The sequence below is a fragment of the Amphiprion ocellaris genome, chromosome 15, assembly GCF_022539595.1.
Source record: "Amphiprion ocellaris isolate individual 3 ecotype Okinawa chromosome 15, ASM2253959v1, whole genome shotgun sequence".
Classification (NCBI taxonomy): domain Eukaryota; kingdom Metazoa; phylum Chordata; class Actinopteri; family Pomacentridae; genus Amphiprion; species Amphiprion ocellaris.
In genome coordinates this window covers 3,058,718-3,129,495 of record NC_072780.1, presented here as the reverse complement: position 1 = coordinate 3,129,495, position 70,778 = coordinate 3,058,718, and the positions used below count along the sequence as shown (strand labels likewise).

The 70,778-nt window shown below is 38.5% G+C and overlaps 5 protein-coding genes and 1 long non-coding RNA gene across 6 annotated transcripts in view; 3 read left to right on the top strand and 3 right to left on the bottom strand.

The window, feature by feature from the left end:
* Positions 1 to 14,653, top strand: part of cdcp1b (CUB domain containing protein 1b) — an 18,796-nt gene extending 4,143 nt beyond the window's left edge. The window contains exons 2-13 of the mRNA XM_023295877.3: positions 239 to 457; positions 2,144 to 2,479; positions 2,863 to 3,075; positions 3,686 to 4,036; positions 5,160 to 5,375; positions 6,097 to 6,453; positions 6,830 to 7,189; positions 8,796 to 8,993; positions 9,122 to 9,475; positions 11,201 to 11,557; positions 11,637 to 11,718; positions 13,254 to 14,653. Coding sequence (XP_023151645.1) covers positions 239 to 457; positions 2,144 to 2,479; positions 2,863 to 3,075; positions 3,686 to 4,036; positions 5,160 to 5,375; positions 6,097 to 6,453; positions 6,830 to 7,189; positions 8,796 to 8,993; positions 9,122 to 9,475; positions 11,201 to 11,557; positions 11,637 to 11,718; positions 13,254 to 13,707 — 3,497 coding nt within the window. The 3' untranslated portion in view covers positions 13,708 to 14,653. The remainder of the gene's footprint in view (positions 1 to 238; positions 458 to 2,143; positions 2,480 to 2,862; positions 3,076 to 3,685; positions 4,037 to 5,159; positions 5,376 to 6,096; positions 6,454 to 6,829; positions 7,190 to 8,795; positions 8,994 to 9,121; positions 9,476 to 11,200; positions 11,558 to 11,636; positions 11,719 to 13,253) is intronic.
* Positions 14,654 to 17,108: 2,455 nt separating this feature from the next.
* Positions 17,109 to 20,476, bottom strand: LOC111586180 (tetranectin-like). Its single transcript, XM_023295874.3, has 3 exons — positions 20,234 to 20,476; positions 19,970 to 20,068; positions 17,109 to 18,202 (listed from the first exon to the last, which is right to left on the bottom strand). The coding sequence occupies exons 1-3, from the start codon at positions 20,328 to 20,330 to the stop codon at positions 17,796 to 17,798; spliced, it is 603 nt and encodes a 200-aa protein (XP_023151642.1). The 5' UTR covers positions 20,331 to 20,476; the 3' UTR covers positions 17,109 to 17,795.
* A 1,483-nt stretch (positions 20,477 to 21,959) lies between these two features.
* exosc7 (exosome component 7) lies at positions 21,960 to 31,172 on the bottom strand. Its single transcript, XM_055017760.1, has 8 exons — positions 31,054 to 31,172; positions 30,792 to 30,893; positions 28,704 to 28,798; positions 26,539 to 26,704; positions 25,552 to 25,622; positions 25,318 to 25,441; positions 23,775 to 23,930; positions 21,960 to 22,124 (listed from the first exon to the last, which is right to left on the bottom strand). Exons 1-8 carry the CDS (start codon positions 31,108 to 31,110, stop codon positions 22,020 to 22,022), a joined length of 876 nt encoding a protein of 291 aa, XP_054873735.1. The 5' UTR covers positions 31,111 to 31,172; the 3' UTR covers positions 21,960 to 22,019.
* A 751-nt stretch (positions 31,173 to 31,923) lies between these two features.
* zdhhc3b (zinc finger DHHC-type palmitoyltransferase 3b) lies at positions 31,924 to 49,501 on the top strand. The gene is made up of 7 exons (XM_023295822.3): positions 31,924 to 32,868; positions 38,677 to 39,008; positions 39,983 to 40,107; positions 41,455 to 41,551; positions 42,383 to 42,464; positions 44,522 to 44,652; positions 45,828 to 49,501. The coding sequence occupies exons 2-7, from the start codon at positions 38,706 to 38,708 to the stop codon at positions 45,984 to 45,986; spliced, it is 897 nt and encodes a 298-aa protein (XP_023151590.1). The 5' UTR covers positions 31,924 to 32,868; positions 38,677 to 38,705; the 3' UTR covers positions 45,987 to 49,501.
* A 763-nt stretch (positions 49,502 to 50,264) lies between these two features.
* LOC111586143 (transmembrane protein 42) lies at positions 50,265 to 58,570 on the bottom strand. Its single transcript, XM_023295821.3, has 3 exons — positions 58,278 to 58,570; positions 54,729 to 54,875; positions 50,265 to 54,514 (listed from the first exon to the last, which is right to left on the bottom strand). The coding sequence occupies exons 1-3, from the start codon at positions 58,452 to 58,454 to the stop codon at positions 54,368 to 54,370; spliced, it is 471 nt and encodes a 156-aa protein (XP_023151589.1). The 5' UTR covers positions 58,455 to 58,570; the 3' UTR covers positions 50,265 to 54,367.
* A 1,574-nt stretch (positions 58,571 to 60,144) lies between these two features.
* Positions 60,145 to 68,222, top strand: LOC111586140 (uncharacterized). Its single transcript, XR_004846153.2, has 3 exons — positions 60,145 to 60,259; positions 61,286 to 61,407; positions 67,954 to 68,222. It is a non-coding gene; the product is annotated as an uncharacterized LOC111586140 (long non-coding RNA).
* The last annotated feature ends 2,556 nt before the right edge of the window (positions 68,223 to 70,778 follow it).

Below are 70,778 nucleotides of genomic sequence, written 5' to 3'. Positions count from 1 at the left end.
TTCATGATAATTGTATTAAATGGACAAATTTTGATCTGATGGTGGTACTTGAGGAAAAGATGCCAGATGGTTTAGGTCAGTTGTGGCCATGAGTTTGTGTGTTAGATTTTATGTTAATCCATCCAGTAGTTGTTGAGATATTTCAGTGTGGACCACAGTGTTGGAGCAACAGACTGACACAACTAGAGACATGTATTTGCTTATTTACTTAGCAACCGTATTTGCTCTGTTTCCTCAGAAATCCTGCAGACGACAGTGCAACCAGATAAAGGCTGGACTGTGATGCTTTCCACTAAGCTGGATCAGTGTCCGGTTTGTACAGTCAGCGGGGTGAACGACACCCAGACAACCTGCAAGGCTTCTCTCTCTCTGGTACCTGAAGAGGAAGTCAAACTGTTGTTTAACTGCTCCCAGCCTATTGGTCAGTCCTACACCGTGACGATCAACAGCTCCATTGGTGAGTATAGGGTTAGTAAATACAGGTCTGATCATTTGTGTGCTTGAGACTTTCATTAAGATGCTTCACAGTGTTCTGTCTGGTTTAAATGCAGAAAACTGGCCTCATCTGAAGTTTTTCAAGAACTAGATTCTTATTGAATGCCAGTGTCTGTATAGATTCGTAATCATCCAGGTCTTGATAACCCTAAGAGCTTCAGTGAAAGGTTAGATTTTGGTTCTTGAAGATGTTTCACCTTCATCCAAGAGGCTTCTTCAGCTCTGACTGACTGTTGTGGAGTCACTGAAATGTGTTGCCATCAAATCACTTGGCTAATAGTCCAACCCGCTTCAAGGTGTGAGTGGTTGTGAAACTGCAGAGATGACTCAGGAGGACAGCAGCTCTTCAGGACGAGACTCAGCATCCACCTACATCTGAAGGACAGTCTTTTGAGGGTAGAAATGTTCACATTCTGGACGGAGAAGACAGATGGCTTGAGAGTGAATTAAATGAAGCCATCCACGTTAAACTGGAACAGCCATCTCTAAACAGACCACTTATCAAGTTCTGATGATGCAGTGTTGAGATCTCACCAAAGAATATTTCACTATTAACACCTTGAGTCATCTCCAAGGAAGTTTCACAACCGTTCGACCCTCCTAGGTATGCAAGTTGTTGATGATCCATAGATCATATGATTTTAGGGGTGACAGTAGATGTTTGTGACCCCACACCAGTCAGTCTGAACTGAAGGAGCCCCTTAAATGAAAGATAAAATGTCTTCAAGAACCAAAAAGAGAAGTCCAGTTGCCCTCTCCTAGAGCTTTAAGGATCAGCCACCAAAAATTGCAATGTAGCAACACTATAGTTTGAGGTTAGCTAAAGCTGTTTTACTCAGTGTTGTGGAAAAAAACTGGAAAAACTGTAGAAGAAATAACAAAACCTGTGGATCAGCAGAGAATTTTTATTCGAATATGCAGCTCCTCTCGTCTTTACACAGCGCTGCAGTGAGTTTCAGCTCATCGATTAGTTGTCCAGCTTTACTGATGTTGTTTTTTTTCTGCAGCAGGGAGCTGTTTTCAGCAAAAAAGCTCTTAAATCCCACTTTACCTTCTCTGCAGATTGACACAGAAACTAGTTAGTGAAAATAGTGGAGCATTTATGAGATAAAGAACCAGATATTTCCGTCTGTAGTTGGTACGGACTAAAACCAGAACTAAAAGACAGTGAATGTTGGACTTATACTGTGCAGAAACACAACACAATTATATATTTTTTATTGCTTACTTCCACATTTAAAATGACACAAAAGATTTTCTCCTTCCTATTTATTTTTACAGTCAATATGCTAAGCTTCTGTTTTGTAGGAATTCCTATTACAAAATTATGCAACTCTTACCAAAGGGGAATGGAGTCTTTAAAAATGATTTACAAAAAATTCTGAGACTTGTGTGTCCTCTAAGGAAAAGGTTCCTCGGGGTGAATTAATTTAACTGTGTTCCACCCCAAATAAGGTAATGAACCCCTGTTGTTTTTGTTAGCTTGTTCCTGTAACCAAATTACTCTTTTTCTTTCCATCTGTGTCCAAAGTTGGTTCCTCATACCTAGTCAGTTATATCACATTACGGCATAATTAATAGCTGAGCGCCAATGTTTAACATTTTCAACCAATCTATGAATCTCCTTTTGCCTTTGATTTTATTTCAGAATGCACCAACGATTCCTGCAACCCATCAAGAGTAGCTCTACCATCCATCCTGACGGAGCTCAGCAGGACCTTCACTGTAGAGGTGAAGGCGTCTGAGAAGACGGTTGTGAGTCTGGACGTCCTCGGGGAGGGACTGATGGAGTCGTCACAACCGTGCACTGATGGAATTCAGTATTCTGTGGTCACATCTAAGACTGACAGCAAAAGCCAGACTCAGTATTGTGGAGGTGGTTCTGTAACTCGGTTAGATCTGTTTAATGAAGCTGCCGTGTCTCTGCCAGTTCTACCAAATGTTCAGGTGACGACGTTGTTTCAAGCCTCCGCTGCACCACTGAGTAAGAACAATGCCCTGAATATACACTCTTCTTTTCTAGCGAAGTAAAAATATTGATCTTAGCTGAAGCTGCACCAACTGTCCTTAAGTTCAAACTTAGTTGAGTTATAAAGTATTTACTGAGTGAATATTTTTCACCAAATTCAAAGAGGTTGCACTGCATAAGCTTGGTCTTAAACACAAATTAGTCAATAAAGACAACCAGGAAATATGTAACAAAAATTACAGTTGACTCAACCAATAATGAATAAATACATTTTAATGGTGCAGTCTTGTAACTACAACCTTTTTAGAGACTCTGCACACAAACCTAGTGTTAGATTTACTACCAGCTGGTGAATTCCAACCCTGCTTCAGTCTCACACTGCGTTTTATCCTCTTTAGAGGGCCGAACGATGGTCGTAACGGTTGATCCCAGCACGACGGTGGTCCTCAGCCGAGACGTGGAGGAACCAGAGTGTGAAGTTTGCACCGTTGAAGGCTCCACTCCCTCCTGCAGCGCCAAAGAAAAGCAGCTGACCAATGCTGAAAATTCACTGGAGTTCAGCTGCCTGAAACCTGAGGATGTGTTCAGTGTGAAGATGAAGAAGAAAATAGGTGAGAGGCTGCAGAGGCCACAAGACGAAAATAAACTCAGTGATTGGTCATTTTAGATGAACTGTATGTTTACTGATTACGTGTATTCATCAGTACATAAATTAATAATTACTTGTATGTATATTTATGTATTTGCAGATCGATATACACATACATAAATGAGCACATGCATTTTTCAGTAACTATAATATTTTTTTAATGTAAGCTATAACTTATAATTGTCATATTTAAATAGACACTTGAATGTATAATGGAATGAATCCAGGAATAAAACAATTATTTATTCATGCATTTCTATTATTTATGCTTATTTATTTCTAAATGTCTGCTTAGGAAATACAGATTGAAATGTAGTAATTCACAGTCTATTTCTTTGGGTTCTATAATACATTTTTTGTGTAGTTCTAAAATTGCTTATTTTTATGTATCTGTTTTTTTATTGAATAGCATCTGTTAATTAGAGTTAGTTATTTTCACATTTATTTCAGCTTTTACTTTTTAAAATCTCCTTTAAATAAGTAACTAGTTTTTCCTCTTCCACAGCCCTGATGCTGGAAGTCACATCTCTTTCTCTTTGCACGTCTAAGTGTTTATTCCTTTCTTTCCTCAGTGTGCACTGAGAGCTCCTGCTCTCCTGCTGCAGCAGAAGTTGATCCTGAGCTATTGAAAGACTTCAAAAGATCTCTAACGTGGGACATTCGTGTCCCAGAGAAGACTGTGTTAATGTTGGACTTTCCTGCTGGTGGACTGAAGCATACTTCTGCAGCAGAGAACTGCCAGGACGGCTATCGGTACTCTGTGAGTACAACTAAAAATGATGGAAAAATCAAAGCTAACAGCTACTGCAGAGGCGGCGCCGTGTCTCATCTGGATCTGCTCGGAACGACGACGGTGACTGCTGAGGTACCCAAAGGAGGAGAGCTGAACCGAACTGTATTAAATGTCAAAGCAGCACCAAGAGGTGAGCTTCTGTTAACGCACAGTCCATAGAACCATAGATATTTATCTAACAAGGACTTTTTCAACAGTATGCTAAAAACATAGCCCTAAAAATGATTGGTGCCTCTTTTACAAAGATTCCTCAATGTTAATGTTACCAACCTGCCTGTCCTGTCTTTTTGTTCTACCTACCTGCCTACCTACCTACCTACCTACCTACCTACCTACTGAGCTACTTACCTACCTACCGAACTGCTTACCTACCTACCTACTTACTGAACTACTTACCTACTTACTGAACTACCTATCTACCTACCTACCTACCTACCTACCTACCTACCTACCTACCTACCTACCTACCGAACTACCCACCTACCTACCTACCTACCTACCTACCTACTGAGCTACTTACCTACCTACCGAACTGCTTACCTACCTACCTACTTACTGAACTACCTACCTACTTACTGAACTACCTACCTACTTACTGAACTACCTACCTACTTACTGAACTACCTATCTACCTACCTACCTACCTACGTACCTACCTAATGAACTACCTACCGAACTATCTACCTATCGAACTACCTACCTACCTACTGAACTACCTACCGAACTACCTACCTATCGAACTACCTACCTACCTACCTACTGAACTACCTACCGAGCTACCTACCTATCGAACTACCTACCTACCTACCTACTGAACTACCTACCGAGCTACCTACCTATCGAACTACCTACCTACCTACCTACCGAACTACCTACCTATCGAACTACCTACCTACCTACCTACTGAACTACCTACCTACTGAACTACCTACCGAACTATCGAACTACCTACCTACCAAACTATCTACCAAACTACCAACTACCGATTGTATAACGTGTTAGCATACTAATATTGTGTAAAGCACTGCTGGTGGTGGCAGAAATGTCTTTAGTGTTACCGATATATTTGATCATAAACAACATTTTTTAGCAAGTGTGCAACAGATTTGGCACTCATGTATGTTTTATATTGTTGTACTGTATAGTATTTTTAAAAATCCATAATGTTTTGACTTATTTTTAACATAAACATATGTTGTCTCAGCTCATTGGCTGCATCAGTGTCTCACTATCTTACACATCTTCCTGTTCAGGTGCCAGAATGATGTCGGTGACCCCTGACCCCGACACCATCATCATCATCCGCAGGGTCGGGGAGGATCCGGACTGCAGCGTTTGTGTGGACGACCCGCCGAACCAGAAATGTAACCCGCGGTATCTAGGACTCACTGATCCTCGCAACACCTCGGTGGAGTTCACCTGCCCTCAACCTCAGGACGTCTTCAATGTGGAGATCAACAGAGAAATCGGTATGAAGACATGAACTATTGCTCCTCAACACCGTGTGCTGGCTGTAAAAATGTTCTCCTAAAGAGCTCCTAAGCCCCATTGAATGACCTGTCTATGTTTCAGTGCAATTCTGAGGACTTTGATGCATTTGATGTATACAACACAAATGCCAACGATAGTTAAAGGTTTAATTCAGATTTTTAATGCAAAAATAACTTATTTTTAAGTCTGTAATGAATTGTTTTAAATGTAGTTCATCTGAGAATGACTGTACAGTGGAATGAATCAAAGCTAGAAAGATTTAACTGAACAACATTTACTCAAAAAGTAAACCAACAAGTAATACAAGGAGGAATCGGATAAAAACCAACAAGGCAAGTCAAAACCAAACTATACCAAAGTACTATATGAAGGAACCATCTTGGTATCAAGTTCATTGTATGTTTTAGTCAAAAATCTGTCATATCTGCAGGTTAAATAGATTTTTTACCAGTCCTAATCCCTGTTACAACAAAAAGAAACATATCATGTGCTTGACTATTTAATCATTTTCATTTTAATCAAATAACATAAAATTTGAGACACATTTGTTCCTATTTCACTGATATAATACTGATACCCAGACAGACTGACTAGATAACTACTTACAACTACTTATTTCCTGATAACAGCCTGCTGATAAATTCCTATTTGAGTTGTGAAAACTCAGTCACCTTCTCTTTTATGTTCTTTTGTCTCCAGACTGCACAGAGACCTCCTGTTCTGGAAACATTGTCCAGCCGGAGTCCTCGCTGTTCCCGGACTTTAACCGGACCTTCACCTGGGACCTGAAAGTCGTCTCCACTCGGGCTTTCCAGCTGGACTTCCCAGAACCGGGAATGCGACAGATTCCCAACGAGGAGACCTGTCTGGATGCACACACCTACTCTCTTGTTATTTACCTGCGCACCGGACCGGCGGAGATCGGTACCTTTTGCAAAGGAGGAACAGTGACAACCATCATGGCTCGCTACAAGGGAAGAGTGTTGCTGCAGGTCCCTGGAGAAGCAAAGCTGGATCCTGTAGACTTCAAACTCCATGTTGGACCTGAGACGAACAGTAAGTCAGTCAGTTTTTTAGAATATCTTCCAGTGAAACGGCAATATATCAGACGTCACTTTGGAGCAAGACATCTGGTAGGACACAAATCAAAAGAGAAACATGAGTAAGAGCATTAAACTGTCATGGAAAAAACATTAGACCACCCTTGTTTTCTTCAATTTCTTGTCCATTTTAATGCCTGGTACAACTAAAGGTACATTAGCGCTTTCTGTCCAGGGTGAGTAGTCGATACTCATCATGATGTGGCTTCCATAATAAGAACATCACTATGGACATGTTAGTGAAATTTGATTTTCACCACAGGGCTCTTTGTAGAGATGTAGATGACTCTATTTGTTTTTAACCACAGTGTTCTCTTCCTGTTTTTCCTCAGAGTTGGCCATAGTGAAAGTCAACTTACCACGAGGCGTTTCGGACACAGACTTCATCACAGCCAACTACCCCGGAGATTTCCCCGATACGCAGCAGATGCAGTGGGACTTCACGGTGCCTGGCATGCACAACTACTCCGTGAACTTCCTCAACCACGCCGCCCCTGAATGCCTCAACGGTGAAGTGGTGGTGGAGTACCAGAAAAAGGACAAGAAGGCGACCAAGGCAACTCTGACGGATCCTCAGCCGAAGCACCAACAGGGAAACTTCAACATGGTCCTAAAGAACTGCGAAACCAATCGGACGCTGGAAGGACTCAACCTGAAATACAGAGTGTCTGTGATGAGGAGCGGACATCCAGGTACAGCATGAAGACATGATAATTTCAATTGGTAATCTTATTTAAAGTGACAGTGCAACAGATTAGCAGACAGACGGTCGGGTTTAAGAAATATCCAGACGTGAAAATGAGATGCAAAACGTCAAAAAAAATGAGACAAACGACACAAAATAAAATGAGACAAAAATTAGACAAACAATGCAACAAAAAAATTGATAAATGACAAAAACGAGACAAAAAAAACCCCACAATCGGCACGCAAAACGAATAAAGCAGAACACAAAAGGGCAAAAATAAGACAAAAAACACAAGTGAGACAAAAAGGAAACACAAAATGACAAAAACATGAGACGAACGATGAAAGTCAGACAAAAAACAACAAAAACAAGCAAAATATTACAAAAATGAGACACAAAACGACAAAAGAACAATGAACAATCTAGTATTTTACTTTATGATCAAAACAACTTGTCATGGTCTAGAAATTATTTTAAATTCATAGTTTTACTAATTTATAATCTGCAGTTAATGTCTTCTCTGGAATTTTTACACTTTACAAAGTCGTCCCACTGACAGAATACTTCAGTTTTAATCAGAGTAGGTGAAATTATTTTAATTACAAGCATATATTACTCTGGTCTGCTGTTATTTTTCCATCTGACAGTCTTTTATCATACACATGTATTTGTAAAAACAGTCTGCTTCATGTGTATTTGATAAATCATTGTTCTCCAGAATAAATCTACAGCAGAAAATCTGGCTTCTATAATCCCAAACTACAGGTTTTGCTGTTAAAATGACAATTCAGAAATCCCTGATGGTCAATTTTCCATGAAAACATACCCTTGTTTTCCTGATTAAATTCAAACAGGCTAATTTGGGTTTTTATTGATGCATATAACTAAAAATTAGATAGATTTTGTGAGTATCTCAGCCACAGTTTCTGCCTCTCATGTCTCACTTCGATTTTCTGAACAATAAATGATTTTTTTTAAACACCCAGAAAACTTACAGCTGTTTTGATGTCCCAGAATCCAGTTGGAGAAAAACATATTCTCTGTCTTGATATTTTGAGCCCATTTCCCAACTTTAGCCACAGTATCCAAATGCAAACCAAGACTGAATTAGGAAGAAATAAAATATATTCTGGCTCCAGTTATACAGTGTGAAGCACAACACAAACAATTTTAGTTTTATTAGTGCTTATTAATGTCACTTTTTTATATTTAATGTGTTTTTTGTTTTTTTTTTTTTACAAAAAGAACACAACTGTTGTCATTTTCTGGTCACAGTTTGAGAAAAGAGTTAAATATCTCTACTTTTAATGTATTTTTCCATATAAAGCGATAAGAAAAGTCTGAGGAGTCTAAACTCACCTTGTAAAAAGTTTAAATTTTGATCTTTTAGATAAAATTTGACACAGACCAGAGTTTTTTTTCAGCACTTGATATCTGTTTGCAAACTACACTTACATGATACTGTTGGTATCACATGTAGAAATTAAACAAAAGGGAATTTTGCAGTTTTAATTCACAATATGTATGATATAACACCATCACAGTTAATTCTGAGATCAAAATTTCCTCCTGATCACTGAAATATTTTGTCTGTCGTGTTTCCTGGTTAGTTCTGTGTACGGTGGATCTCACCAAACACAGAGGAGTTTCCGTGCAGATTGAGAAGGTTGGTTCAGACCCGTACTGTGAGATCAGCACTAATTCAAAGGTTTCAGAGAAGATAAATGTAGCTGCAGGCACCACAGCCGATCTGTCCTTCCTCGACTGTCCAAAAGAGGATGTCCGCCTGACTGCCAGCAAACTTATTTGTAAGATATTTGTTTTATTTTGCATATTTTTTGTGAAAACAAATGTATCATTTCATGTCACCAAAAAGTGTGAAAAAGTGGATAATTTCTTGTTATTCTTCATCTCATTTTGTCCTTTTAAATACCAGGGTGTCAAGATTGGGCGTGTTCTGCTTCTAAACTCACCGTTCCCAAACTGGATTCCTGTCTGCCGCTGCTGCTGCACAGCTTCACCTGGCACCTCTACATCCCTCAGGACAGAACGCTGGACCTGGTGTCGCCCACCGGGAGCCTCAAACGGTCCCTGCCGGGCCAGGAGTGCAACCACTCCGTCTTACTGCATGTGGCCGAAGGCGACGGCTCTTCTCTGGGAGATTTCTGCTTTAATGGTGACATCCAGAAGGTTCAGGTTCACGCCAACGTCTCCGTCACGGCTACAGTCAAAGACTTCAACATCACCAGGGGGCCTTTTCTCAGCGTCAACGTCAGTCAGGAGATCCCAGGTAAAACATGAACGTCCTGTTGGTTGCTTTTTTTTTTTTTTTTTTTTTTTTTTTTTTTTAAGAAATTATCTTCTTTAACTGCTTATTATTTTCCCAGGCAATGGATTAAATGCATTTTCAAGAATTACTAAATAGTGTCTCAAATTGGCATCTTCAAATTTGGAATTTTTTCTAACTACAAAAACTCAGAAATATTCAGTTTTCCGTCATATATGTCATTGAAAAGCATCAAATCTTAACAAACAAAAAGGTTCAAACTGAATTTTTTGGAATGACAAATGACAGAAATGACACAACAAGAAAAGCCCTCAGAGAGCGCAGTACTCCTCTAAGGCTGCTTAGTTGTATCATTTCTGACGGATAAGTCCCGAAAAGTCCGCAGTGCTAGATTTGTAGCAGGATCACAATCATGTGATCGTCAGCAGGCAGCTAACGTAGCGTTCACTTGTTGTCATGGTTACAGTGACGCCATGCCGCTATCTCGCAATGATACAGAAATCTTTAACAGATCTGTGAATCCAGACTATAAGCTGCATCACTGCCAAAATCTAATCAATTGGTCTTTGTGTCATTTCTGAAGTTCCCTGAAAATTTCATTTAAATCTGTTAGTCCGTTTTTGAGTAATGTTGTGCACAGACAGACAGACAGACAGACAGACAGACAGACAGACAGACAGACAGACAGACAGACAGACAGACAGACAGACAGACAGACAGACAGACAGACAGACAGACAGACAGACAGACAGACAGACAGACAGACAGACAGACAGACAGACAGACAGACAGCGATCATCACATAACTCTGCTGTTCCTTGGCCGAGTAAAAATATGAATTTTAGAGGAAAGATAACTGGAGGTTGTATAGAGAAACAACAGGATTGTTCAACTGGACTTGGTTCTCGAAGACATCTCATCTTGGATGAGATGTGGAACGTCTTCAGGAACCTACAAGAGAAGTCTCTTGTAGGTTGACGTTGGATGACATTGGATGATGATATTGTGGTCACTTCTGACAAAAGCAATGAGCAATAGTTTGTCACTTTTACTTTTTACTTTTTACAGATTGTTTTGCTGTTCAATGAGTTTGCAATACATCCATTTGTATTGCTTTTAAGTCAGTTGTTCTGTGACTGTCATCTCCTGCACTTCACCAGCAACCGAATGCAACAAGTTTAGACTTGTTTTCTGGCTGTTTGTAGAGCTGTAGTCATTCTAGGTAACATTGGAAATCAGGAAGAGGAAAAATACAGTCAATGAGACAAATGAGGACAGTGGATGACTGTTAAACTAAAAAAATCATCTAGTGTGATGATATTCAAAACTGTAAGAGCAAGAGCTGGAATGATAAGGGAGTTATTTGATTTGTTCATCAATTAAAAGTTAATAACTTTATTATGCCACTATTTGTTATATTTTTTTCTAAACAATTAATGGATTTAGCATCCAAAAATATGAATATTTGCTTGTTTTTTGTAGTCATCTTTGATCGTAAATTGAGCACTTTTGGTTTGGTTGACCAAATTTTGGAAAATCGCTTTGGTCTGCAGGACATTACATTTGAATGAGATGATTAATCACTCAAGAAACTAATGAGCAAATTAACCAGTAGTGAGAATAAACTGCTGTCACTATACCTTTAAATTCCACATGGGGGCGCTGTTGTACCACACATGCTTTCTAATTCCTACATCTGACATTCAGCATTGTTTCCAACCTTTTCAGAGACCATTATTTACAGAGTCAGCCCCAAGGTGGCGTCTCCCACCCTGCTGGCCACCCCCGGCTGGCCTGGGGGCATGAAGCCCTCCACCACCGTGTCCTGGATCGTCACCCTGCCCAGCCAGTACCAAGCCCACCTGCAGTTCGTCAACGTCACTCGGCCCAAGTGCAAAGACAGACACGCGTACATGAAGGTGAGGACGCTGGATTCAGTGGAGGAGATGATGAGCCGGCGGGAGGACGAGGAGGCCGAGGACAAGTTGTTAGTGCTGCAGAGCTTCTACCTCAACATGTCCAACTGCATCCCAGAGGAGAGGCAGTTTAGTGTACTGACCAAAATCACTCTGGAGAAGAAGACCAGTAAGCAAACCTCACTTTAGGTCGTTTACATACTGTGTTCCTAGACTATGATTGAACAGTTTGATTCGTTTCTCCACAGATCTCTTGGCCATCGTCCTAGGGATTGCCGGAGCTGTTGTGCTCGCGCTCGCAGTGCTGGGTGTTGTATGTTGTGTCACAAAGTGAGTAGTAGCAACAAAAACTCTCAACACTTTCCACATTGGAGGTTCCTGTAGTGAGACCAGATGGTATTAGTTATTCAAACTTAGCCTGACACTGAAGAGGTTTGCTGAGTGGAGCAAACTCTGTGCCGAATCTGTTTAATTAGATTTGTTACTCCGCCAAGGAACGCGGCGGACTTATGTGACGATCAGCGTTGGTTTGTCTGTCCATCTGTCTGTCTGTTAGCAATATTACTCAAAAAAACTAACAGATTTGGATGAAATTTTCAGGGAAAGTCAGAAGTGACACAAGGGCCACAAGAATGTCCTCGAGCACCTAAGAGTAGTCTTGTAGGTTCTTGAAGACGTTCTACCTCACATCCAAGATGAGATGTCTTCGCGAACCAAGTCCAGTTGAACAATCCTGTTGTTTCTCTATACAACCTCCAGTTTTCTTTCCTCTAAAATTCATATTTTTACTCAGCCAAAGAACAGCGGAGTTGTGACGATTGCTGTTGGTCTGTCTGTCTGTCTCTCTGTTAGCAGCATTACTCAAAAACGGATTGACAGGTTTACATGAAATTTCCAGGGAAGGTCGGAAATGACACAAGGACTACCTCATTGGATTTTGGCAGTGATAAGCTTATAGTCTGGATCCATGGACTTGTTAAGCGTTTCCCATTGCAGCCGGCACAGCATCACTGTAACTATGACAAGTGAACGCTACGTTCTGCCTGCTGACGATCACATGATAGAAATCCTACTACAAATTCACCATTGCGAACTTTTTTTTTTTTTTTTTAAGTTATTTTTTTGGCCTTTTTTCAGCTTTATTTTCATAGGTGCAGTGAGAGAGAGACAGGAAACAGGGGAGAAGAGTTGGGGGAAGACATGCAGCAAAGGGCCGCAAGTGGGAATCGAACCCGGGCCGCTGCGTTGAGGACCAACCTCTGTACATGGATTGCCCGCTTAACGCGTTGAGCTATACGGGCGCCCACCATTGTGGACTTTAAAAAAAAAAAAAAAAAAGTTATTTCTTTGGTCTTTTGTTGGCATTGCTAGATAGGTTAGTCGAGAAGCAGACAGGAGTGTAAGGAGAATACCTGCAGCAAAGGGCCATGAGCTGGAATTGAACCCATGCTGCTGCGCTGGGGACTATATCCCCTGTTCATGGGCTACCCACTCAACCAGTTGAGCTACCTGGGCACCCAACTGTGGCAGACTTACTGGGACTTATGTACCGTTGGAAATGATACAAGAAACGATTAAATTATGGGGATGTTTCCGAGTCCCATCAATTCCCGCCGCCCGCTACATATTTAGGTCACACAGTGTAGCAAACCCCAACCAGACGATGGACAACTTTATCATTCAACTTTCATCTGTCCTCCTAATTCTTAGGAGTTTGACGAATATGGGCCACGGTTTCTGTTCAGGTTGGATTGCAACAACATTTTGACAGCAGCTGGTTCATTATTTGTCTATATTCTATAAGACAGCTCTAACTGGATGCCTCTTGTTGACTCGTTGTGGTCTGTCTTCATCTTTTCAAACAGGAAAAAGAAAAAACAAAAGATGAACAAAGAGTCGTCCATCTACATCGGGAAAGGGAACATCTTCCGGCCGGGCGACAGGCACTTCAGCAAAACCCGATCTGACAACGAGTCACACGTCTACGACTCCATAGATGAGACAATGGTGTACGGTCACCTGCTGGGCGACTCCTATCAAACCTTCACCGGCCCTGTTGACGGATTGTTGCCTACAGTCAAAGAACCGGACCCAGAACCCGAGATGGACCAGTACAATACTTTCCTGAAGCCCTCTGAGACTTTTATCCCGTCCCGCCCGCGCACTCCCATCGACCGGCAGGACAGCCTCGGCTTCCAGGACAGCAGGATGGTCGACAACGAACTGTACACGTTCAAGAGCACGGGCGAGATAAACACAATCCGGCTGTCTGGGGTTGATTTGGAGCCACAGCCGCCGATAACGGAGGAGTCTTTGTAGAGGGTTCAGACTGTATCTGTGGGATGGACTAAAGTTACTGAATCCTTGTTACAACACTGAGTATCTGTCGACAGTACTGATGACAACATCTGTGCCTCCAACATGCTCAATCTGAGTTCAGTTACTTTTTAAATGTGGTGCATCTTTGCAGAAACTCAAGTTTTAAGAGTGACAGTGCTGATGCTTGTCTTTAAAGGAATAGTTTAGAGAACATTTGCTGTCTTCAAGAGTGGGAGAAGATTGATGCTGTTTTTTTAAACATGCAACTACAGCAAGCAACTAGTTGGTTTAGCTGACCATAAAAACCAACCCACCAGTAACTCTAAAGCACTGTTTAACCTGTTCAATGTGATTAGTAACGGTTTAAGTGACTTTGTAGAGACACTCCAAGAAGTAACAGCTCTTTTCCAAAAAATAGTCCAACACTTGTCATTTTTACTTGTTGCTTTCTTATTATTTAACTCTTTGATACACAAAATGGGTAAAAAGTGACCCATATTCAATGGAAAATGGGTATGTCTTGACCCATGTTGTGCATTAAAGGGTTAAACAAGTGAGATATACCATGCTAATTTGTGAGCAGAGGTGCTGGTTGTTGGATTTTAGCTCGCTTTCCGCCCCCATTTTCATTCTTTGTGTCATGCTAAGCTAAGCAAATTTAGCGTGTATAAACTTGAAAGTGGCATCGATCTACTAGTCTTACTCCAAGAAAGGAAGCAACAAAAACAAACTATTTCTTTAACATTTGATTTACTTGGTTTTAATAAGACTTTGCCAGTGTGGCATAGATTCATGAATAGAAATGGAAAACATGAAAGTGCACTGTCCAGTGTCATTTTAAAAATGTTTTTATAACTTTTGCTAGTCTTTTTTAAGATTTTTTTTTCTTTACCTGTAAATATAATTTAGTTTTTTTTTCTTTTTGCAATAAATTTGAGGAAGTGGTTTGGAGGGGAAACAGTTTGCTCCTTGAGGTAATGGCTGTCATCGTACACTTAAAGCTGTGACATTTAATTTTCCCTCATGTGCTTAAACACTAACCTTTCTGCCTTCTGGGCGGTGAAAACAATTTAAACCACAGGAACGCCGGCCATGAAAAACAGCGTGAACGAGGGTGTGGAAGAAGTGCAGACTTCAGAGAAGCAGCCAGTGTTTACCATGGAGAAGTGTGCTGGAAACAACAGATGCACAGGCCAGGTTTACACAGTTGCATCGCATTTTCTGAAGCTACAGGCATCAGATTTTTAATAAAGTCTGCATTTATTTACTACACTGGGGAACAGTGTTCAACGGTTTGGGAAATACATTGATTTAATATCTTGCTGACAGTTAAAGATTGATACTTATCTTTGTTTTTACTTAAGAAACACCAATACGGAAATGTAAAAATATTCCTACATGACAAATCCTATTCAAGTGAACACAACAAAATGTTAAGTATTCAAGTAGATGTGCAGGTTCAGTCCCTCTGGCTGGTATATTATTATATCTGCCATCATACTATTATTAACAGTTAAATCAATCAATCTTTATTGGTCATTGCACATTTTCATATACAACGAAATTTCATTTGAAGCAGGTGGAGTCAGTTTGAACTACTTTATATACAGTTTTATATACAGACAGATAAATCTAAGGGGTTGACAGATGAATATTGAGAGAGGAAAGAAGAAAAAACAGAACCAGATGTTCTGGTACTGTCTGTTTTTAGTTTTGGAACTTTTTTCTCAAATTTTTTTAATACCTCAAAGGCCAAAATGTTTGGAAACCATTGACTTAATATCTAAAAATGTGTTGTATTTTCAAAGCATTTTATATTGTCCATTGTGTACATCTTTGCTCTTCAGAATAACTAAAGTTGTTCAATAAATGCAGTGGAGTAAAAAGTTCTACATTCCACTCTAGTAGAAGTATAAAATAGCTTTAAATGGAAATACTTAAGTAAGTGGCAAGTACTTAAAATCTGTATTTAAGTACACTATTTGAGTAAATGTACCCTGTATAGTAACATCTGAATGGTAAAAATGAAGCTACTGTTAGCAGCCAGTTAGCTTAGCTTAGTTTAGCATAAAGACTGGCAATCAGGAAAACGGCTACCTTGGCTCTATCCTCTATCCTCCTCTATCTACCAGTGCCACTGAGAACATAAATTAACATATTATTAACTTACATGGCAGTCATTTGATCCATGCCATATTTTAAGTGGCTGTATGCAAGGCTAGCTGTTAGCTACAACCAGCAGAGATTTCAGGATGTCACAGGTCCCGTTTGAGAAACAATCTGTTGAAATCTGTAAAATTATAATTTGTCATTCTTACACATTGAAAAAAGAAAAGCCAGTTATGTTGTGAAAATTAGTGAACTTTATATGTGCTTAAAGGTGGATTTTAGCTAATTTTCACACATTTAAAAAACAAAACAACAAAAATAAGCCAATTATATTAAGATAATTAGGGAGCTTTATAGGTGCTTAAAGGTGAATTTTAGTTAGCTGTTTGAGTCATTATGTTATGCTAGGCTAAGCTAACCACATTCAGCTCGTTTAAGAAATAATCTGTTGAAATCTGTAAAATTACAATTTGTCATTTTTACACATAAAAAAACTAAACTAAAATAAACCACATTATGATAATTTGTGAGTTTTATAGATGCTTAAAGGTGAATTTTAGCTAGCTGTTTGAGTCATTATGTTATGCTAGGCTAAGCTAAGTACATTCGGTTCGTTTGAGAATTAATCTGTTGAAATCTGGATAATTATGATTTGTAATTTTTACACATTTAAAAAACAAAACACAACTAAAATAAACCAGTTATTATAATTTGTGAGCTTTATAGGTGCTTAAAGGTGAATTTTAGCTAGGTGTTTGAGTCATTATGTTGTGCTAGGCTAAGCTAAGCTAACTACATTCGGCTATAACGCTTACATGCCGGTGTAGGCCCTTGTGCTATCTGCTCTAAATTACAGTTTTAGTCTTTGCAGGTTAAACTTCATGTTTTGTTTGTACTGATTGCATAAACATAGCAAAAGGCATTGATTAGTGAGCTTCAGAGAAGGTTTGTTTCACTGAACAGAGTTAAGCTAGCTAGCCAGTTCAGCTTAGTTTTATGTATATAGAGCCAATTTCAGGACACTTTACACAGTAAGGTGAAGAATTCACCATGTTATATAACACATATAAACCCTCCCAAATCCTTTTGAGCAAGTTTTTTGATAACAGTGTGAAGAAATAACTGCTCTTTCAACAGGAAGAATCCTCTGGAAGAACCAGGCTCAGGGACGGTGGCCATCTTGGGGTGAGAAGAATCTGTAAACCAGCTATATCCAGAGAGTGATATCAATCTTCTGAATAGAGGCAAGAAAACAAATTTCTCAACATTTCCTTCCAGAAATGACAATAGAAGAGGGTATTCATACTTTATTGATGGTAAATTTACAGACTACATCAAGCTAGACATTACAAGACTAGCAAACTGGCATAACTGATTGGGATGATTTATTTATTTTTTAAAAAAGCAATATCAGCCATGATTCTGGCTTCATGTGAGTCGTGTTAAAAATAGAGTAGTTGTGAAGTTTAAACCAGTGGTTCTCAACCAGTGGAACTGCTGTAATGGAGGTGTGGATGTGTTGAAATAATGGAAAGTTACGAACATTAGTGAATGGTGCCAGCACCTACACACAGACTTTATTATGGAAATACTGGTGTTTTGATGAATGGACATCCAAAATAAAGGGTTTTAGATGATTTGATTTAAAGAGAAGATGTACAAAAGAAAACAACTATAAAATATCTGAAGTCTGTAATTTCTTTGGATCATCCCACCATCTCGCTTATTCTAGACCAGACCATGCTCTTCACGGCTTTATTGCGACCACAAGGAATGCTGCAAATGATACACCAGTAGATCATTTTTGTCAAAAACAAACAATTCTTATGCAACTGATTGAAACTTCTAGATCAGACTCTGGACTCGATGCAAAACCAGTTGTGAACCACCGGCTTAAACTCCTCCCAGAATAGCAGGCGTTGCAGCGAGAGTACACACAAGAAGCAGCTATAACCAAGCAGAGGCTAAGATGAGGCCGATCAAACAATGTTGAACTGGCAGACCGACGGCTTCTCATCACGGCAGTTCTCGTCAAACCACTTCCCCTTGGAGGCCACAGACAGGACGCCACAGTTCTGGGACATGCCGCCGTCCGGCTCGGGGGACCGGTAGTTGGACGTGTCCCAGTTCTTGTATGTGATGCTGGAGCCGGTCTGGTCCACCCAGGTGCCCTCTGTCATCAGGTCGTTGGTGCCCAGCCAGACCTGCTCGTCCGGACCGATGCTCTGGCGGATGTAGTCTCTGAGCTGGTCGTTCTCATCGCTGGATGCGGGTGTCCCGAGGACTCCGCCCAGCGAGTTACAGTCTTCACTGGCTGTATGATAACGTTTCTTGAGAGGTTCAGCCAAGAAACACTTGCCGTGGATCTTTATGCCTTTTAAACAGACTGAAGGGGAAAATAAAAAGAGAAGATAGTTAGATAAACTGGAAAAAATGCTCCTCTCAAAGCAAGAAAAAAAAACTTATTTCAAGGAACTTTTACCTTGAAATAAGTGAAAAAATCTGCCAATAGAACAAGTGAAAAATAACCCAAATTTGGCAAGAAAATTCTTGTAAATATTTTCAAAAAATGAGTAAAAATCTTCCAAAAAAATCCTCAAAATATCTAAAGTGATTCCATATATGTCAGTAAAACTTCTAATATTTTCTTTAAGAACAGTCACATAAAAATCAACCAAAATCCAGCGAAATTTGCTGGATTTTGGTTGATTTTTTTTTGTGAATGTTCTTAAAGAAACATTTTTAACATTTCTTTTTTCCACCAAGAAATGTTCAAAGATTTCCCAAAAATGTTGAAAATGTGGACATCAGAAGTTTCACTGTGAAAATAGATTTCTTTTCCACATTTTCAAACTTTAAAACAAGTCAATTTTGACCCGCAGGACGACACGAGGGTTAGACTTATTTTGAGTTTTCTTGTAAAATTCAACTCGAAACAAGAATATTTCATGATTGTTTGACTTAACAACATATTTAAGATACATTGTCTTAAAACAAGTCCCTCCATCTGCTGAAATGTCTCTTGTTAAGTGAATTTATCTTAAATCGAGTGGGATGAGACATTTTGACTAAAATAAGACAAATAGACTTGGTAAGATTTTGAGTTTTTGCAGTGCAGATAGTCCCTGAAATTACCCAAGTGTCTGAATTTCCTGATGGCTTTGCTTTGATAATAATATAGACATAAAAGGAACAAGGGGTTTAGTGTCTGTTTTGATTGGCAGTTACAACTGGACATGATTATATGTTCTGAACAAGTCAGACACAGATTTGCCATGTGCTTCCCAGATTAAAACATCCACTTTCAAAGACTACACGTGAATCCCATATGCCCTTATTTTGAAGAGAAGCATACCAGAGACTGCTGACTTCTATTTGAGCACGTTTTTAGCCCTCATCTGTAATCCACATCCGACAGAAGTAAAACTGATGTTTGTCTTTATACCCAAGATAATGCTTTCTTCCCCTTGATGATCACAGAGAAGGTTTATCTTGAGTTGAGAACGTTTATAGGGTTTAAACCTAGCTAATCCAAGTTACATTTGTCTGAACCATGGGGCAAATAAATGACATTGTGCCACTATTGACACCCTAATGGCTTTTTAACATCCCAGATTTTTACTGCATGCTGATTCTAAGCAGCTTCACACAGGGAAAAAAACACTCTAAACCGGCAGAATGCAAATAAAATGCACATAGCTCATCCCAATGCAGTGTACAGGAGAAATTGAAATTGCTGATTTTGGTGAAATAGCACCCAAAAATAAGTATTAAGGCAAAACATTGATGTTTCACATCATTTTCTATGAGGATATAACAGTTAGGTATGTTGATATATTTGTGCATTAACAATTAGTGGCTTAATTTATAGGATTGGCATGTTGATTGATGGCTAATATACTTAATAATAAATCTCCTTAGGTAGATTTTGGAAAATGCATGGACTGGAAGTCACTAGCTGCCACTACAGGACCTCTTTTGATTGATATTCCTCTAAAAACTTGCAAAAACTGATGTTATACATAGCAGTTTGGTGCTAAAACTTCTGTTTTTACTAACAGGATGCTACTGGGTTTGTTTCTAAAAACAGAGAAATTCTCAGAGCAACTGTTTTCATTCCATTGTTTTGTATAAACTAGTTCAGGTGTTTTACCTGTTTGCAGAGCCTGTTGTTCCTTCAGTAGGTTGAGCTCTTGGACGATGTCGTTAACCTGTTTCTGTAGCTCCTCTATGGCTGTATCCTTTGCTGCTTCTGATTGCACACACGAGAGAAATGTCAAAAAAAGGAAACTCAAAGAGCAACTAAAGAATGTTTGTCTTGTTTTGAGGATTCAAGTTTGTGATTAAGAAAGCTGATGCACTAAAGTAGGTGATGTTGAACTAATCTGTCATTCTTCCTACAGGTTGTCCATCTCACCTTTCTTCACTGGTTTCCTCCTCACTGGATTCTGCTGAAATGAGCGGTTAATGAGCAGCAGAACTCCCAGCAGCACACACACTCCTCTGAGCTCCATGATTGTTGAAGGAGGCTGCTCCGACGTGGATGCTCGGTATTTATCTGCCTCCTCAAACACACCCTCTCCTTCTGTTTATCCCCGACATGCCCAGAAGTCCAACGCAGGACAAACAGTCTGACCTCACAGCTCTTCAGGAGGACGTGTGTCCCTCTCATCTGGATCCAGACTCTTCATGTGGAGGTGGAGCTCCAACCAGAGCCAGGCCTGGAAAGCAGGTGGATGCTCTCAGACAGGGTGAAGCAGCTATGATGTAACTTAAGGTGGACGAGAAAGAAATAAACACAGACTCTTTGGTTGCATAAATGCCTAAATAACTTCACTGGAAAAAATGCCTCTCTCAAAACAAGAAAAAAAACTTATTTCAAGGAACTTTACCTTGAAATAAGTGAAAAAAATTGCCAATAGAACAAGTGAAAAATGTCTTGGTAAGATTTCTTGAAATAAGATATTTAGAATATTGAGATCTTAAAATTAGCTGGGAAAACTTATTTTAGCTCTATTTTACCAGGATTGTCAAGCTTAGGTGTCTTAAAATAAGCCAGATGTTCTAAAAAAATAGCAGTTTTTCACTCAAAAATAGATTTTTGCTTTCATGTAACCTCCTAATGTGAGATGTATTAACCCTCCTGATGTCTTCATTTACAGGCACCAAAAAATATTGTTTCCTTGTCTGAAAAAAGGCAACAACGAGGCACAGAAATGGAGAAGTCTGCACTACTATACCTCAGATTTTATTTTCATCTCTGCACTGAGAGCGTAGGAGTTTGTTTTGGACCTGAGCTCTCGCTGCCTGTGCACACACCCTGCACCAGTCTGAGGAAAGAGTGGAAACAATCCAGAGTCGCATCTGGTCTTTCTGTAAGTCTTGCACTTTACACAATCCTCAGCTGACACGTGGCAAACGCAAAAGGACGCAGAGACACTGGACTGTTCCTGTGCAGCGCTGCTGGAATACAGAACGGATTTCAGGTCTGGAAAGTCACCAGTGTTTGGCGTTTTTGCATCTGTTTCTTTAAAAGAATAAGATCAAGAGTGAGTTTGGAACAAAAACCCTGGATATGGTAAAGTTTAACAAGATTGGAAGTTAAAAGTATTCTTGCTCTTTACAGTAAATCTTAATCAAAACTCTCCTATGGTGTCCAAAAAAAGATGTCCATAAGATTATCAGGCATCTTAAAATATGAAATCTATTAAACAGTAATGAAAAACTAAACTGATGCAGAATCTTAACCTCCACTGTGGGAAATCAGACGAGTTAGACAAGAAGTGAAGCTACTAGTACAAATATTCTGATAACTGGTCAACAGTTGAAATCATCTTTTAATCAAAAATGCAAAATTACCAATTACCGGCTTCTAAAGCAAAACATACAATTTTAAAAATCCAAATTTGGCTCAGAGATTTGGGATGGACATTTTATTGGCCAAACTAATGGATAATAAAGAAAACAATTTGCAGATTAATCGATAATAGTCATTAGTTGGCATCACACATCAGATCTTTAATTACGTAATAATAGCAACTGTGCATCTTCTGCACAGCCTCATTCAGATCATTTCCGCATCAGGTTGAGGACAAATAAAATCAAGCAGCACGATTTTAAAGTACAAAGACAAGCAGACTGCACAAAGTCAACATTTTATTAGAAAATTATGTAAATATAAACTGTAGAAAGAGCAGCTGATTTTAACCCAGGAAGCCAACTTTCTGTTTCTTCTTTCCCAGATGCTCCTCCTGCTGCAGCACATTCATGAGCGGAGCGTGGAGAGCTTTGCCGACTCGTTTCCCCGCCTGCAGATAACAACACACCGTAGCGTCTGTCTGCCATGCAACCTTCTACACATGTAATCACATTCAAAACCCACATTTAGATGAAACAAAAGACACAGCACCTTGTGTTTCTTGTAAGTTATCGGATTAGAAATGGAACTTAACTCCTATTTATTACGAATACATACAATTTAAAAGATGTGATTAAACGCCTCAAGGATCATCATGTTCTTATACGTGTTTATATAGTGTATTTACTCATAGAACAGTGCAGTGTGGCAGAGAAAAACTAAATTCAAGGGCTTTTATCAACACCTGAGTGGTGAATGAAGGAGCTGGATTCATAGGTTAGCAGGTATGTTAATTTTTTACATGTAGCGTATTTAATATGGTGATATTAACAGCAGGCTATTAGCTTATAGTGGCGTTAGAAGATGTATGTCAACTGTATGTGGTATAGATGAAGCTACTGCTGTTAGCTGCCGGTTAGCTTAGCACAAACACTAGTAAAAGCTGAACAGGCCTACTTCTAAAGCTCATTAATTAACACTTTATATCCAAGGTTTTTTCACCCAAAAACAAAATGACAAATTGTGTTGGTAATGGACAATCTGAAAACTGACAAATACAAGATCTTAGACACTAATTAGTGAGCTTTAGAGGTGATGGTTTGTTTGATTTGGTTAGTTTTGGACAAAGCCTGGATAGCCGTTTCCCCATGCTAAGCTAAGCTAATATGTTCATATTTAGGGGGTACACATGAGAAAAAATGCCAATTTTCTCGACAGCAAATAAACCTATTTTCCAAAATATAGAACTTCTGATTCAAGAATACAGCACAGTAAATATAGTACAAGATGTTACAGGGAGTCGTCGGTTTATCGGCACACAAAAAATACTGTTTCCTTGTCTGAGAAAAATAAAAAAAAAAATCAGCAAAAAATTCCCCAAATTTCTGAAAATTTGCAAAATCTTCAGGAAGAAAATTCCAATAATTGCTTAAAAGTTTCCCTTAAAAGTTTTATTTTAAAAAAATCCCCCAAATTTGGCAAGAAAATTCTTTTAAATATTTTCAAAAAATGAGTAAAAATCTTCCAAAAAAATCCTAAAAATATCTGAATTGATTACATACATATCAGTAAAACTTCTAATATTTTCTTTAAGAACATTCACAAAAAAATCAACCAAAATCAAGCGAATTTCGCTGGATTTTGGTTGATTTTTTTGTGAATGTTCTTAAGAAACATTTTGAAAGTTTCTTTTTTTCCACCAAAAAATGTTCAAAAATTTCCCAGAAATGTTGAAAATGTGGACATCAGAAGTTTCACTGTGAAAATATATATTTTCTCCCACATTTTCAAACTTTAAAACGGGTTAATTTTGACCCGCAGGACGACATGAGGGTTAATCTTGTGATGTCTGAATAAATCTGGCATTGAAATATTTATGCAAGTTTTTCTTTTCCTGATGTGTGTAAACATTATTTTGGCCGACTCTGTATATACTGGTTAGGCAAAAGTTAACGAAGTGCACCAGCTGACTTTATAACCTGTTTATTAGCTCAAGGTCAGTTGTAATTTTTTTCAAACCAAGGCAACAGTTAAGTAAAAATAAAACTCCTCAGCTGTGTTGACAGGAGGCCAGATGGTCGAGGAGGCGCTCTGTACTCACCTCTGTCATTTCAAAGATGCTCTCTGAGTCCAGGCTTCCTCCGCCCACCTTCCTGGTGCAGGTGACGGTGCCCTTGTGTGTGACGGAGATGATGAGGCTGGCCACAGAGCAGGCCTTCTCCTGCAGGGTCGCATCCACCACGTGTCTGTGGCCAACCTGCACAGAAACAGTCGGCCTTTAAATGCATCATCGGTGTCATAACAAATTAGCGCATGGGCCCGGACCCAAAACTTCCAGTATCGGTACCATTCGAGGTGACCAATTCTTTTTGGTATTTTTAACTAGTTATATGTCTCTTATTTGCATTTTGATATGATAGCCGTTACAGACTCACAGCTTAATATCTGTTATCACTGGTTTAATGGACACAATGAAAGGGTCTGAGCCAAAAGTCCAATCAATGCAACGGGACGGAATTCAATAGGATTTTTCCTCATTACGAAAAAATAAGAAACGCCACATGCTACACATCATCATCTGTATAATAACTTTACAGCACAGAACAATACTATAACAAACTAGAGACTGAGAAAGATTTCGTTGCTATGGTAACAAGACTGTGACAAAAACAAGACAAAATAACAAAGCAAGACACAAAACAACAAAAGCAAGACACAAAATGACAAAAGCAAGACACAAAGTGACAAAAGCAAGAAACAAAATGACAAAAGCAAGACACAAAGTGACAAAAACAAGACACAAAATGACACAAGTGAGACACAAAATGACAAAAACAAGAATACAAAGACAAAGCAAGACACAAAATGAAAAAAAATGAGACACAAAATGCCAAAAACAAGACACAAAACAACAAAAGGAAGACACAAAATGACAAAAGCAGGACACAAAGTGACAAAAACAAGACACAAAGTGACAAAAACAAGACAGTGACAAAAACAAGACACAAAATGACACAAGTGAGACACAAAATGACAAAAGCAAGACACAAAGTGACAAAAACAAGATACAAAGTGACAAAAACAAGACACAAAATGACAAAAACAAGACCGAAAGTGACAAAAACAAGACACAAAATGACAAAAACAAGACCGAAAGTGACAAAAACAAGACACAAAATGACAAAAACAAGACAGAAAGTGACAAAAACAAGACACAAAATGACACAAGTGAGACACAAAATGACAAAAACAAGGCACAAAATGAAAAAATGACACAAAACGACTGAAACAAGACACAAAATGACAAAAACAAATAAGCATGAAAAGAAAGTACAATCAAGAAATGCATTCATATGGGTCTGATGTTTATTATTAAAAATATTACCCTTTCTAAAACAGTTTTATTTGATTATTGACTCATATTACATGTGATCTTTGCATATGGTGAGATTTAAATTAATTGTACAATACAGCGGTTATGCTAATCAGTGATAAAGCTGCCAGCGTGGAAAGACTCTCACATCCGAATGGACTCATGATAACTCAACGTACATTTTAGTACCACTTAGGTTTGATCACCTGAGGTGGTTCCAGTATCTGGTCTGGCCCAGGGACTAAATCTTTACTTCAGTAGGTGAGCTCACCTTGCACAGGGTAACGATACAGGGAACGTTCTCTACATTGAGTCTCATGCAGTCGTAAGGGTCATCAGACAGCTCGATTTCCTTTCCTCCTTCTTCATCAGTGGATATACGAACTCTGGGAATCCTGTCAATGAGGAAACCAAAAGCTGTCTCTGTTTTATTCAATAAACCTGTTCAGTGTATTAGACAGCTGGAAGAGATTACTAAGTCATACAAACCCAAACAAATACTCACTTTGTGTTGAAGAGAGCTGCCTTGATAGCTATTGAGATGGCATCATACAAGTTTCCATCACACTGCAGCAGCTGTGGAAACATCATTTTCTGTTTGGATTTATTCCAGCATTAACACACAAAATGTTCTGTTTGGGAACTGAATGGCTTCACGCCATTTTTTAACGGTATTTTACATGAAAAGACGAGTTACTATTACTTATAATACAAGTAGGATAGACATTTAAGTACAGCAGCAGCAAAAAAACTCCAAAACAAACAACAACAACAATCCATATTTGGGTGAATGTTAAATGATAGTTTGAATAAAAAAAGTTGAAACCTATATTAAATTGATGGACAATCACATCTAGGGCCACAAATGACTACATATTAATAAACTTGTCAATTATTAATCCCATTTATCATTAAGTTGTTTGGTGTATTCAAATCAGAAAATACACTGTACAACTTCCCAAAGTCCTCAGCAATGTCCTAAAGTGTCTTGTTTTGTCCAACCAACAGTCCAAAATCCAAAGATATTAAATTTATTCTCAAGAGAAACTGGAAAATGTGTGGAGCTGGAACCAGAGACTTTTACTGTTGCTCATTCAAAACTAATTGACTGTCAAATTAAATAAATAATTGCAGGTTTCCAAAGGAAAAGGTGTTTTTTGGACACATTCGAATGCAGGGTGAAAAACCTGCAGTCAGAGAGAAGGAGGAGCTCTGGAAAATAACAGTGGACACTTTCTGACAGTCTTTCTCAAAGGCACAGACTTGTTCTTTCATATATTTAATTGTCTTACTGTTAATTCCTAGACTTTGTAGCATTGCTAAATTTAGTAGTATCTGATGGAGATATGTGTTCTTCTTTAATTGTGTCTGCATTCACTGAAAATGAATGTTGTCTCTCATTGTGTTTTAAATCAAATGATGTTTTTTACATAAATAAAGTGACAAAGACAGCCGTGTGAAGATGAAAAAAGACAGCTGGATTGTCTCTCACCAGTACGTCCACATAGAGCACCCAGCAGTGCTCTCCAGGACAAATACAGAGACTCTTCAGGTCCACGCTGTGCTTGTTGTTAAACACTTTGTAGAGGGTGTTACTCAGCTCCGTCCCCAGCTCCTCGCCTCCTCTGCCCTCAAACTCTGGAGTTGCGTTGGCAGAACTAGCAGTAGAAGGAGAAAACAAGATAATAAACTTGTGCTGTAACAGATTTATTCCTTTTTGAGTTATTGGGAGGAAGGTGAGAGTCAACAGTCGGTGGGAACTGGTGGAGATTCAGAGGGAACAGACGACACAACACCACCTCCTAGTGGCAGATTAAAACACTACTACAAAATAATCACAAACCAGGACAATTTATACATCATCTGTCACTAATTTCAGAGCAAACTGAAATAAAAAACCACTCCAGATACAAAAACATGTAATCTCACTCCATGAGGGAGTGTCCAGTGTTACTCACCTTAAACAGAGGCTGAAAGTCAACCAGTCTGGTGTCCCTTAAGTTCTTTGTGTATTTTTGTAATGCGCTTTTATTGTGACCTATTTGTTTCCGATTTGTTTCTGCTTTGACCTGTCTCTTTGGCTCCCTCTATCTGTCTGTCTCCATTGTTTCACTCACCTGCCTGCACCTTGCTGATTGCAGTAATACACATCAGCTGCAGCAATTACTTCACTCTTTTCAACTGTTCTCTACTTCACCTCCTGCTATTTAAGCCCTGTGCATTCATTCACTCCCCGCTGGCTCATCGACCCACAAACCCTCAAAGACTCACATCTTGTCACGGACTCAGGACATTCTTTTGGATTTGCTTCCCCACCTTTTGGACTCTGTTTGACCCCTCCTGGATTTCTCACACATGGACTCAGTTCTCCTTCCGGATTCTTGTCAGCCCTGCTTCAGTCTCCAGCCAGTTGTTCCTACCTCATCCCCATTTGCCCCTGGATTACCTCAGCCTGTTTTGCCCTCTGTATTCAGTTCCCCCATCTTGTGAGTACCCCTCCTTAACTTAGTTTTGTAAATTCAGTTTAGTTTTGGTACACTTCCATTTTTGTATTCATAGTGTTTATTGTCGAGTTTTGAGTTGTTTGGTTTAATTCTGTCCTCTCAGTTCAGTTCTCCATTTATGTATTGGTTTTGTTTTTGGATTAAATAAATCTATAGCCTTTATTCACCTGTCTGCCAGTTTCTGTGAATCTGCGCTTGGGTTCTCCTGCCACCCCTGTAACAGTCCTACAGTTTTGGGACAACTATCCATCATATTTGTAACTGTCCAAAAGACAGTAATTTTGGAATGACTGGTTTCAAGTTGGTTGTTTTTTGTCATCATTTCATAAATGTTTGAGTTCATGAGGTTGATTAAAACTAATTAAAAATGCAATAAATAGGATGCTAAGAAAGGTAAATGTCCACTTTTAAAAACTGAAGCTGGGCTTAAAATCTAACGCTGTTTTACAACCTTCATTTGATGGAAAATGAAACAAGTCACAGTTTAGTTCAGGGTCACATGCGTGGGATTGTGGATCAGATGCAATATGGGAAAACATTGCCAGAGAGGAAAAGACGTGGACTAAAAAACCTAACTATTCTACACGGTCTGAGAAGCGCACAGTAATTGGGATCTTTACGTTTGTTTGTGGCCATTTTTTGTTGAAGTTCACTGTATGGACGGTTTAATACAGTGTTGTCGCAAGCGAGCATGTGGGACCCGTCTAATGACAGAAAACTAGCTTGAAAGACTTTTTGCAATCCGTCTAATTAGAGAAATTGTTGTGAAACTTTGTGCATTTCTGAAATGTTTGTATGTCATTTATTTTCATAGTTTTCATGGTGTCGGCTGACCGGAGAGCAAATAAATGTTAAAAGACATCTGTATGATGCGTAGCCTTTATTATATCAGGCTGGAGTGATTACAGTATTATATCTATACAGGTGAAACATGGACTTGACTAATATCTTAATTTTTATCTTCATTCTAATTGTGCATTTCTTGGCTTGCTTCATTTCTTATCCAGCTGCTGTAATGCCTTCTCCAGTGAGGGATCAATAAAGTTTATCTATCTTATCTTATAGTTTTATTTATATCGCTCACTGCTATAACTAGAAAAATGCTTTAAAACTTGTGTTTTAGTTTAAACTTGACAATAAGCAGCACACCTACCAATCAACAAAGAACTCCAGATAACCTTCGTTTGGCACCAAAGGTCTCGGTTTTCCAATATCAGCCTTGATCCCAACTAGAACGGCCGTGTGCCCCTAGAATAAAGAAAAACGGAAAGTAAAAGTCAACCTGTGATCCTTCCTGAGAAATAACACACAATAAAGATGGCAGCAGGCACTGGATAAACTCAGATATAAGTAACAGGTAAGAGTGTCTGCAGCTGGAAGCATTGACTGAGGTGAACAGATATTTTAGAGCAGGGGTGTCAAACATGAGGCCCGCGGGCCAAAAGCGGCCCCCCAGAGGGACAAATCCGGCCCTCAAAGTGTAAAATTTCCAGAGAAGATATAAACTGCAGATTGTAAATTAGTAAAACTATAAATTTACAATAATTTCCAGACCATGACAAGTTTTTTTCATCATAAAGTAAAATACTAGATTGTTCTTTTGTCATTTTGTGTCTCATTTTTGTAATATTTTGTCTTGTTTTTTTGTCATTTTTTGTTCAACTTTTGTGTCTCATTTTTGTCGTTTCATTTCTCGTTTTTGTCGTTTTGTTTCCTTTCTGTCTCGCTTGTGTGGTTTGTCTACTTTTTTGTTGTTTTGTTTCTCATTTTTGTCATTTTTTGTCTCATTTATCCATTTTGTTGTCACTTTGTGACTTATTTGTCTGAGTTTTGGTCTCTTTTGCTGCTTTGTTTCATGTCGTTTGTCTAATTTTTTGTCATTTTGTGTCAAATTTTTCTCCTTTTGCCTCATTTTCAGAATATTTTGTCTTTTTTGTTTTTTTTGTCTGACTTTTATCGTTTGTTTCATGTTTTTGTTGTTTTGTGTTTCCTTTTTGTGTCGCTTGTGTTTTTGTCTGATTTTTGTCATTTTGTATTTTGCTTTTTTCATTGATTTGTGCATAATTTTTGTTGCTTTGGTTTTTGTCTTGCTTGCGTTGTTAATCTATTTTTTTGCCAATTTTTTTGTTGCTTTGTAACTTTTTTGTCAAATTTTTGTTTTGTCATTTGTCTCTTTTTTTTGTCATTTTGTGTCTCCTTTTTGTAATATGTCTTTTTTGTAGTTTTTTTCTCTATTTTTGTCTGACTTTTGTCATTTTGATCATAAAGTAAAATACTATATTGTTCAGTTCCAGATATCTGTGACTAAATGTTGTTGCAGACACTGTGATCTGGAAGTTGTAATGTGTAAATGATCAACTGAGGCATAATATTATTGAAATTGAATTTATTTTTCTTTAGAAACTTCAGGTTGTTCATGTTTTGTAAAATTGATTAAATGTGAATTTTTTGCACTAAAACAAAGGAAACATTTGCAGTTGTGGTTATTTATAGGTTATTATGCTGTGATTTTACTGGTCACTTAAGATCAAATTGGACTCAACTAAGGCCTTGTCCACACGTAGCCCACGTAGCCCACGTAGCCGGGTATCTCACAAAACGAAGATATTTTTCTACGATTCGGCCTATCATCCACACGAAAACGCAGATTTACGTCATCAAAAACAATTCTTTTTAAAAACTCCGACCAAAGTGAAGATTTGCGAACTCTCCGTTTTATGCGTCTGCATATGGACATCAGTAACCGGGGTTTTGCGTTTCGAAACGTCACCGCCTGCGACAAAATATGTTCTTACGTCACATATGCGACCTGTGTTTACATTCGGTAACAGTATGGATGCTCTCACAAGGTTTTGGGCGCCGTTTCTTGTACAGGCGCTTTTTACTTGCTTGTTTTTACAAGCCCAGATACTGCTCCACATTCAACAACACAGGCGAAGGACGACGTTAAGGACGGTTATTCTCCACCACCTTGCTAGGATTTGGGGAACTACCGCCACCTAAAGGTCCGGCATGCTTATGAATGTGCTTAAAAACGCACTTATGCGGTTAGGTGTGGATGAAGTTTTTTTCTAAAAACGAGGTGGTGTGTACGTAAGTTTTTTTTCTAGACGGAGGGGACAGGATATTCGGTTTTACAAAAACCCTGCTACGGGTGGACAAGGCCTAAGATGAGGTTGATTCCCCTGCTTTAGAGCATCTTCTTGTCAAACATGCTCCAGATCCTGGTTTTAATAATTACCAGTGTGACTTTAGCTGATCCGTCTGTGTTGGACACCACATCAGTCTCTATCTCCATGTGTCTGTAGTCCTCACAGCCTCTTCCATCCACCCGTAAGTCATCCTGAAGACCAGGAGCAACATGTCAACACAGGTTAGCAGGTAATGCTAACCTTAGCCGCTAGCTTTCCGTCGTTACGGCTCCTAAGTAGATTTATTTAGGCATTTCTGCAACAATTCAAACAAACACTGTTCCGTGGCTTAACTGTTTGGTAAAAACTCACCCTTATACCGTGTAATATGTACACTTTTTCGGCCTCGCTAACTTGTACTGTTGCCATGTTGTGGAAAGACTGTTAGCATGTGTGGGTGTCGCGTCTTCTTACGTCATCAAGAGGCGATTATTTAAAAAAACAAACATCCCTCCTTTTTGGAAGCCAGTGAGAGTGCCAAATTACAAAGATAAATCTATAAAACAATAAGAAAATAAAAGTGGAAATATAAAGGCAAATAAATAAAATAAAAAATAAATGATGTGGCAATATAAATAAGTATTAATCAAAAAACGAATCCATAAAAGAAAAGGCTAATAAAAGTAGAAATATAAAGACAAACAAATAAAATAATTTTAAAAACTGAGAAATAATGTGCTTATAAATAAAATAAAAAATGAATAATGTGGCAATTAAAAGAAATATTACTCAAAAAATGAATCCGTAAAAGAAAAGGCTAATTAAAGTAGAAATATTAAGACAAATACATAAAATTATTTTAAAAAATAGGAAGAAATGTGCTTATAAATAAAACAAAAAATAAATAATGTGACAATATAAAGAAACATTAATCAGAAAATGAATCCATAAAAGAAAAGGCTAATAAAAGTAGAAATATACAGACAAACAAATAAAAGAATTTAAAAATAAGAAGAAATGTGCTTATAAATAAAAAAGTAATATAAATAATGTTATATAAGGAAATATTAATCAAAAATTATTCCATAAAATAAAAGGCTATTTAAAGTAGAAATATACAAATAAATAAAATACTTAAAAAATAATAAGAAATGTGCTAATAAGTAAAATAAAACAATGAATACTGCAATATAAAGAATTTAATATAAAGAAATATAAATCAAATAATGAATCCATAAAATATAAGGGTAATAAAAGTAGAAATATAAAGACAAATAAATAAAATTATCTAAAAAATAAGAAGAAATGTGCTTAAAACTAAAATAAAGTATGAATAATGTGGCAATATAAAGCAACATTAATCAAAAATTGAATCCATAAAAGAAAAGGCTAATAAAAGTTGAAATACAAAGACAAATAAATAACATTATAAAAAAATAACAAGAAATGTGCTTAACCCGACTAACTGTAATATTAAGGCTAAACCCTGCAATAATATCTATAATATAAATGAACCAGATTAACTTTAACATTAAAATCAGGAGCTTACGATGTTTTAAAAATTAAGAATAATTAATTAACAATTAATTCAGAGATTCCCATCAACAGAACCAAAATAACAAAAAAAAAAGTTAAAACATTATTTAGCACCATGTTCCAGCTTTCTAAAAGTAGGACCAAAGTCAGATTCAGAAGCAGTAAAGCGAGAGCAGAGTGGGCGGGATTTGGGCTCAGATCTCGGTCTGATTGGTGAACCGCTTCACATGACAGACTCCGCTCAGGACCAAACACTCTCATCGACTAGCGGAGCCACTTCCTGGTTGGATCCGCGTTTTGTTACCCTGCAGCCCGCAGAGCTCTCTGGGTCTCACGGCGGAGGAAGCACGGAGGCGGAACGGCAGCAGCGGCCTGGTTCAGGGCTTGGCCTCCCGGATACACTTTCCTTTAACACCCGAGTTAACACCTCGTCGAAAAAAACAAAAAAACAAAAAACGAAGCGGCGGCGGTGGTGAGAGGGGAGCCGCGGAGAGCCTCTGACCGGAGAGCAGAGAGGTTAGCCGGGATTGAGCTAGCAGCGGCGGCGGGGCGGACCGGGGTTCTCTCGGTTTGGCGGATTTGAACTCCCGAGGCTTCAAACTACGAAAAGACTTCAAGAAACTTCATTCGAGAGAAGCGGGAGAGCGTGAGGTAAGCTCAGTAATCCACTGGAAGTTTTACTGTCAACGTTTTACCTGAACATCCAGAATCCAGTAACTTCCTGGTCCAGTTTACTGCATTTACGCTTTCTGGAAGTTAATTAAATATATCACACAGGATCATATCAACTAGACAGGCTCTGCTGGTCATCACAGGACACTTTCATTCACACAGGAGGTCAAATCAGCTGGAAAACAGATAAACTGGTTCTCTATCCTGCTCTTTAACACTACAGATGAACACATTTTAGTTTATTAATCATTACTTATCACGTTAATCAATATGTTGATGCATTTAGACTCAGTCAACTCAACTTTATTTATAAAGCGCTTTAAACAGCAGCCGCTGAAACAAAGTGCTGTACAATAAACAATGAATGAAAACATTAAAACAATAAATAAAACATGACAAGACGAAACACTAACCACTTACAACTGGGTAATTGAGTCATTTTAGTTCCGAAATATCCCTAAATGTGCAGATTTTCTAGTTTCCTGTGTCGTCTGCAGGCATAAACCTTAATATCTGTTGATGTTAGCGTATTTGCTTCACAAAACAAACTATTTTAAGCCATTAATTAAAATTTTGGAAAGTTATACAGTGAGTTTTACAGTTTATATTGTTGATTAATCATTTAGAAAAAAGCATGAACCAGCAACTATTTTAAGTTAATTTGAATGCTTAAATGTCCCTAAATGTGCAGATTTTCTAGTTTCTTTTGTCTCCTACAATGACAAACTTGACTTTGCTGCACAAAACTAAATGTTTCAAGGCACCAATTTAAGCATGGGGAAGTCATATGGTGTATTTTACAGTCTAATAATGAAAATAATTGTCAGCAGCAATTCACACCAAAGCAGTGTATAACTAATTGTTCTTTAAAAGGATGTTAAGATTACTTACACAGAATGTAAACCACCTACTATTTTGAGTTAATTTTGGCACTCACGGTTGTGCTCATAAGTTTACATATCCTAGTAGAATTTGTGATTTCTTGGCCATTTTCCAGAGAATATGAATGATAAGAGATACTCTTATTAAATCATAATGAAAACAGAAACTACCCAAATGACCCTGATCAAAAGTTTACATACTCCAGTACTTCGTACTTTAACATCAATGACAGCTTGAAGTCTTTTGATGAGGCTCTTTATTTTCAAAGATGGTAAAGCTGCCCATTCTTCTTGGAAAAAATCCTCAAGTTCCTGTAAATTCCTGGGCTGGACGTCTGAGATCTCCCCAGAGTGGCTCAATCAGTCAGGAGACTGAGATAACCACTCCAGAACCTTCACTTTATTCTGCTGTAGCCAATGACAGGTAGACTTGGCCTTGTGCTTTGGATCGTTGTCATGTTGGAACATCCAAGTTCGTCCCATGCGCAGCTGCCGAGCTGATGAGCGCAAATTTTCCTCCAGTATGACCCGATAACGTGTTGTATTCATCTTGCAATCAAATCTGGCCAAGTTTCCTGTGCCTTTGTAGCTCACACATCCAGAACATCAGCAATCCACCTCCATGTTCCTCCAATTACATATTGACCCATATATGATCAGTAAAATGGAGGTTTTTGATGACTAAATTGAAAACAACACTTTACAATCTGTGAAAACATGCATTTTTTTACATTTCTGGCTTAACTGAGAAACAGATCAGATGATGAAAACAGCCTTTCATTCATTTCATAAAATCAGGATTGCTTTGAGCAAATCAAGTGAAACTAATTTTCCGTTCCAGGGCTACAGCTAAAGATGATTTCATTTCATGTTTGAATTTCCCTGGGAATTAATAAAATATCTATCTATCTATCTATCTATCTATCTATCTATCTATCTATCTATCTATCTATCTATCTATCTATCTATCTATCTATCTATCTATCTATCTATCTATCTATCTATCGACTCGTATCAGCTACTAAATCTTTATCCACTGCTTGTTTAACTTAAAGGTGACACTAAATATGTTTAGTACCACATTTTCTTATATTTTACATTGAACTTATTTAACCAGACATGGTGCCTGTTATTTATTTCAACTCTGCAGTGTTTTGGTCTGTATGTTGGGTAATAATAACTGCTCACCTGTCACTGTTTTTATAAGGTTTCATTTCTCATGGGTCTCTGACTTGATCAGAATCTCGCTAAATGTGTCACTCTACCTGAATACGGTGGGAATATGTGATTAATTATTTATGTAAACAACCAAATGAAGTTGTATAATCGCTTAAAGATTATAGTTGTCTCACGTGAAATCGCCTTTTTTTGCTAAATGTACTGTAATACCTAAACAGGATGAGATGATCTGACAGGTTTAGGTTTGTTTTTTTGAGTTTATCGGTGAAGTGAAATCGCTAACAGGACGTCAGCTCCGTCCGCCATCTCATTCTGTCTGCCCACATTAGTTCCCTCCGTCCCTCAGCGCTGTCACTTACTTTGAGGTTCATTGGAGCAGCAGGGTGTCAAACAAACCCATAAATCATTGATTGACTATCTGAATGTGCTGCAGAATACAATGCTGAGGCTGTATCTAATCTCACAGTGCTGCAGAGGTGGGTCTTATCTCTTTTCTTTGGGCCGACTCACTCAGAGAAAGGCTTGTTTTCGCGTGTTCAGGCCACTCATTCACTGGGAGACTCTATAGAGTCATTCTACAGCCCACTACAAACAAACCATCGCTTTAGTCATTAATGAACTCTGCAGTTAGTTTCACTTGAGGGCTTTCATGACTTTTCATTGTGGGTTTCTCTCTTCTCTGAATGTATCCGTATTTCAGTAGAAACTCACCAGAGTTTAAAATAGCTCTTAACATCCTTTATCAAGTTCCCTGTACCCCCCGACCCCTACACTCAAACAAGTTTTACTGGAAACGAGTTGCTCCCACCTGCTGAGTCAGATATGAAGTGATGAACAGAAACTAAACTCGTTTAACAAGCTGTTTAACTCAATCTTGAAATGTTCGAGGAAATAACCTTGTTTAGATGCGTCGCCCACGGCAGCGATGACAGCAAGATACAGCAAGACACTATTAGAAGTTTTATTGATATAAATGGAATCACTTTAGATATTTTTAGGATTTTTTTGGAAGATTTTTACTCATTTTCTAAAAATATTTCCAAAGATTTTCTTGCCAAATTTGGGGGATTTTTTTTAAAAATAAAACTTTTAAGGCAAACTTTGAAGGTATTATTGGAATTTTTTTCCTGATGGTGTTGCAACTTTTCAGAAATTTGGGGAATTTTTGGGCTGAATTTTTGGATTTTTTTCAGACGAGGAAACAATATTTTTTGGTGCCCATACATGAGGACAACTGGAGGGTTAAAGATCCATTTGACACCATTCATCACACTCTTAAATAACTAAATGCTTCTGAAACGTGTGACACTTTGACATGATGAGCTGCGTTCTATCTTCAGTGTCACAGCATCTGTGGGTAAACAGCGTAGCATTGGTTTAGCGAGTGGTTAACCTCAGCAGCGATGCACCTGCGGCCAACTTTTCTTACGTGACTAATCATAGCTCCAGTTCTCCTGATACACACTACATACAGCCTTATTATCACTTCTAAATCAAAATTCTGCAGAATTGCACTTGTTTTATGAAATGTGTTACACTTTCTACCTTGCTGGTTTACAACGTCAGCAGTGCATGAAGAGAGGAGCTGCAGTGTTAAATGCAACAGTTCACTATGCTCTTAATGTGCATGAATGGAGTATAATTTATTAATTGAAATGGCTATTATTTTTGCTCCCAATTAGCAGTGGTAGCAGTGTTAATCTTCAGTTAATTGTGCACATCCTTAGTTAGCATCATAGCGTTTGCTATTTGGCACTAAAAACACAGTACAAAGACAACAACCATAAGGTGAAGAATTAAAAAGATAGTATTCAACATTAAAAAAGTAACTTTGTGCAAATAATTCAATGCAAAATGCCTCTTAAAAGAGCATTTCCTATTTCAGTGACAGAAGTATTGCACAAATATTGACCAAACTGTCAAAAGTTAAATGCTGTTTAAGGAGGTTGTCCCTGACATTGTGATTTCATTGGCACCTCAGATTCTTCCTTGTCTGACCCACAGAAAACCTGTGATGGGTGTGATTAGTTTTGCATGTATTTGTCCGTAAATCAAAATCAAAATTTTGACCTGATGATTATTCTAGAGGAGAAGTGAAGGGATTTCCAACATCTAATCTAAATGTTGAAAATGTGGACATCATAAGTTTCACTGTGAAAATATATATATTTTTCCACATTTTCAAATTTTAAACCGAGTCCATTTTGACCCACAGGACGACACGAGGGTTAAATGTGTTGTGAGCTGGTGGTCAGTAAATGATCTGGACTTGTGCTGTTTTGGGCCCTGAGGTGTTTCAATCCACAGATGACTTTGATTCATTTTGCAGCGTTGTATTATTTTCATCCTGATTAAATTCCTGTCCTGGGGGAAGGAAGCTCCACAGCCCAGATCATTGGCCAGGCCCTAATTAATACAGACGTAGAAGTGAGATTAGGCAATGGATAGATTGGATCCTCAGGAACGGTTTGGTTTAGATTCCATTTAAGCCGAGGTTTCAGTGGAGAGAAGAGCACCGAGGTCCGACCCTCCTCTGGGAATAAGCCACTTTTATTCCAGTCCGTTATCTAAATTCAATGCTGAGGCCTATTTTTGGTTTTCTGACATTTTAGCCCCTTTTGAAGTCACATCATCTTTTAGTCCAGACCTGCTCCATCGTGTATTCATGAGCCTCGACTCCAGACAGAGCAGAATACTTAAACCCGGTTTGTGTAGGCAGTTTTTTTTGAAGCATTGTTTGTTTCTAAACCCAACAGCAGCTTCTTCTCTTTGCTTTGAAGGGAATCTGGAAGGATTTTTCAGTCAGTGTTTGTTCCTCCTGCAACTAGTGCCGCCTCCTGAGTATTTTCCAACCTTCTTTGCTGATTCACCGCTTCTTATTAGCCCCTGTCTTTCTTTCTGTTCCTTGAGGATCATGTAGTTGCTCCTATTAGTCTGTTTACTCTTCATCGCTGTGGGACAGCCCTCATACACTATGACACCAGAGTAACGGAGATCTGACTTTAAAGTGGAGCTGAAATGGTTCGTCAATGAAATAATTAGTGAAAATTCATCTGGAAAAGTCATTTATTCAGCTGTAGTAGTTCTATCTTTTGGATTTGGATCATGATTCTGGGACATTGTGGAGGCTGTTTTTCACAATTTGCTCACATTTTGTTGACCAAACAAATGGAGGAAACAATTTGAAAATATCTGCACACCAAGGTAACATAAACTTGGAAGGCATGGAGGAAGCAGGACAGGAAATATAAAAGTGCAGTAAGTCTTAACATAAAAGTAGAATAAACACCGTGTACAGCTGTCATATCTACAGATGAGGCATGTGGATATGTACATATATGACATGATGAATTTACATATGAACATATAAACATACGACGTGATAAAATTATATATGTATGTACATATATGATGAATTTACATATAGATATACACACATAAGATGATGAATTTAGATATGGATATGTACACATAAGATTATTAATTTACATATAGATATGTACATATATGATGAATTTATGCATAGATATGTACACATGATGAAGTTACATATAGATATATACACATATGACATGATGAGTTGTGTATAATTGTACTTTTAGTCAGAATAGCAGTATACATTCCCTCAATGACTTTCCTAAGTGTCTAATTCCTTTCTCCTGCTTCATTTCCGTCCCATCGCTGCCCCCCATCCTGCTCTCCATCTGTCTCTGGTCACCTCTCTCAGCATGTGTTTGGAGCCACGGGCGCTGTAGGATGAAGAGCCCGGCGCACCGCACCAGGGACATCGAGCGGCAAGCCGGCTACCTGAAGCCCGAGCACTGCGCCCCCCCTCCGCCCCGCACCGGCTCCGACACCATGTGGTTCATCCGCGACAGCTGCGGCATCGTGTGCGGCATCATCACCTGGCTGCTGGTCTTCTACGCCGAGTTCGTGGTGGTGTTCGTCATGCTGCTGCCCGCCAAGAACGTGGCCTACAGCCTCATCAACGGGGTGCTGTTCAACGGCCTCGCCTTCCTCGCGCTCGCCTCTCACGCCAAGGCGATGTGCACGGACCCGGTCAGTCACACTCTTATCAGACCACTGTGGTTACTGTGGAGGGAAAACCTGAGTCCTACAGGGGTCAGTCTATACCAGGGGAGTTAAACTCATCTTAGTTCAGGGGCCGCATTCAACCCAGTTTGATCTCCAGTGATCCGGACCAGTAAAATCACAGCATAATAATTAATAAAAACAACAAATCAAAACTTTCTTTTGTTTTAGAGCAAAAAAGTACATTCTGAAAATGTTCACATTTCAGGAATTATCTTTTTACAAAACATTATGAACAAACTGAAATTTCTTGAGAAAAATAAATAAAATTTCAACGACATTATACCTCAGTTTATCATTTCCACATTACAACTTCCAGATCACAAAGTGTCTACAAAGGAACACAACATTTAGTCACAGCTATCTGGAACTGAATGATGTAGCATTTTACTTTATGATCAAAACGACAAAAGTCAGACAAAAAACAACACAACACAACAAAAACATGAGACAAATGAGAAGTCAGACAAAAAAAAACAAGAACAAGACAAAATATGACAAAAACGACACAGAAAACAATGAATAAAGCAAAACAAAATGATGAAAATTAGACAAAAAACACAAGCAAGACAAAAAGGAAACACAAAACGACAAAAATGAGAAAACAACAAAAACATGAGACAAACGGCAAAAGTCAGACAAAACACAACAAAAACAAAACAAAATATTCCAAAAACGAGACACAAAAAAACAATGAACAATCTAATGTTTTACTTTATGATCTAAACTTGTCATGGTCTAGAAATTATTTTAAATTTATAGTTTTACTAATTTATAATCTGCAGTTTTTACTCTTTGATGGCCGGATTGGACCCTCTGGAGGACCGCTTTTGGCCTGCGGGCCTCATGTTTGACACCCCTGCTTTAGAGCATCTGCGGTGACAGAAAGTGCAGCTGAATTCTTTGTCAACACGCTGTTTTTTTTCTCTCTCCTCTCCCAGGGAGCTGTGCCTAAAGGGAACGCTACCAAAGAATTCATCGAGAGTCTGCAGCTCAAACCGGGACAGGTGGTTTATAAATGTCCCAAATGCTGCAGCATCAAACCCGACAGAGCTCACCACTGCAGGTACGGCGCTCCGTGTGGATGAGAACCTTACAGGAAAGTAGTCCAGGTCTGTCTGCAGACGCTGCAGGTTTTAAGATGCTAAAGTTTGCTGCTTCTGGAGGAAAATCCTGATGCGTCTCTCCCACAGGGAACTCCTCTCCTGCCTCCTCACTGTGTGCTTTTTTGTTTTTTGTTTTTTAGAGTAGCTGTGTAAGTTTTCCCTGCAGACGCTGCAGCTCGATAATAAGGAGTTCCCTGTGTGTCTGCTCAGTGGTTTCCCTGGGATGTCGAGGCTTGAAAAGAGCAAAAACACCACGGAGTAATTGAATTGTAAAGGCAGTGAGTCACTCTTTCTCACAGGCAACGTGGGATTCAGTCTGAATGAAATTATTTGTTTCGCTGAATATTCTGAGTCATTGTTGTGGGTAGTTTTAGACGATACACTGCAGTGACATTTATCTCCAATGAATTACACACAGAATGGAAGCTGTTTAACATCCTGCAGGTCAAAATTGACCCGTTTTGAAGTTTGAAAACGTATATATTTTCACAGTGAAAACTTCCACATCTTCAACATTTTTGGGAAATTTTTGAACATTTTTTTGGTGTAAAAAAGAAATATAAAAAAAATGTTTCTTGAAGAACATTCAGACAAAAATCAACCAAAACCCAGAGATTTTCGCTGGATTTTGGTTGATTTTTTTTCTGAATGTTCTTAAAGGAAATATTAGAAGTTTTACTGATAAATATGAAATCACTTTAGATATTTTGAGGATTTTTTGGAAGATTTTTATTCATTTTTTGAAAATATTTACAATTTTTTATTTTTTTTTATTTCTTGCCAAATTTGATGATTTTAAAAAAAAAACTTTAAAGGGAAACTTTTAAGGAATTTTTGGAATTTTCTTCCTGAAGGTTTTGCAAATTTTTATAAATTTGGGGAATTTGTTTTTGCTGATTTTTGGGATTTTTTTCAGAGAAAGGAACAATATTTTTTGGTGCTGTACATGAGGACAACAGGAGGGTTAAATAAAGGTTTCCCTTAGAAAGTGTGTAAACGGAGCTCACGGGTCGATTTAGAGTCTTTCTGCTCTGCTGTATGGTGAAGTAAGAGTTGTGAGTTTCTACTTGAGTGTCGAACAGCTTTAGTTTTGTCAGAAAAATGACCTCTCCTGCAGCCTCGATGGAGGGCCGGTTTTGGCCCGTGGGCCGCATGTTGGACACCCCTGATGTAGACTGATAGAGTTCATGCGATTATATGCATTCTGATTTACTCTGACAGTAGTTAAATATACAGTACAATCAGATTGGTGCGGTACAGTTTGCCTCTGTAATGTTTTTCTTCCTTTATCTCGTCTTTATCCACAGTGTGTGCAAACGCTGCATCAAAAAGATGGACCACCACTGTCCCTGGGTGAACAACTGCGTTGGAGAGAACAACCAGAAGTACTTTGTGCTCTTCACAGTGAGTCTTTAACTGCAGAAAACTAACATTATAATCCACCTCAGAAGTATCTCATTGTCTGGTTATATATTTACTGCTGTGTTACCATAGTGTGTCATCTTTCTACAGTAGTCTCCAGGTTTACTGGTTTATTAGTTTGTCAGAATGCTTTCATTTCACCAAATTCTTATTTAGGGTCCAACAATATGTCTGTTTTGTTTAGTTTAGTTTTTGTTTTTTCCTTCAGGCCAGCTACTGATTATTAATAATTAAGGAAAATGGTAATCGTTTATTGGATCTGATATGATACTGCATTGAAATGTCTTTATTTATTGTTTACCCATATGTAACAGAGAGCTTATTGACGTTTGTTTTTCAGTGTTTATTGTCAATTACTCTTTAATCAAGACATTCTAATCAAGTATTGTGTGAATAAAAGTCAGAAAATGCTAAATATTGGATCTAATGAGTAGCCTGGCTGATAATTGGTTAATTCCTTACTCTCATTGGTCCATCTTTGAGCTTCATCCAACCTAATGGAGACTGCTGGATCTGACTTATTGTGTCGTTGGTGTGTCTGCACTTTGTGTCTTTTGTGACCATGTTAGCACATAATAATGAGCTTAAAATGATTTAATTTGCTGCAGATATTAGCTTTTGTCATGTGTAATTAATTTAGGCTTGCAATAGGAATACACTGTGGATGTTATAGTTATTCTAGATGTAACGTACGTAAACGTTGTTTGACTACAGCTCCATGAATAATATGAATGACTTTTCAAAATAAGGGCATATTTGTATATAATGGTTATAATAATGAACTAATCATTTCTTCTTCTTGTTTGTTTTCAGATGTACATTGCACTAATATCCTTCCATGCGTTACTCATGGTGGCCTTCCATTTTGTTTTCTGCTTTGAAGAAGACTGGACGAGTACGTATTATTATTTACTGTAGTCAATAATAACTCATTTATTACAGTCAACAGGACTGAAGTTTGGACGCTTTTTGTTGTCCCAAAAACTCAAGCAATCCGTAGAAACAAAAAGAAATAAATGAGTTAAAAGGAACTCTTTTAAGACATGTTATTCACACACCTTACGGGGAATAAACACACATTTTGTGCTGAAAAGGAAAAAAAATATTTACATTATTGCACTCCAACACATAGAAGTGTTAGAAGAGGGAGACGGTTTTAGTTCTGTTTTCTGCCGTTTAGTCACCACTTCAGCAGAATGGAAATATTTCAATCTTTCTCACCTTCCTGTTTGTTGCCAACAAACCAATTCAGCCTTTTATCAACCTGCTTGGATCAATGAAATATTTACTAAAACGCCATAAAGACTGAAAACTAGTATGTCAGATAAATAATGGTACTCTATGTATAATGTGTTTACACGCTTTACAGAACCTATATGAACCCCCAGAGCAGCTGTAAGGCGACAGTAGCAAGAAAAGCACCTTTTTAATGGGAAGAAACCTTGAGCAGAACCCGGCTCATGATATTTAATAAATTTAATGGTGGGGTTTGAGCTGCTAGATGGACAAAGAAAGCAATTTAAAGACTTCTGTAGACCGAACATGAATTATAAATAGTTCATTTAGAAAAGTTGGTTTGTTTTCTTTGTTTTTTATTTGATCACTTGTTCGTTTCTCCTTGTTCTATTTGGTTGACTGTTCACTGTTGTGTACATTGAACATTTAAAAAACCTTGAAAATACAATGTCATTAAAACAAAAGAAAAATTATTATTATTAATCAGTTTATTTAAAAAGGGACCATGTACAACATTAACCCTCCTGTTGTCCTCATTCATGGGCACCAAAAAAATATTGTTTCCTTGTCTGAAAAAAAATCCAAAAATTCAGCAAAAAATTTCCCTGAATTTCTGAAAGTTTGCAAAACCTTCAGGAAGAAAATTCCAATAATTCCTTAAAAGTTTACCTTAAAAGTTTTATTTAAAAAAAAAAAAAAAAAATCCCCCAAATTTGGCAAGAAAATTCTTGTAAATATTTTCAAAAAATGAGTAAAAATCTTCCAAAAAAATCCTAAAAATATCTAAAGTGATTCCATATATATCAGTCAAACTTCTAATATTTTCTTTAAGAACATTAACATAAAAATCAACCAAAATCCAGTGAAAGTCACTGGATTTTGGTTGATTTTTATGTGAATGTTCTTAAGAAACCTTTTGAACATTTCTTTTTTTCCACCAAAAATGTTCAAAGATTTCCCAAAAATGCTGAAAATGTGGACATCAGAAGTTTCACTGTGAAAACAGATTTCTTTCCCACATTTTCAAACTTTAAAACGGATCAATTTTGACCCGCAGGACGAGACGAGGGTTAAACATAAATGTTGCCGTTTGATTTATTGCACCAGAGTTAGCTTTCCATCTGCAGTCATTTGGCAGGTCACAATGAAAACATCACAACATCAAAACAAATATCATAACATCACACAGGTGAACACACGCTCACACATAAATGCAAATTAAAAAGACATTAGTGGTTGCAGTTCAGAATGTCTTTAAGCAGGTTCTTCAGTTTGTTTATTAAACCTGCTGACAGAAATGCAGTTGTTCAAGTCATCAGGCATTAGTTCCACTGAGTCTTCTACAGAAGAAGCTGACTGCCCACAAGTGGTGTGTGGAAAAGGTATTGAACAGTCTCTGGTGGAAGATATCCTCGTGGATTTTATGGATTGTGCCGAGCGATGCTGAATAAACTAGTGCAGAGGAGGAGGGGCTAAACCATTTAAAATTTAAAAAAACAGGACACATATTTGAAAGTAACTTCAAATAATCGAAGCTCAGAAATTGATGCTTATCTAAAATCATGCCATGGTGGGATTGCATTGATTTTTTTTTTTGTCCAGAATTGATTTGTTTGTAAAGAGACTGTGCCCAGTTAGTCCCCAACACGTGAGCTGGTGGTCAGTCGTGAAAATAATGCAGCACCAGTAAAGTGTAAAGTCTTCCTCCCTCTGCAGAGTGCAGCAACTTCTCTCCACCAGCGACCGTCATCCTCCTCATCCTCCTCTGCTTTGAGGGCCTCCTCTTCCTGATCTTCACTGCAGTCATGTTTGGGACTCAGGTCCACTCCATCTGCACCGACGAAACGGTGAGTGACGGCAGCATCATTGTTCTGGAGGATCAACTGCCAGACTTTCATTTCAGAAACCTTCCGGCCTGACAAAGTTTCTTTTAGCCAGATAATAGACACCTCCAGCTTCGTGGAGAACGGTGCTGCTCTGACTGACAAAGGTGTCTTCCATCCTATAAATTGCCATGTTTATTGTCTGTCCAGTTATTTATTGTCCGTTCTTCTTGTGTCGACCATCGTTTTGTTATTGCTTTTTTCCGTGCAGCTAGTAATAGACTGAGTATCTATTTCTGTTTTTGACTTCCGGAGAAATGTATCCTAAATATATGGTTCTAAAATCAAAAGGTAGATACCAGTAAGTATTGAGAATTGTTTCTAAGGTTTTATGTATTTCTTTCCAATAACGGTTAATTTTTGGGCATTCCCACAATATGTGAACATGAACAGCCACAGATCCTCCAACATTGTGAATTCCCATTTGTACAGTGTGCCTTATGGGTAGGGGTGACAAAAAAAATGGATGGATGGATGCAGATCATAAATTCCAGTGTCCCTTTTTTATGATTAGCCAAGGACATTTATTGGATGTTGCATCACAAAAAAAGCATCTTTAAAAAATGCATAAAATACCATCAAAATACTTAAAATGCAACAGTTATTCATAACATTATTCTGGAATTTCCCTTGAGATTAATAAAGCATCCATCCATCCACCCATCCATCCATCCATCTATCTATTGGAGGATACTTTGGTATCTTAACTGTAAAACTATTTCCACTGGAGCCTCCTTTAGTTCGTCCATAGATCCCCAGAATAAAACCGTAATGATGACGGCTAACGGTCGTGAAATCAGAGTCTATTGTTCAGTAAATCAGAGCGCAGATGTAAGCAGCAGCAGGTAATTCACTTCCAGCTCCCAGGTGGGCTGAGATTACAGCGTTTTTCTACTCCAACCGCCCACCAGGATGACTCACAGCGTCGTAATATTCACCACAAAGATCATCTATTTCAGCTTGAGGGGCCTCCAGTGATGAGTGAGTCATCTAACCCTGCTTCAGACCTGCCACAGGAGAACAAAAGAACGCTAAAGACGATTCATTTTTATTCCCTGTCGGTCCACATTAACATTTCCACACACCTGTAGCTGATCCAGTCGGTGTTTTCACTCTTTATCATGTTTCCCTCCCTGCAGGGTATCGAACAGCTGAAGAAGGAGGAGAGAAGATGGGCCAAGAAGTCCAAGTGGATGAACATGAAGGTGGTGTTTGGACACCCGTTCTCTGTGGCGTGGTTGAGTCCGTTTGCGAGCCCCGACCACGGCAAGGCAGACGTGTACCAGTACATCGTGTGAGAGCTGGAGACTCACCTGATTCCTGCTGCTGTGGACACAAACTGAGTGGAAGAAGGCACTCCTCTTCACCACGTCTCCTCTCCTTCATGGTTTATTCAGATGTCAGGGTGTTCTGTCGTGAGGTATTATGTTGTTTCTTTAATTGGATTGTTTCCCTCTTGGTGCTGACTGAGATTAACGAAGCGTCGCTGCACAGCTCGGTTAGAAGCACTGAAGGAGTCCAAACCACAGCGAGAGTTAAAGATCTCTGCAGTACGTCTGATCATTTCCTGCTTCCAGAAACAATGTGAACCAGAGTCCAGAATGTTTCCGCTCTCTCCAGGCGCCACGACAGACGCCTGCTTTTGTCTTCCTGTAAAACGCTGTCACCATCCTTCCTCTTCCTTTGCTGTATCGCCGTCATTGCAATAGTCTTTTTTTTTTTGCTGGATGCTGCGAATGATTTGCCTTAGAACAGTGCATTAGTGAGCAGTGGCTGTTTTCTAAAGACATTTCTATTTATTTGCCTTAATGTGACGGTTCAGGTTCAAGCTGGTTAACAGTGTTTCAGTTTATGTGATCTTTATTTGATGCCAGATCAGCGGATTTGTTCAGGTCGTGTTAAATTTAAAATATTTTCATTAGATTTTCTCTCAGTGAACTCCACCTTATCTGGTGCACCAGCAAAGTTAACCCTGTAAGACCCCCCAAAAATGAGCAATAAATAAATAAATAAATAAATAAAACAAACACACACAAAAAAGAATTATGTCAGTATATATATATATATATATATATATATATATATATATATATATACACACACACACACACAAACATATATATATATATATATGTACACACACACACACACATATATATATAAAATAAAATTTTATATATACACACACACATACACACACACATATATATAATTTTTACATTAAAAAATAAAAACTATAAATTACATATATGTATATATATATAGATGTACAAAAGAAATAAAATAAATTATATATATATATAGAGAGAGAGAGAGAGGAGAGAGAGAGATAGATAGATATATAAACTTAATTTTTTTGTTATAAAAATAAAAATGTAATTATATATATGTAAATAAAATATATATAATATATAAATATAAATATATATATTAAAAAAATATGTATTTTTTTACATTTTTATTTTTAAAACAAAGACGCATATTTATGCATATATATATAAAAAATTTATTTCTTTGTTTTATTTGCTCATTTTATATATATATATAGAATTTTTTTAGTCTTATTTTTTTGGCTAATTTATATGCACACATATATATACATATGTGTGTGTATATATGTGTGTGTGTGTGTGTGTGTGTGTATATAAATAATAATTGTAAAAAGCAGAACTGATGTATTTTTGCAACGGTGGGTTTTCCAGGGTTAAAAGCGATTCTCCTATAGGAGCAGGTAGAGTGGGTTCTCTGGAGATGGAGAGCAGCAATAACCTCGCATTTAAAGTTTGAATCTGTTAGATTTCAGTCCTGATTGATTTGGTGACTCAGAGCAGCTACTTTCTGGTGTTTTTATTCACAGTGTTGCTAAACAAAGTCCCCGGAAGTGAGTTCATAATCAGATTTCTTTCTTGTTCCGTGACTCTTTGCAATATGTAAAACCGTTCCAGTGTCAGAAAACATCCAGAAAAGAATCATGTCTGGTCAGCGCTGAGCCAAAGGCAACTTTATGGATGAACTCTGGTGACAATCAAGTTGCTTTTTGCAGTTAAACCCCCTTTTGTCTTTCACCAGATGTAGGAAATGTTGCAGCAGGAGAAACTTTCTAGGGATCTGATACAGAATGATATCAGGAGAGTGAAGCAGAAAATGCACTGAATTACTCTCTTGATAAACAATTCTATATACGCTCAGTAGCCACTTTGTTAGGCTCAGTCCCTCACAACTCAAGACCAGCTTCACCTCAGTAATGTTTCTAGTGTTCTGTCAGCTCTACTGGCCTATCACAGATATCATGTGTGCCTTTTTTTTTTCTTTCAAGAGCAGCAAAACCCAAAACGGTTTGCAGCAGAGACATCAAGCTGATAATGGTGCGGAGTTCAGCTGTGTTTTTCCAGTAGGAAATGTTAACTAGTATGTGAAATCTGCTGTTGGAAGGTTAATAAACAGAAACCCCATCATTTTCTATCTTCAGTAGAACTCAGACACATATGTAAACACATTTGTCAACATATTAATATCAACATTTTATGCACCTTAAAATGTACATCATATTAAGCAGCGTTTCTAATGTTCAGCACTGCACATTTGAGAACATGATGAAGACAGAATAGAATTTTACTACCACCTCTGACTGTTAAATGTGCTGTAGATTTTATTGCAGCTGGTCTAGTCTGTGTTAGATTGGACCTAATAAAGTGGCCACAAAGTGCAGAAAGGACTTAATAAATGATAATGATATTAAATTGTATCCAACATTAGTCCTAAATGCATGAAAACCTTGAAAATTATTTTGTAAACCCTCAAATCTGTCATCAAGTTGTGTTTTCACTGAAAGTAGCTGTACATTTTGTATAATATTTAACATAGGAATCCACCAGGCAGTGAAACCAGCTTCAGTTAGATTTTTTTTTTGGCAAGTCTGTGCGTGTTTGTCTTTGACTTTTTAGCTCGATAAGCATCACAGTCACCAGCTCAGACAGAGAGTCAGGGAATAAAGCAATACTCGTTGCTCTCTGAATGCACTGACCCTAAGTGTAATTCACTTCTCAACTGATGGAATTTGTTCGTGGATAATCCAGTTTGTCATAGATTGTTTTTGTGAGTCTGTCTGGAGGGAAAAATCCTCACAGGATGAAATGATTCACGTTTATGTTGCTGGAAAACGTTCACCGAAGCCTAAAAGACTGTAAATCCATGTTTTACCTGTTGGAGCAGTAAAAATCTACCTGATGGGACGAGGAAGGTGAAGATTTGACCTTCTGGTGATGAGAGTTTGATGCAGTTGGGAAAAAGGCCACTTTGAAGCATTTAACACTAAAATGCCTTGTTTGAAAGCCTTATTGTCGATAAAAATGAGCTTCTGGAGGCGATGAAAGGACTTCATTAAATATATTTGTTGCCAAATGGAACGCTGAATGAAGGGAGCTTATGAAGTTACTGTTTCAAGGGCAGAGAGATTTTCTTTGGCTTTTAAATGTTTTTAAAAAATCCTTGCCATTATGTGGAGATGGAACAGGTTTACACATACAGGACACCAGCTTTCCTCTCTTTATTCTCAGATGTTCATTCTGTTCTGTGTGGTCCGGTATGGATAATGTTTGCTGCAATTACTGTGGACCACATTATGTTTTATTTCTTCTTTTTTTGACTGTGGTATTTGTTTAAATGGGAATGAAATAAAACTGTATGAATATGACACAAATTTTGGTTAAGATTTGTGGATACTTTATAGACGGTTAACCTTTTGGAATGAAATTAGTGACAAATGTGTTACTCTTAAAATCAAAGATGCAAATAAAAATATATAAATATTTGATACTAAAGTGCCAAAAAATAATGTTCATTCATCATTGTTACAATATACATACATAATACAATATGTTTTTGGATATTTCTGTGAATTTCTCACCATTCTACAGTATTTTAGCTGAATATACTGAATTATCTGTAATTTTACAGCATAACCATGTAAATCAGAAATATTGAAAAAAATGAGCAAAAATAACATATATTTCTATATAATAAAAATGAATAATTAAAAAAAATCCCCCCAAAAATAAATTATATATCTGTAAAACCCAAACATAGAAAAAAATTGCAAAAATAACATTTATTTAAATATAAATAGTAAAAATAATAAAAAATTCAAAAATATATATTTTTTTCTCATAAAAAATTATAATCTGTAAAACCCAAATATAGAAAAAAATAGCAAAAATAAAATTCATTTAGACAAATAATAAAAAATATGGTGGTCTAATATCATGCTCTTGTCTTCAGTGTCGAGTTTTAAGTTGAATTTAGTTTTGTTTTGCATTTTTGCCAGTGGTATTTAAAGGAAGCTCAAATGGAACATAGAGGTACTGTAGACCAGCTCGAGGCTAACGCTAGCAGCTCCATTAACTCCAGCAAGCATTCATTAGACTTTACTGTCTGAATGCAGAGAGGACACTGAGCTAAATGAGAAGCTGCTTACGGCACCAAAACGCAGTCCTTCACATCTAATTCAGTTTCACTGGAAGCAGAAAAGCTTCAGATCCTCTCACGGAAACACAAAACCCGAGTGATGGAGACGGGAATCTTGTTTGTCAGATGAGATGTTTATTTAATAATTTAACAGTGTTTCTCCTCTCATCGGAGATGGCGATTTTACACATCTTTTCAAGTGGTTCCTATTAACAGAACATATTTACACTTTTACAAATGTTTGTTTCGCACAATCTGTAAGACCATTTATGAATTATTTATATCGGAGCACAGAGAGTCTAATCAAACTGTCTCGATTTGTGTTAAAAAAAAATTGAACATAATGGGAAGATTTGTCCGTTCAGCAGCCTTCAGATTAAAGCGATGACTGCGCTGCAACATTTAAGAGTAGGAGTCCAACAAACTAATGCAAAATCAGTCTATTTTCCATTAGTGCTGAGCTCCCCTCATTAAATATTCAAACTCTTTAACACCGAACAAAGACTGTTCTAACAATCAAAACTGATGAATTTAGTTGTTTCTTTGCAGCACATTAACTTGATGTGACGACGCACCTGGTCAGGTCAAGATGATGTTCTAGCAGTTTTCTAATCTCTCTGTCTACAGTTTATGTGCGCACAGATAGAAGAACATCACACTCAACGCCATGCTGCCGTCACAGAGCTGTAGTTGTGGCTATTGCAGAAGCTCTGGCTGGTTATGTTACAGTGAAAGTGGGTTCACAGGTCGATGGTTTCCCCTCTTATCATGCCGTTAACTGGAGAAAAGCCAGGCTCCGAAAAGTGTTCAGAAACAAAAGCAAAGATTAAAGGTAGGTTAGAGGAACATTCACTTTTTTGCCAAGAGCTAAAACAACACCACTCAAGCCTGTATAGTAGTGAAGCTACAACCAACAACCAGTTAGCTTAGCATAAGACCTGTCACGTCTCTTCTGTTAGCTCTTAAGTTGGCTACTGCTGTTGATATCCACAAATAAGTATAATGCTAGTTTTTTTGTACACATTTTTGCACAGGTTAATTCATAAAATAATGACACACAATGTGTTAAATAGCATTAGAGATGTTGGCAGATGGATTTTGCCCCCTTTAGCCAGAGGTAAGCTAGCTGTTTCCAGCATTAAAGCTAAGCTAACCGGCAGCTAGCTCCAGCTACGAGTCGAAGAGTGGTATTATTTTTCTCAGCTAACTCTTGACAAAAAAGTAAAGCTAAATTTCCTCAAAAAATGTTCTTTATACAACACACCCAGGATGCTTAAACGTGGAGGCACAAATAACTAAAGTGTTATGCTGCTGCGTGTACAGCCCTGCTATGAAACATCACTCAGCCGGCCTTTAACATGAGAGCCTATAGTAGATCATAATCACATTGTCACTGCAGTCACATTAATAGGGATGCATGTAAATAACATGATACAAAACCTGCACAGCAACAGTTGGAAGGACATCTGATATATTTGTGCGTTGCTGCTGTGGGATATTACAGACAGGTATTATAGCTACCATTATGCATTTATAATATGATATGTATCCGAACAACAGCAAAGTGTGATCGTAAAACACCGTTCAGTAAATCAGCCTTTGATGTCATGCTGCAAACACCTGTATACTGATTTATACTAGCAGGAACGTCCTTCTACAAGCATATATGGACACGTTCTGTCCTCGTTTCTTGACAGCTCCCGCTCCGTTCCACGCATCACAGTGTTATAACGTTATTGCAACCTCGCCGACAGATCCAGGGATGTTGAGAGAAGCTTTCAACGAAGCCCCGAGGAACGGTGAGCAATGGATTATTATTCATGATGCGCAACAGAATAATATGAGATCGCAAATGCGGGGCACATAAAGCTCAATGGGCGATCATGAGACTGCGTGATGTCTCTGATGGTGGACAGACAGCGATGGACGCCCAAGTCACGAGGTTAATGAAGCGCTTCACGGGGCCGTCACTCTGAGGTGGACCGACGCTCCCAGGATGCTTTGGTGCGATTTATCCGAGTTCAGGCCTTGGTGGGAACATGCACACATTTATCATGGAATGGAAGATCAGCTGCCTTTGAGTGTGTCATGCTCATGTCGTGAGGTTAAGGTTCAGGCTATCGAGAAAGGCAAACGAAAATAAAACCCAGGCAGAGAGCACATTGGTACCAGGGACGAGCCTTTCAGCGCTACATTAGAAGGATTATTACTAGTGAAGACGTTAGTGCACTTGGTTAGCTAAGTGCTTGAGTTAAAACATCGCCTTGAGCATGCATAAAATGCAATGCCAGTGTAGGATGTTTACAGTGAGTGTCGTAGTAGTTTAAGTACACGTGGACATTAAGAGAGCTTTGGGGGATACAGTATATAACTCACAGGCTGACTGATGGTGGCATCATGCACACACAAAACTCAAACATTAACTTCAGCTCAGTCTGTCATTATGCACACACGTTCCCAAATTATATATGTATTGTATAATCTGGCTCCTCCTTTAAAGGAACAGTTCCACATTTAGTGACTCTTTCCTATTTGCAGAAAATTAGGTGGAAAGATTGATGTCATGTTCACACAATAAACTGGAAGTATTAGTGAGGCCGCTAGCTAATTTATGGCGCTTTTCCACCAGCACCTACTCAGCTCAACTCTACTTGGGTTTTCCATTTGGACGTAGCACCCGGTACCAGGTTCTATTTTAGTACCGACTCGGCCGGGGTTCCAGCGAGCTGAGTGGAGTCGATAATGTGACATCTACAGAGTGCAGGCCACTGACTGGACAGGGAGTGACGACACACCAGACCTGTACCGTGGACGAATGAAGAGGTCGAGACTTTTCTGTCTTTGTTGGCGGACCAAAGAATACAGAGGGAGCTGGACGGAGAAAGTTTATCAGGAGGTCTCTGAGCGGATGGCCGCCCACGGATACAGCAGGACAATGCAGCAGTGTTGGGAGAAGCTGAAAAAGCTCCAAAGTGACCATCAAGGACCACAACAGCCAGAGTGGGTCAAACCGGAGGAGTTGGAAGTGGTTTAGCCAAATGGACACCATTTACAGACTGGTGAGCAACAGGAGGACAAGTACGTATGTGGTTCTTTTAAATTGTCAGTTTTTGAGCTTTGAAATAGATTGAGCAGGCAGATACTCTTTTGTAAATGAATTTACAAAATTAGTCAAGACCATGTTTGAGGACGGTGAGTGTTTTGTTATTCCATCCACGATGGGGTGGTGCTAAATAGTAATGGAAAACGACCTAAACCGAGCTGAGTTGAGCCGAATAGGTGCTAGTGGAAAAGTGCTATAAGCTAACATAAAGACTGGAGACTGGAGGAATCAGATTGCACCAAAGAGAGAAACACAACAAGTTGTGGTTTAATCAGAGGATTTCCAGATAAATGTAACCACACTTCTACCAGCTAGTGAAAAACCCCGCATGCAATCCCCCAGAAAACCACACAGTTTTACAGTTTTTTTTTAGGTTTTTTTTGGACAGATTAAACAAACAAGATCCAGTAAGATTTATAGGTGCATCAGAGTGGACTCCCCCATATCTAGTCTTTATGCTAAGCTAGGCTAACTAGCCGACATGGACAGTGGTCTCAATCTTCTCATCAAACTCTCAATAAGACAGCAAATATTTCATGAAATGTCAAACTATTATTCTAAATCTTTTTGCTTCCTTCCCATTTTTTCTGTTAGCTCATGACTTGTGCTGTTGCTGTTGTTGACTGGTTTCCAAAAAATAACTTAAAGCTAGTATCGTTTTTGCTTCTTTGTAAGCTTGTGGACAAAAGATGAGTTTAGAGCTTCTGGGAGGCTGGACCCAGGCATCCTTCAGACCGTCTCCACTATCCACTGTAGCTGTGCCACGGCCGGGCTGGCTGGAGGCCAACATCTCCTCTGATTTTAGAACAAGGCTGCAGCTGAGCCAGCAGGGTTTTACAGTCTGCACGGCCACAAACTGCAACCTGAGGGGTAGATACTGACTCCAAATAGAGCATTTCGACTGTACTAGTTAAACAGGTAAAACCAGGAATAATTAGTTTTACTTTCTTTGTTATTTAACTGTAATATGAATGACTAGTGTTGGAGTTAAGGAACAAAAGTGCATTAAATACAGTAGCTGTTTCTCAGATTTCAAGATTCTTCGTCTCTATGTGGAATCAAAGGAGATGTTTGCTGATACACACCACAGTGGGCTAGTGGAGACCACACATATTATTCGTCCTTCTTGGCGACAGCATTCTGTTGTCCGTCCTGCGGTGAAACCCTCTGAAGTACCAGCAGACCAGAGAAGGTCAGAGAGATCCCGACCCACCACAATGCAATCTGGGCTTCCCCAAAGATCAGCTGGCCCAGGAACGCCTGCAGGATTCAAGTGGAGGGCAGAATTAACAAAAAGTCATTTAAGATGATGAGAAACATTAGTTAAAAGAGGAAGAAGGATAACTCTTCTGAATATAGTCCAACCTATTTTCTAAAATAAACCATCTTATATAAGGAACAAAGGACGTAAGGTCACTGTGAAATGATTTCCACCCTCGGCAGCCTGGAGGAAGTCGGAGATGCTGCTACTTACGGAAGATATGAAGTTGGAGGCAGTGGTGGTCACAGTGGTTTGGGTGGAGGACGAGGAATACCTGAGAGCTTTGGCGAGGAAGGTCCACATCACAGCGTTGCAGGTGAAGAGCAGCCCGCCACACAGCAGCCTCAGAGGAATATGGAGCTGAAAGCCAGAGCAGATGGGACTCGTTAACGGCAAAAACGTTGACTCGCTGCATTTTACGGGCAGCTGGCCAACATGTGCACCTGCAAAGCTGATTCAGTTAAAGAGAGGAGCTTTTGCAGCCATTGATGAAGTGGTGGAAGCCACATATACAGCACCATAGATTCAGATTTGTGAATGATTTGTGTTTTGTAGTGTTTGATCTGGTAATAACATGCTGCTGCTAGCTCGGGCTTCTGGTTGGTCCTTATAATACACTGGAAAAAATGCCCCTCTCTAAACAAGAAAAAAAAAGCTTATTTCAATGAACTTTTACCTTGAAATAAGTGAAAAAATCTGCCAATAGAACAAGTGAAAAATGGCTTGGTAAGATTTCTTGAAATAAGATATGATATTTAGAATATTGAGATCTTAAAATTAGCTGAGAAAACTTATTTTAAACTATATTTTACCAGGATTGTCAAGCTTAGGTGTCTTAAAATAAGCCAAACATGCTAAAAAAATAGTTTTTCACTAAAAAAATAGATTTTTGCTTTCATGTAACCTCCTAATTTGAGATGTATTAAACCTATTTTGAGTTTTCTTGTAAAATACAACTCAAATCAAGATAATTTCAAGATTGTTTGACTTAACAAGATACTTAAGATGCATTGTATTAACCCTCCTGTTGTCCTCATTTACGGTCACCAAAAAATATTGTTTCCTTGCCTGAAAAAAATCCAAAAATTCAGCAAAAAAAAAAAAAAAATCCCCAAATTTCTCAAAATTTGCAAAACCTTCAGGAATAAAATTCCAATAATTCCTTAAAAGTGTTATTTTTTAAAAAAATCCCCCAAATTTGGCAAGAAAATTCTTGTAAATATTTTCAAAAAATGAGTAAAAATCTTTCAAAAAATCCTACAAATATCTAAAGTGATTCCATATATATCAGTAAAACTTCTAATATTTTCTTTAAAAACATTCACATAAAAATCAACCAAAATCCAGTGAAATTCGCTGGATTTTGGTTGATTTTTTTGTGAATGTTCTTAAGAAACATTTTTCCATGCAACTTGCCAGAGCTTGAGCAGTTTTGCAAAGAAGAATGAGATAAAATAGCAGTGTCCAGATGTATAAGGCTGCCTGAGATCTGTCAGCAAAAACTTAATGCTGTTCAGCCCAAAGTGTATCACATAAATACTGATTAAAAAGGGGTAAAAATGTATGCAATTAGTTATTTTACATGTTACATTTGTAATTAATTACATTACTTTGCAGAAATGTTTTCATTTAGGCACGAAAGAGTCTTTTTTCTAAGTTCTTGTCAAAAATACCTAAAGTACATTAACCAGAATTCAATGCTGAGAAGGAGTAAAAACCAAAAATTACTTTTCATACGCACTGTATACAATGATTGTCCATTACCAATGCCTTTGTAAGAAGTAGCTATCGCGGGATGGAGTGTACAGCACACAATGGTAATAAATACAACTTAGTGTATCACTGGACTAAATGTACTTATTGTTGTTTCCATAATATCATACAAAAGTAGTGGAGAGGGCACAACTAACACAGAAAAGCTTCTACAGGGTTAATATGAAGAAATGGCACAACATAGTATAAAGCAAGTCAGCATGAACTCATCAACATTTTAACACTGGAGATGTTACCAAGATGTCAGTTCTGATTCATGTTGCAGCATCACTCTTACTTAGTCCTAAACCCTACATACAGTCTATGACTCATGCAGCACATCAGCAGTCTTTGCATACACTTTGCATCCACCAGCAATCCTAATTTCCTCTTTTAAATGCGGTCACAGCTGCGTGCAGATATATATGACATGACATCACACAAGCGTGCCCAAGACACCAACATACCAACACTGCAGCAGTACATCCAAAACACACATTATTCTGCTGCTCAGTTCTCAAACTAAAGACCTGGCAAAGAAATCCTGCCACGAAAATGGTTCCTCTTCTAAATCAAATCAAGCCTTATTGTCATTTTTGCTGCACACACTATAGTACAGGCAGGATGAGAGAGCGTTTCTCCAGGATCCAATAACTTAACCCTCCTGTTGTCCTCATTTATGGGCACCAAAAAATATTGTTTCCTTGTCTGAAAAAAAATCCAAAAATTCAGCAAAAAAAATTCCCCCAATTTCTGAAAATTTGCAAAACCTTCAGGAAGAAAATTCTAATAATTCCTTCAAAATTTCCCTTAAAGGTTTTATTTTTTTTTAAAAAATCCCCCAAATTTGGCAAGAAAATTCTTGTAAATATTTTCAAAAAATTACTAAAAATCTTCCAAAAAATACTAAAAATATCCAAAATTTATTACATATATATTAGTAAAACTTCTAATATTTTCTTTAAAAAAAAAAAAAAATATATTAACCAAAATCCAAAGACCCGGTTTAAAGTTTGAAAATGTGGGAAAAAAAAAAAAAATTCACAGTGAAACTTTTCAACATTTTTGGGAAATCTTTAAACATTTTTTGGTGGAAAAAAAGATATGTTAAAAATGTTTCTTAAGAACATTCACAAAAAAAATCAATCAAAATCCAGCGAATTCTGCTGGATTTTGGTAGATTTTTATGTGAATGTTCTCAATCAAAATATTACAAGTTTTACTGATACATATGTAATCACTTTAGATATTTTTAGGATTTTTTTGGAAGATTTTTACTCATTTTCTGAAAATATTTACAAGAATTTTCTTCCCAAATTTGGGGGATTTTTTTAAAATAAAATTTTGAAGGAATTATTGGAATTTTCTTCCTGAAGGTTTTGCAAATTTTCAGAAATTTGGGGAATTTTTTGGCTGAATTTGGGGATTTTTTTCAGTCAAGGAAACAATATTTTTTGGTGCCTGTAAATAAAGACAACAGGAGGGTTAAGGTGCAGATGTGTGCAAATCCACATCAGCAGTTCAGACATAATACTGAATAGTACTATGTAGTATTAGTATGTGTATTAGTAGTACTCAGTACTGAATACTGCTCTGAAACATAACTAGCTTTTCATGATCATCCAACCAAAAGAAATCCAAAAAAACAGCTGCGTGCAGTTGTTTCTGACATCACGGTGACGTATGAGGAGAGCGTGAAGGTCACACCAGAACCCCTCTGACCCGCTTCAACACGTCAACCTTCCTCCCGTGACAAGATGCATCAAAAATAACGCGATACCTCACACCGGCACGAGCTGCAGTGTCCTTCATCACGCGGACACGGCACGAGAGGCGCTCCCCCCGTGATGCTGCCGGTGGTGCTGATGCTGAGGGATGCGGGGATCACCCCCAACTTCCCCGGTGAGAAACCACCCGTCCAGGCTGCATCATCCACTCCCTCCCTCCCTCCCCCTCTCCGCCTCCTCACCCCTCCGTTAATTATTAACTTTAACTGCGGCGGTGCCTCACCCGGTCACACGCGGTAGTTTCGTCCGCCTGTCTGAATTTCCGCTGCTCTCCCCACGTCCGGAGTCCGGTTTCACAGACTCCCTTCAGGTAGTCGGCTCCCAGGGACAGTTTGGCCGACGACGACGCCACGGCGCCGAGGAATCCCGCCAGCAGTGCATAGAAAACTCCTGGGAACATGGTGGCGACGAGGACAGCCGAGACTCATTCTCCTCTGGTCTCTACATGTCTGATGCTGCTGCTCCGGGATCAGCTGCTGCTCTCACCGTCTCCCTGCACTTTCCACCCGCAGCCGTCCGGCGGCAGTCACACAACACATGGTCAAGCCCCCGGTGCATGCTGGGAAAGGTAGTCCCGTCAGATCTCACAGGGTTTCTGCAGAAATCAGCCAGTCAGATTTAATGCTTTTTAATGCCATTTTAATGCTAGGCTGTAAAAATTTAATGCCACGACGGTGAACTCAACAAATTATATGGGTTTGGTTTTTGTAAAAGACGATTTTTATATGAAAACTCCCTACATTTCACTATTTCTGACTCCAGAAACCACCCCTGACCACCAACAGGCTGCAGTCATTCTCTGAATTCCACATTTTCCAGCTATTTTTGCTGGAATTTGCATTTCCCCATTTCCCAGCTCTCCTCCACCTGGTCCATGCACCGGCCACTTTAAAAACATGCAGTTTTTGGCAACTGTACCCGACCGGCTGGAACAATTATCGTAATGCTTCGGCATGTTTATGCAGATGCACATATCTGATGAATCGGAGTCTATAATTGCACATTATTATATTATTATGATCAAATATTTTTTCTTGAAAACTGCATAAAGAATTTTTAATGCCACTGAGAATCAAATTTAGTGATTTTTAATGCCATTTAAGGCCTTAATTTTCGCAAAATCAATTAAATGGCTATTAATGCTTTTTAATGCCCTGCAGAAACCCTGTCTCATAAGCTTGGCTTGCATGAAGAAGCTGCAGTGATTCTCCAAACATGCTGGAAACACGACAAATGACATTTATGGTGCAGTTTAACGACATTACCCTCTACTCTGATCAAAGCTGACTTCTCTCATATTATTCTCATGCTATTAATAGGTTTATCAGAGGACGATCAATACTATTGTGATGTCCTTGAGAGAGTAAAATTTGGTCCACTTTGACTGATTTGATTGATTATTCTGGTGATTAATTGAGTAATCGGATTCCGCACTAGGCATGCACGTTACAGCATCAGAAGTGAAAGTGAGCACGCTGTGCAACAGAAATAACCGTCCTGGACACCCACTCTACTTCCCACTGGCTAGTGATATTAGTTTGGTTGAGTGCAAAAGCTGTGTTCCTTTCATTCCATTGGTAGATGAACTGGATTGACTCTGTAGTCCTATTTTTTATTTTTTTCGAGCCAAACGCCGTCGCCTCATGCCAGAATTCCGGCACGGTGTCTGAATACACAGAAAACATACAGTGAAGGTACGTATTCACTAGATGTGTTTTTCCCGCATGTAAACGCGCCACATCTGAAAATCACACGCATGGTGGGCGGTCACTAGCGGGTCACAACATTGTCACATGACCAAGCTTTCAGCTTGACAGTCCAGTAGATGCATCAGATAAACATATTTTGTTTATTCTTCTTTATATTTCCACTTTTATTTTATTCCTCTTTTATAGTTTTATTTTTGTAATTTGGCACTCTCACTACTTCACAGGTTTGGTTGCATTTAAATAGAAGTTCCAGATTTTAAACGTAATAAATACAGCAGTTTTAAACAGACACAACCAGCTCGATTCACACTCGCCGTTTAAGTGAATGAAGAATGTCCCAACGCGCTCTCCGTACTCGCGCATGTGCAGTAAGGACAGGGACCGCAGGAGGGAATGGCGCCAGTTTCATTTGGACTGCTGCGATGTTTTTTCTCCATCCCTTTTAATCCATCGCCGTCCTAACTACGAAGCTCCACGTAAAGTATATTCAAAAATGGTACACGTGAGAGCCGTACATGATATTTTTATTATATTTTAACGCTCAACCATGTATTTTTATGGTATTGTAAACGTTTTAGCGCTAGCTTAATTTACACACTATTTCATATTTCCCAGCTCCTATTTGTGTCTGAAACTCAAAAACTTGCCATGAAGTAGCGAAGTATTGAACTTTTCTATGTACTTTTGGGCACTATGATTTGTTTTTATTTTAATAGTAAACATTAATCAAGCTTAGTATGAGAAAATGTAATTTATAGATATATAGATAGATACTTTATTGATCCTGTGGGAAATTCAGGATAATTAGTTATTGGAAATTTTTATTTTTATATATATATATATGTGTGTGTGTGTGTGTGTGTGTGTGTGTGTGTGTGTGTGTGTGTGTGTGTTTGTGTGTATGCATGTATTTATATATCAAATTTAGTTTTATTTTTGTCTCATTTTTTCTATTTTTGGGTTTATATATTATTTTTAGTTTTATTACTTTTTTCATTTCTCTATATGTGCTATTTTTAAATTATTTTCTATTGCGTGTGTATGTGTGTGTGTGTATACATTTTTTCTATATTTGGGTTTATTATTATTATTATTATTATTATTATTATGATTATAAGTTTTTTTGCTCATTTTCTCTCCTCTCTCTCACCTAATGGATGCAAAACCAGTGGCTTCCATAGATTTCTAAGTATGTAAATGTGTAGTCATACCTGTATTAAAATAACAACAACAAAACCCAATACATTTTGAGAGTTTAAATGATTGCTTGTCATTGATACTTTATCCTGCAGGTGAAACTGGTGAGAGCCTTGTGTGAAAGCAGTAATATTGCATTCATGTAGTTGTTCTGCCTGTTGTATTGCATAGTACATACACACAAACAGATTTATTACTTCAGTCAAAAATAGGCTGTTGTTTCTCCTTCCACTGTGTGATGAGTTGAGGTCGATGTGAAATCTGGCTATGTTTGCTTTATGATATTTAAAGTTAGGAAATTTTTTTGTCCCTCAACATGTTTCAGGTAAATGCTGAATTCACTCGTATCACTACAGTCCCCTTGTTGTCGACCTTTATGCCCCGACTGGATCCCCACACCAGCCAACTAATGAGGGTGTTTAAGAAGGCCAGAGGATAAAGTAGTGTGTAAGTCAAGTGTGAATTTATGGCATGTTAACAGGTTTACTGCAATATCTTTAGAAATAACTTTCAATTTCAATTTTACTCAGTTGTTCATATATTTAGAAGAATCTTTGTGTAAAAATACCATGTGATGTTTGGTTATAGGCAGCCATGTTGATTTTTGGCCTGAAAACTGCAAAAATCTCAACTATAATAATGAGAGAAAACCCTAAGGTGTGCTCGACTGAGAGGAATAACAGGAATAACCTAATGCTAAAGTTTACAGCTCTGACATTTAATTGTCTCTGCTCATTCATTCCGACTATTTCAAACTCAGCAGTGAACCCACCAATTCTGACAAACCCCTTCACTGATTGTAGAGATCTATGTTTGTATAAAACGTTCACACAAACATGAAAACTAGTACTCAATCACAACTACACAAAAACAGATTCTTTTTTTAACAGCTCTATTGCTGTTTTTATTGTAGTTTATATTTTGTTCAATCTTGTCAAACAATAAAAGATGTAAGGAATTTTCTGGTAAATTTAGTTTTTTTTTAAAATGGTGTTCTTTTCTTTTAAACTATGTGTTACTAATGTTCCATGTTTATATATATTTACAGAACAATAGTATATATTAATATGATACGTGTGGTTTCTTTACATTTCCGTTATTTTAGTTATTGGTCTCTGGTCCAGACAGGCAGAGGTTGAGGGGAAGAGGGTCGACCTGAATCAGGACTCAGGCTGAGCTTTGGTCCCACCAGTTTTCTTGAAGAAATGAAGGACCCTCTTCCACCAGGGCTACTTCTTTTTTGTTTTTTTGTCCTCTGCTTCCTGGACACAAGCTTCTTTTTCGTCCAACATCTTTTCAGCTTCTGAAAGTGCCTGAGCCTGAGTCTGGCCGTGGGCTGTGGCCCAAGTCTAGCTGTGGGCTCTTGACTGGGCCTGGCTGCAAGTCCTCCCTCAGGTCTGGCTGTGGGTTCTGGCTTGGGTCTAACTATGGGTTCTGCTGTGGATTATCGTTGATCTTGTCTCTGGAGTAACCCATCCTCACCATCAGGCGATTCTTTTCTGGTCTCTGATGTCCAGCTCCGGATCTGTGAAGGGCTTCAGCTCGTCTTCATCAGAGCCACTGTTGATCCAGCGATGGTTCATAATTTGTTCCAGAGTTCCCCTTTTCCCTCGGCACACACGTTCCTCTGCCTCAACATCCGATCCATCCTTCACAACCTTAAATAGCACACACATGGTTCTCTGCTTCATCGTGAATTCAGGGCTTCTATAAAAGCTCAGATTTCTTATTCAGATGCTGTGGGTTCTGGCCCAGGTCTAGCTGTGGTTTGTGGACTGGGCCTGGCTGCAAGTTCTGCCTCAGTTCTGGGTGTGGGTTCAGGATTGGGTCTATCTGTGGACTCGGGCTCTGTTTCCATGGTTACAGCGCCCTCTTCGCTGCCACATCGGTCGGGGATGTGGGTCTTCTGTAGTCTGTTCTCTCTGCAGAGAGGGAAAATCCTCCATATTCAGAATGCCTGGCCAGTCGGCCTCCTGGGGCTCTGGTACCTTAGTCCAGGGGTTTGGAGGCGGACTCAGGTCTTTGGGCCAACATTCAGGTTGGTCTTGTTCTTCTACCTTTGCCTCTAGCTGCTTAAGGCAGGACTGAACAAGTTTCCTCCTTCTTTTCACCCTGGACTCCATTGCGATGAGCTTTCTGGTTCACTGTGTCGTTGTCTGCTGACTGGACTGGTGTGAGTGCTTGATGAGAACAAGGGGGTGGTATTCTAAACTTTTTACTTTGAATGTGACATCAGTGATGTCACACATTTTGCTCCAATCAGATTGTCACATGACTGTCAGGTGACATTTGAATAAGCTTTGTGACAACCACATAAAGACCCTCGTTCATCTGCTTTTAACCTCAGCGCTGCTTTTCCTCACATTGCCAACAATACACCGGCTGTGTTTGAAGGGGATCTGCACACATAAAAAAAGCCTATTAAAAAAGCATTTTAATATGAGCGATTCTCTAAGCTTCTCTATGCTGTTTCACTGTAAACAGTTAAAAGGTTATAGATATTATACAGTATGGCCGGATGTGAATATTCGGTTGTTGTGGTGGTATCTGAATATTAATTTTGAGATCCGAATATTTAGATCAGCCCCCCCACATCAAAACAAAAATTTGTGAAATAAGTCAAAACATGTTTTATATTTTAGGTTATTTGCTGTGATTCCTGCTTTGAACACTCTTGGCATTCTCTCTATGAGCTTCATGACGTAGTCACCTGAAATGATTTCCAACAGTCTTAAAAGAGTTCCCAGAGATGCTGAGCACTTGTTGGCCCTTTCGCCTTCACTCTGCGGTCCATCTCATCCCAAACCATCTGGACAGTCTGGATTTGTGTTTGGGGTCATTGTCCTGTTGGAAAATAAATGATGGTCCACCTAAACGCAAACTGGATGGGATAGATAAGAGATAGATAGATCGATAGATGGATAGATAGACTGTAGATAAATAGATGATAGATAGACTGTAGATAGATAGATAGATAGATAGATAGATAGATAGATAGATAGATAGATAGATAGATAGATAGATAGATAGATAGATAGACTACCAGTCAAAAGTTTGGACACACCTTCTCATTCAATGCTTTTTATTTATTTGTATTATTTTCTACATTGTAGATTAATACTGAAAATTAACCCTTTTTTGTTTACAACATAATTCTGTATGTATTATTTTATTGTTTTGTTTTCAGTATTAGTCTCCAGTCTTTAGTGTATATATAATCATAATAATTTTATATAACAAATTCCAGAAAGTCAGATTCTGCTCTACTTAGTTTTGAGCAGTTTTGAGCTACTTTGGCTTTGTAGTTGTGCAGAATTTCTCAATCCTGCCTGGAAAACTACATCACTTCTTGATATTTTCCTCTGAACCAAGTTTCTCTTCTGGCCAGCAGATGACTCCAGTGTGCTTCAGACAACACATCTAACACAACCTGCTGCGGGTATAAATCATTGACTTGGAACCTGCGTGTAGTCCGTGACAATTAGCTGGAAATACTACCTGCTTTTCCTGTTGATGACTTGTTGCCACGCGTCTGTGTCGCCTTTCCATCTTGACATTTGTGTGCAATAAAATTTTAATTAGTACATAAAGAAGTCATTATCCCCACTTTCACTGCATGTGTGTGTCAAGTTATGAAGGGATTAGAACAAAGAGTCCTTGAAGGAAATGAAAGGCACAAAAAATATAAAACTTGGACCCAATAACAATGCAGGGTGTTTGTGTGCATGTTGTGTTTTTTTTCCTGTTGTCTGTGCAAGAGGATATTAGAGTGACAGTGCAGAGGAGAAGTGAGGTGTCCTCTGCTGTGATCTCTGCTCACTCCGTTACATTTCGACATCGTTATCTTCCTGGAGCTTCTGCTTAGTAGAAAAACTCTCAATTCAAGTGGAGCCATTAGCTGTTGAGTCCTCGCTGCGAGTTTTCAGCCTGAAGCTCCTCTGACGAACACGAGTGTCGAGCTAAAGCGCTAATTGGGGTCCTTCTGCTCCTCTTCAATTGAGCGATAATTGAGCCCATAGAGAGCTTCCTTGACACTTTTTGCTTAAGGTCTGTCACTTCTTGTATCTTCATCCACCTTTAGTGCTCTCGGTCCTCTGAGGTGATCTAATAATGATAAAAAAACTAAATCTATCCTCAAACCGTAGGGCTCATTAGTGCAATGACTTTAACAATGACCTTTAACTCTGGCAATTACTTGAAGACTAAAATAGGTTTTGACGAAATTCATTTCGAAAAACATGTTCATGGGTCCGTCTTCTCTCTTTTTAAAAAAATATAATTTTTCATAAGTATTAGACCTCTAGAGCTTTGACAGCCGACTGGTAAAATTGAACTTTTGGCTATTTTTGGTCATGAGTTTCAGTATTTTTTAGCAAACACATCCTGCAGCTGCACAATGGCGACAATCTAATGAAAATTAAATGAAGAAATAATACTTTCACACGGCTGTCTTGTTTCCAATTATTCTTCTTTCACTTCCTGCGGTACATAGACAAGGCGAATAAACGAACAAGACATGGTGTTTGGGGGATTCTTTTTTGTTCATTAAATTGCTTCCAAGAACCAACTGTCTGATTATTTGCTGGACACAATTTCAAATTAAAACAAAACTCATGTTATTTTTGTGCCTCTGATTTTAAATTGAATTTGGCATTCAGTTGTAGTTGCGTTTGGTCTATTTGTACTTTGTCCACCAACAACAAGAAAGTACAATAATTTCCTTTTCAATTACTATTAAAAAACAGCTTAGTTTACAAAAGACTTTAACTACTGAATTGAACCAGTCTCAGTGATTTTTGTCAATAAAATACATTTCATATGATTGTACTTCTTTCCTTGAATATATCACCTTAGGTTCTGGAAATTATTAGGAGAATATTTCATTATTGTCATTGAATTAGAAGTAATTGACCAATAACCAACAAATGTTAAAAACTGACATTTACAAGTACAAGGTGTTTGTTAAGATGTGAAAATCCAACACAACACACAATGTGTAGTTGCATGTATTTTTTATTTTTTTTCCCCCATATTTTGGCCACTTAGTCGGCCCCATTGCCTCCAGAAGTGAACCACTCGCTTCCCATGAAAAATGGATGCGATTATAAACTAGACTTTGCTGCATGCTGTTCTTAAAGGTTTTCTGCTGTCACAATGCTGGGGTTGGCTTGACTTGGACAAGTTAGTGTTCTGTAGCTCCGTCAAACAGGAAAACACAGTCCGTTTGTGTTCTGGTCCTCAGTGAATCATATGGATGTAGTGTTTTTCAGTGTTCCGGCCGCTGGTGGCTGTGTGTTTGGAACTGTGACCGATTACAGCTGGCCGAAGACTGAGCTCCAGATTAAACCTGGCACTCTTGAGGAGTGATTAGCTTGAAGCTCCAGACCTCCTCCCGGCCCTGGTTCTGGTCCACCACCACAACTCCTCCTCCTATAAGACCCCAGCAATCACCACACATGAGTATATCTACAACCAAAACTCTCAATCTTGGTGGTTTGATGTGACCAGATTGCCTCCTTATGAATTGTTTGTATCCCTGTATGGTCCGTAGGTTCTGTAGCCACTGAGGGGTGACTACGGACATTTAGAGCTTCTGTTGGCAGCTGCTAATTCGGTGTGGAGACTGTGGCTCCTGTTAGCTGTCTGCTAACTTTGGTGAGAAGCTATTTGTAACTTCGGTCTTTGTATATTGTGTAGTAAATGTGTGTGATTAGAGGAACCAGTTTAGTTCTGTGCACTCTTCACTTGTTTATTAGTTTCTGTTACTTGTGGTGGGCGTTGCTACTGTGTTTAGGTTTTGGCTAAAGAGTTTATTTGTTTTGTTTTAGTTTGTAAACTCTGTTAGCCTTCATTTGGTTTTGTTTGGTTCTTTGATTTAGTCCACCAGCCCTCTTTTCTTTGTCTTATCACTGTTCTTTTGTGTTAATTTGCCACTGAGCCATAGATTGCTTTACCAAACCAATAACATCTGGTGATTTTTGTTACATCCAGCTAAACCTAGAGGTTGGATCATAACAACAGTGAAAACAGCAAACCTCACACAAAGGTAATGAGTTTGCAAGTACATGATGCATTGACTTACTGATGTATGAACTGAAGTATATTTCAAAGTGTAATCATTGAGTTTAGTTCCTCAATGAGACATAAGCTCCCCTGGAAACATGACTTGGGGAACTTTGGGAGGGTCTCAAATACTGAAAATGCGCTATTTTTGCAATAAATTTCTAGTTATTTATAGGTCATTTGTAAAATTAGGCTGTTATTGATGTATGATTTGTGCATTCTGGCTCAGAGATGCCTGCTGTTCCTGTCATCTCCATTTACAGCACAGCGTTAGAAACTTTAAAAGAGCAGAAAAACAACATTACCGTTTTCTGAATGCAAACTGTTGTAAAGCAAAACAGAAACAGCTACTTATCATCTGTTTTCTTTTTCATATTGTTTGGAATATGATTATTAATAGTAGCTCAATCAATTGGGTCAATATATAATTGTGGGACTTTTTGTATCATAGTCGACATTTTTGCTGTTTTCAGGCCTAAAATCAACATGGCCGCCTATAACCAAACACCACATGGCATTTTCGAGAAAGATTCTTCTAAATATTGAAAGTTATTTCTAAAGATATTGTAGTAAACCTGCTGACTACTTTATATTAAATAACTCAGAAAGCTTTGGAGTCTGGCCAGTCTTTTCTTCAGGAGGAAATGACATCATGTGGAGCAGGTCATGTGATCTGGAATTAACACACGTCCTTGAGAGGTGTTTAGTAATGGGGAACTTAGTTGAAAGTGATTTCTCAGACACAGATATAATTTATTTTCCATATAAAATTTGATATATTGCCAAAAAAATATCTGTCATGATTATCTCAACTTAATAAAAAGAACACAATCTAAACTATTTCTGAATCAGCCTGTGAGTGCTGGCTCATGCACATTTCACCTCGTAGTTCTCCTGCTTTGCCTGACCTGTGTTGTTCTGTGCCTGTAGTTTCTGCTGGCCGTGCTGCCTGGTCATTCCTGCCTGCCTCTCACTCCCTGGAGGATGGGTTCCCACCTGGACTCTCCTGGACCACCACAGCCTCTCTCTGCTGCTTGCCAGATCCAGCGGTGCACCTCTGGTCTCCAGGAGCCTGCCTGCCCCCCGCCCAGCCCTTTAGTGAGTTTAATTAGCTTCTCTTCCTACCCCCGCTTATTTCATCTTTTGGCTTTAGTTACTTGGTTATTTAGCCCTTAGTTAGTTATTCCTTCCCTGCTCAGTTTCCCCGTTATTTAATACAATTTGTGTTAATAAAATTTTGTTTAACCTGATCCAGCCATGTCTGTGTGTTCTCTACTTGGGTTCGCCTCAGCCTGTGACAATTATATATTGACCCAAGTGTTTCATAAATATTACATAGCAAATAACCTGTTTCTGATCATGAAAAGCTGAAAATAAATGCGCTCCTTACACTTAGCTGAACAAAGTGATCCAAATCATCCCCAGACTTCCTTTAAAGCTGTTAACCTGCTGTGTGAAGATTTTTCTGGACTATATATCATGTACTCAGATGCGTTTATGATGTTGTGGAGGATGAAATGCTGTGGTATGTTTGTGTTGATTTACTGGTCTTAAGTACCTTTATTGTTCTAGAGGTGCTGACCTTCAGAGTGGAGGCTGACAACAAAGGATTTATACAGCTTCCCTATTCATCCTCATTCATCAGAAAGCCTAATGAATATGCAGCAACTCAGTGAGGTAAGAGGCAGCGAACAGACACATACAGTCGAATATTTACTCCAGAAAGTCCTCTGCTGTGCTCTCAGCTTCTCCCTCCTCTTTCTGTCAGTGTAACACACAACTACACATGCAAACACTCACACACAGTCGACTGACCTTGTCAGCGGGTCAATAGCCCCCCTCCAGTCCATTAAGTAGTTATTGGCGAGGTTTCTGCTCTTTGTGAATAATGCAGGCTGTTGGGTGAGCATATGCAAGCTTTTGGCAAGTCAAGCATGTTATCTATACAATCTGCACTCAGTTGAACAGCTCAGTGTGACGTGAAAATAATCAGAAACACAGTTTTACCCAACTTGATCACAATTTCAAGATGACATTAGAATTTAAACCAAGGTTAGAGTCAACCGTATGCAGTTCATGCAGCCGGCAGAGAACGTTAAGCTTATTTACATGTCAAATAAGCTTCTTTCCACAAAGAGACATTTTCCGGAGCCGTCTTGGCGGCCAGCGGAGTTTGGAATGAGCAGATAAAATGTTCCCAAAACAAACAGGCTCCAGATAATCTCAGTTTCCATGGTTGCCAGGAACAATTAGGCCAGGTGAAACGTAATCTAGTCCGGCTGCTCTTTGCAGAGAGCAGAAACAAAAGCAAAGGAGGCGGGTCTCCGTATATTATCACCTGCTGGGAGACAGAAATGTGTCGATCATGTGAATTGTAGTGTAACATTTTTTGGGTACGATGTGCTAAAAGTAAAAGATGATATAATTATGGTAAATGTTATTAGACTGAAGACCAGAAAACACGTGTGTAAAATACATAATGACGAATATTCTAGTAGTGACTGATGTTTGATGGTATGGTGAGTCTCTGTGGAGGACACACACACACACACACACACACACACACACACACACACACACACACACACACACACAAAACCTTCAGAAAGAAAATTCCAATAATTCCTTCAAAGTTTCCCATAAAAGTTTTGTTTAAAAAATCATCCAAATTTGGCAAGAAAATTCTTGTAAATATTTTCAAAAAATGAGTAAAGATCTTCCAACAAACTCCTACAAATATCCAAAGTGATTACATATATATCAGTAAAACTTCTAATATTTTATTCACAAAATAATTCACAAAAAAATCAACCAAAATCCAGTGAAATTCGCTGAATTTTGGTTGATTTTTTTGTGAATGTTCTTCAGAAACATTTTTAACATTTCTTTTTTTCCATCAAAAAATGTTCAAAGATTTCCCAAAAATGTTGAAAATACCTGGTACCAGGTAGTATTTTAGTACCTACTTGGCCGGGGTTCAAAGCGAGCTGAGTTGAGCCGATAATGTGACGTCTCCAGAGTGCAGGCCACTGATTGGACAGGGAGTGACTCCTTCACAAAAACCATACGTGCCATTTAAAAAAAAAACTGGCAACAGCGACAGTGCACTTTTACTTTAAATCTGACAAAAAGCCATCGACCAAGCAGCAGGTATACCATCACCTCCATGTCCTCTTGACGACATCACATCTTCCCTGTTCTAGCTTCCCTCCACTGACTCCCTGTCCGGTTTAGAATTGATTTTAAAATTTTACTGATCACTTTTAAAGCTTGCCAGGGCCTTGTCCCTGGCTATATTTTAGACATGCTAACCCCGTACTTCCCCTCGCGCAGCCTTAGATCCTCAGGTGGGTCCCTCCTAGTTGTTCCAAAGTCGAGGCTTAAATCCAAGGATGACTGGAGCTTCTCCATCAGGGCCCCTCGGCTTTGGAACAGCCTGCCTGAGGAGATGAGGCTCGCCCAATCAGTAGATTCTTCTATATCACTTCTTAAAACCTACTTTTATAGGCTCGCCTTCCTGTACAGTTCTTTTATTTCTCTTTTGTCACTATGTTCTACCTGTCAAAGCACTTTGTGAATGTTCTTCTGAAAGGTGCTATACAAATAGTTATTATTATTGTTGTTGTGTTGCGTTTGTGTCGCACACAAATGACGTTCAGGGACTTGTGGGCCGCTGTGCTACGACGACTCCACCCACGATGAGGTGGTACTCAGTGTAATGGAAAACGACCTATACTGAGTCGAGTCGAGCCGAG

What these genes read in the sequence shown, in the direction of transcription:
- LOC111586180 (XM_023295874.3), bottom strand. Translation starts at nt 20,330, where the DNA reads ATGGAGCTCAGAGGAGTGTGTGTGCTGCTGGGAGTTCTGCTGCTCATT. An exon ending in GAGGAAACCAGTGAAGAAAG is followed by an intron (nt 20,069 to 20,233) that starts GTGAGATGGACA and finishes GTGTGCAATCAG; the next exon opens with AAGCAGCAAAGGATACAGCC. An exon ending in ACAACAGGCTCTGCAAACAG is followed by an intron (nt 18,203 to 19,969) that starts GTAAAACACCTG and finishes TTTCCCCTTCAG; the next exon opens with TCTGTTTAAAAGGCATAAAG.
- exosc7 (XM_055017760.1), bottom strand. Translation starts at nt 31,110, where the DNA reads ATGGCAACAGTACAAGTTAGCGAGGCCGAAAAAGTGTACATATTACAC. An exon ending in GATCAGCTAAAGTCACACTG is followed by an intron (nt 28,799 to 30,791) that starts GTAATTATTAAA and finishes TCTTTATTCTAG; the next exon opens with GGGCACACGGCCGTTCTAGT. An exon ending in GCAGCTCTCTTCAACACAAA is followed by an intron (nt 25,442 to 25,551) that starts GTGAGTATTTGT and finishes CCTCATTGACAG; the next exon opens with GATTCCCAGAGTTCGTATAT.
- zdhhc3b (XM_023295822.3), top strand. Translation starts at nt 38,706, where the DNA reads ATGAAGAGCCCGGCGCACCGCACCAGGGACATCGAGCGGCAAGCCGGC. An exon ending in GACAGAGCTCACCACTGCAG is followed by an intron (nt 40,108 to 41,454) that starts GTACGGCGCTCC and finishes CTTTATCCACAG; the next exon opens with TGTGTGCAAACGCTGCATCA. An exon ending in CCATCTGCACCGACGAAACG is followed by an intron (nt 44,653 to 45,827) that starts GTGAGTGACGGC and finishes CCCTCCCTGCAG; the next exon opens with GGTATCGAACAGCTGAAGAA.
- LOC111586143 (XM_023295821.3), bottom strand. Translation starts at nt 58,454, where the DNA reads ATGTTCCCAGGAGTTTTCTATGCACTGCTGGCGGGATTCCTCGGCGCC. An exon ending in AAACTACCGCGTGTGACCGG is followed by an intron (nt 54,876 to 58,277) that starts GTGAGGCACCGC and finishes TCTGGCTTTCAG; the next exon opens with CTCCATATTCCTCTGAGGCT. An exon ending in CCTCCAACTTCATATCTTCC is followed by an intron (nt 54,515 to 54,728) that starts GTAAGTAGCAGC and finishes TGAATCCTGCAG; the next exon opens with GCGTTCCTGGGCCAGCTGAT.